Source organism: Ictidomys tridecemlineatus, chromosome 6 (genome assembly GCF_052094955.1).
Source record: "Ictidomys tridecemlineatus isolate mIctTri1 chromosome 6, mIctTri1.hap1, whole genome shotgun sequence".
Classification (NCBI taxonomy): Eukaryota; Metazoa; Chordata; class Mammalia; order Rodentia; family Sciuridae; genus Ictidomys; species Ictidomys tridecemlineatus.
In genome coordinates this window covers 141,093,352-141,165,440 of record NC_135482.1, presented here as the reverse complement: position 1 = coordinate 141,165,440, position 72,089 = coordinate 141,093,352, and positions in this window count along the sequence as shown.

Genomic DNA, 72,089 nt, shown 5'->3' with positions numbered 1-72,089 from the left:
TAAATATAATATTGACACTATTAAGAATTCACAGTAGATATAGGAAAGTTTATTCTCATTTTGATAGATAATTTTCAAAATATGTGGGGAATGTATTCAGCATTTTGGGAATATGTGGCAAATAAAACATACACATACAGAAAAAGTAAATAATTTTAATTTTAAAACAAAATTATTATAACTTTGATGATTTATGTTCTGATGTCCTTTTAATAAATCAGAATTTTTAGTAATATAAATTTTACCATTATTGCCTGATAAGCCAGGAGAGTAAGACAATATGTATTTATATTAAATTACATTTTATTTAATCTTAAATTTCAAATGGTAATATTTATGTAATGTTTATTCCCCCAAATAGCCACCTATTCTATAATGTTGCTATTGTTATTTTAAAATTCAAAATGATACTGTTTAAACTCTATTTCACAATTAATGGCTAGAATTAATAAGAAATCTTGTCAAATCACATCCTATAAAATACAAGCAAATCACTATGGTACATCTAATGTTTTTAAGAAATCTAAATGAATAATAGATAAAATATATTGTTCTTGTACCAGTGGATTGGCAATACAGTAAATGCATTCTTAAAAATATTTATAAGACTTATAAAAAGGCATAACAATGTTGATTGTTCTCATTTTTACATGAGAAAAGATTGATCCATAAAGCTTATTTTCAAATTCAATTTAATGATAGAAATAAAATTAATAAAATGGGCCTAAGTGGAACTTGCAGGACAGAATGCTAGCCACTTAACAAAATGTGTGGTTTCTTGCTCCTGGATCCATGTCTTTTCTTCTCTATAAGCTTGTGAGTACTGTAACTGTGTGTCTCAGTCCATAGCATGAAGGAAGCTCCTGAGCACAGCAGATTCAGTGTGCCTTGCACCATGGCCCTTGGATGCCTCTTACCATCTTTCTTCTAGGCTCTTTCACCTTCTGATGATCACATACTTTCTCTCTGTTTAACTTTGGTGCTTTAGTGACTCATAGACCAAATTCCGTCATCCTCTGAGCTTGGAAGTCACCATTGTTCTCTTGCTAAATTTGTAAGAAGACCTATTTGTATTAATACAAATACATAGATTATAAGATTTTTTAGTATACAGTATGATCTAAGTAATGCATTGTATCCATGTAAGGGTAGATAGTAGTGAACTGAAAAACACAGTGAGTTTATGTTTCCGTTTCTTATGAATCTACTTGGAAAATATTGATAATTTAAGAAAATTGAACCAATACAAATTGGGCAGTGGTTTTCTCCTTCTTTCAAATTGGTGAAATGGGATTACTTTAAAAGAACATTCCAACTGATCTGAGATTTTATCCTCATATAATAAATGAACCTTAAGTAATTTGACAATACTAAACCTTTTTTGGGTGTCTTGTTTATTTGTGCAATATAATTAGACATAATAGTGAGATTTATTGTAATATATTTCTATATGTGCATAAAACAAATTAACACATATTAATAGATTTCGTCACAAGTAGTCTCCTTTCCCTCTCCTCCTATCTTCCCCAGGTACTATTCCTCTATTCTACTGGTTTCACTTTTATTTTTATAAGATCCCATTTTTATTTCTTCTTCTTTCTGTCTTCCACATTTGTGAGAGAACATTGTGGTGTTTGTTTTTAAATGGCTTAGCCACTAAAAAATGCCCCACTATCCAAAACATTATGCATTTTTCGCAATCTGCTTTCTCTCTTATAGTGTCACTATCTATTATTTGCAATAGAAATGACTGGAAGAGAAGAAGAACAAATAATGAAGGGAAGCATACCCAGGACAAATTTGAAGCCATTTTCAAGTGAAGCTTCTGTGTCATCCTCTGATGACTTATGAACATATAAACCATAAACCCGAAAGGTATATTTACTTATATTTTAGGCTTAGCTCCCTACTTTTTGTTCAATAAATACTAAAACTTCTTCCTTATCTCATTCAGGTATTATTTTCCATATTTTTATTAGCACATTATAGTTATGCATAATAATGAGATTCATTGTCACATTCTCATAAGTGCCCATGATATAATAATATATTTGTTCAATATAAATCCCCAGAATTTCCCCTAATCATCCCCTCATCTGTCCCATAATTCTTTTCCTCTTCCCTAGGTCTCCCTCTGCTTTTCATGAGACCCCCAACCTTAATACCAAAATTTCTTATGTATGAAACACAGGATTCAAATTTATACTAAGAAAATAAAAAAGGTAGCTTACTGCACTATGGTTTTGTTTAATAATATGCAGAAGACAAACACTTGATTAATTGTAGAGCCACTATGGCTAGGGACCTGTTGTGATTACTTCGGTGTGAAGGGAGTATTGAAAGCTGGGATCTTAACATTTGTTACCTGTAGGATCCAAAAATGTTCAAATAAAGTATACACATCAAAGAAAATTTATGATAAAATTAAGAACTTTTGAGAAAAAAAAATGATTATTTTTGTAAATACACATATTTAATTTGGGATGTTGATACGAGTTTACTAAAATTCCTAGGTTAAATTTCTGGCTTTTTAACATATGACCTTGAGTTAGTTACCTTATTCTCTGAATTAGAATACCTCATAATAAAAAAAAAGAGTTAATGAAAGTGAACTTACAGGTTTATTACAATAACTCAAAAGGCTACATAAATTCTCAGCTGACAGAAACTGTTAAATAAATGTGATTTTTTATCAGTATTGTGCTTAGTAATAGTTATAGTGGTAATGATAGAGAGTAGAAATAGTCATTGTTTCAGGTATTATTCAATTTTGCTTGGCTATATGTGTATAGTACAATTATGCTTCTTAGATAAATTGCAAAATTCTGTTCCTTTGATTTAGAATTAGACTCCCAAACTTTATTAATTCTTCTAAACATACCTAAGATTATTTCCATTCATGAAAATAGATTTTAATGAACCAAATCCTAATGGTTAGTTAAAAAAAATTAGTAAACTGTGCCATTTTATGGTGATAATAAATTGCATCCAGGAAGCAGTTTTAATTTTTGATCTTCAAAATATGCCAGATTATAATAATTTCCCTTCTTTTCTTTCTCCCTCCCCCCTTTTTTTAATATTAGTAATTGAAGATTGAAACCAGGGATACTCTACTCTCTACCACTGAGCTATATCCCCAACATCTTTATTTTTGTTTGAGTCAGGATCTTGTTAGGTTGCTGAGGCTGGCCTCAAAAATGCTATTTTCCATATGCCACTGTACCCAGCGTATAATTTCAAGAACTACCTAAACTTTAATATTTTAAATAAATTCGGTAAAACAAAATCAGTTGCCTTGTATACTATTTAATTTAATTTTGTAGTATATTTCCTTTGGATAGCAAAATGCAACACCAGTACATGAGTATATACAAAGTTTTATTAAAATCTCCTTGATTTAATAATATTCAAGATGCAGAAATGAGGCAAAATGAGACAAATAAAAAAATGTCTGTGATTTCTTCAAAAGATTCTACTAGTATAAACCCTGTAAATCATATAGAATATGTTCAAGAATTTTAAGTACATTAAAATGTATTACAAAAATTTAGCAAACAAATTACACTGCCACATATTACATTTTAAAAAGAAGAAACTTTGAGGAGTAAAATTACTAATAGTAACACTTGGATTATTTTGAGCTATAAATATTAAAATTTAATTTCACATTTATAATTGTGAAATTGTAAAAACGTCTGTGTTGACATTATTTCCACCTTTATTAATTTACTTTACAGGCTTTCATTGACATTTTGCTTTGTGAGGTGCCTAAGAACTCTAAGTGTTGAGCAAATAGTAGATACAAAGTTTTAAGAGCCCCCAAAGTGATGCTTACTCAGCCACAGAAGTTGAATATTTAATTATTTTCTTTATAACATTGAAATATTTTGAATCATTATAATAGTTGCTTCTTAACTATCAACTGACATTGGTTTTGAAAAGACAATATTCCATGATAATGAACATAGTTGCCTGCAATATTGAAATTATATTGTTAAGTCAACTTAATTGAAAGAACACTGAACTCTACACATACAAATAAAATAGATTTGACTAGTGTAGGCTTTTTAAAATCTTCTTTTAATAATCTTCAATTTTTAAAGATAAGATTATTTTCAGAAAAGAAATATTTTAAAGGTTAATCATCATATTAGTAATTTTTGTGTCTTAATTTTTTTAAAAAATGTATTCCTTCACTTATTCATTTTCTTTTAATATGAATTTACTGACCACTTCTTTGAGTTTGGTTTCATTAGCAATGCCCTTGATGTAGCAATTAACAAAACAAATGTCATTAGTTTTCTCATGTAATTGACATTCAGTGAGGGAAAGTAGGAAACTACATGTAATCCAGTATATAAGAAAGATAATTCCAAATGCCAATAAATTGTGAAAAGCAAAGTAGAAAGTAAAAACAGAAAACAAAGTGTGAGGGGACCAATTTGGCTAGTCTGCTTCAGTAGCTAGAGATTTTAACTCTGAGTTGCTGGTTCTTCATTTAAAATTTGTCTGTTGAAAAGCACAAAAACATGGTATGATGTGAACCCAGTAGTGAGAAATGACATGATGGGGGGAAGGTGATTGAAAAAAGCACTTAAACCAATAACTTTACCTACCTCCTAATTCCATCAGCATCCAAACAATAAAATCTAATGGTCAAAGAAACTCCCTAAGCTGATAGCAACTGTGTGTATATGTATGTTGGTAGAGTGTGTGTGTTTGTTCATGTGTATAAGCTGGTACAGACTGAAAGAGGTAGAGAATGCAGAAAGGAAGAAACAGGGAAGTGAGAAAAGGGAGGGATGAAAGGGAGAAAGAGAAAAAGAGTAGAGAGATACTAAAGTGCATAAACTGGTGTTCTGCTGTATCTTCTTTCATCCAAATATCAGTGAAATTCAAAACCTTCAGATTAAGAACTATTATTTACATTCCAGTCAATATTTTCCAAAATGAAATAAGACACAAAACTGGTTAAATCTTTAGCCCAAGTTCAATATCCATTATTTTGTCTTATTAGTTTATGTAATTTAATCATTGTTAATTTGTAAAAATAGAGAATTTAATCTTTTAATAGTTTAATTTGATGATTGTTTTTGATACAATGTTAACATTGAACATTTACTTTGTATTATTCATTCTCCTTTTTAATTTTTCCCCCTTTTCTACCAAGAGTAACTGTTGTTTGCTTTGACAGAGAACTGGGAAAGGCAGAGAGGTGCTAACACTTGGAGAATTTAAGCACACCATCTGTTTGGATGAGGATGCAAATAATCACAAACATTGGGGGCTTTAACACTCCAGGCAAAACTGGATTCATATTTGTTTTCTTTTTGAGAAAATCACACTTTTCTCTTTTTTTTGCCTATGTTCTCTTATAATTAGCTAACTTAACAATTTTTGCAAAGAATTGAAGTAATTCTGCAGTGACAAAGGTATGTATCTGCAGTATATGTACAAATATATCAGATAAATCAAAGAAATACTTTCTTAAAAAATGTGACAATTTGTTCAGCTGTATCTGAATATAGTGCCAAAATGACAAACTGCCAAGTTGAGAGACTTAATTAAGGAAAATTTATACTATTTTAATTGCTTCTGATCTCATATTATTTTTATCTTAATTAATTACCCCTGCTTTGGGCAAAATAAAAAGAACTGAAATGAGTAGAAGAATTAATCAAATTCCAGTCAAGTTACTTGCTTGTTACTCTTGTAAATTATATTTGGAATGGGGAAATGAATCCTTTGTCTAGCCTCGGGTTTGAAGTTATGTTTCAATCACTCATGCCATTTTTTGCCCCATTTTTATAAATAGTCAAATTTAGATCATTTTTAAAGGGAAACTATTAAGCTGCAAACTCTGTTATCTTCCTTTGTTGCGGGGGGTGGACATTTTATGGAAAATATTCACAAGTATTTTACTTAAGTCTTCAATCTAATGTCCAACCAAGCTGACCAGTGAAAATATAACTATTTTTCTATGCTCTTAATGATGCAGGAAAGATATAATCAGAAAGAAAACAAAAATAAGTCATCGATACTTAACTCCAGGTTTTTTTTAGTATTGTTTTGTATGTTGCAATGTTTTCTAATAAATTGTAGCTAATTTTCTGTGTACAATGAATGAAACTATGGCATGCATTGTCTATTATTGATTAATCACATAGCTCCTGTCAAAATAAGAACACAGTCTCTAAATTCAGTAAGGTGAGAGGCGACCATAGAAAGAGGCAACTTAATAATTGAGGCAATGAAAAATTAAAATAAAGGTAGCCTTTTCTTGTTAATGAATGAACTATTAACTGAATTTAAGACCACAATTTCCTTTAAAAAATGTTAAATTAATTTATTTAATAACAATCCCAAAGAATTACATCTTGCTGTCTTTGAAGCAGATGGAGTTCCTGCTGCCTGTCCTGCTGCTTGTGCCTGCCACCTTTTCCTGTAGCAGCTGTGATTACTATGAAAAAAAATCCTTTATTGCCCACATGATGTGTCCATAACTGTAGTCAAACACTTAAAAAAGTAACTTGTTGGATCCACTAAAAAAGAAATCAAGAATACAAACAATTTTAAAGGTAAGCATACCTGTAACATTTCTAAACTTTCCAGGAACAACACTAAAATATGGGTAACAGATCAATGAATATCTTGCATCCTTCTTTAATCTAATCATCTTTCCAGATTGTCCTGATTCAGGTAGAAAAATCTGGTTTTGTTGTAGTTCTTTTCAATATTTTCCATGGAAAATGAGTTTTGAAATTAATACTGTAAAATAAGGAAGATCATAAGTAGCTGCATATGTATAGAGATAGATATTTATTTTTGTAGTCAATGATTCAGTCCAGTTACATCCAAACCAGTTTATTAGATACATCTTACCAATTACTGAGTTAATCAAGTGTTTGCTTGGCTTAGAGGGAAAAAAAAAAGATATTTGACATTTTTTAAATTTGTAATGTTATCACTGAAAAAAAATCAAATCTGAGAATCTTTATACATTTAGTACAAAGGACATGCATATTTGATCTTCTGAAATTTTTCCCCATAGACCAATAACTAGCTTTTATGATTGAAAATGTCCCTGTGAATTATGTAGCTATCTTAGTGCTATTCTCCAAAATTTGCTACAAGAATTGTATTAAAACTAAGAACAGAAATGATGGTATTTTGCTTATAAAGAAATATAAAAATTTTCAATACAATTCTAACTTAATTTTAAGTGTATAACTAGCCCTTTGAGTTCCTCTATGTTGCCTGAGAATAAAGTCTGTGGTGAATAAAAAGCAACAAAAGTTATTAATTTTATTCATGTATTTCTATGTGAATATATATTTTATGTACTTTTACAAATACCATGTATATGTATATGCATATATACACATGTATACAATATATATTTACTTCATTTAATATTTTACAATCAATTTTAAACCCAAAAGCTGTAATTGAAAAAATAAATTAAACTAAGGCAGAAAATAGTAGTTGAAGTAGTCATCATCTTAGCTGATTCATATCGTCCTCATCCATGAAAGAAGAACCAAAATTTCACTCACTCCATAGCAAAGGCACATACTTCTGAAACCATAAATTATTATAAATTTACCAATAGCCAAAATGAAAGAGATGCTCTCATATGAGTCGTCAAAAGCCCATCAACAAAGGGAATCATTTTGGAAACTATCTGACACAGAAGATAATCAAGACATACATGCTAGGTGTGGTGGTACACAACTAATACCAGCCACTGTGGAGGCTGAAGCAGGAGGATCTCAAATTCAAGGCCAGCCTGGAAAATTTAGTGAGACCCTCAGTGACTTAGCTTGTCTCAAAATCAAAAATGAAGAACAAAGCTCTGATTATGTAGCTTAGTGGTAAAATATCACTGACTTTAATCCTTAGTATCAACAACAATAACAAAAAAAAGACATATGCAAAAATATAGAAAAATAATTATTAATGTGGGGACAAAAATAGTAGACTAAATGCCATAGTAGAAAGACATAATGTTGGAAATAAGTTACATATAAAGTTTGGAATTTTAAAAAATTAGTAAAGTGAGATGAAAATTAATTAAAGATTTTAAACACAGATACATAGACCTCTCACAAAACTTTAATACTATTGTTCACTTACTAAAATTCTCTTGTGCTGAAGTGACTAATCCTCTGAGACAAAATAAACTTTCCATCCTATTTTTTTAAAGATGTATTTCTTGGGTACTTTGGTCACAGCCACAGAAAAATAACTAACACAGAAATTGGTACCAAAAGTGCGGTTGTTGCTGTGACTAACCTGACCATGTGATTCAGAAGCCTGGAATGGTTTGTGGGAGGAGTTTGAAAAAGTTCGAAGATGCAGGTTGTAACACATCTAAAGTAGGTGTTTTAGAATTTTGACCAGAAAAATGCAGATAAAATTGGGGCCAAGAAAGTTGCCCTTATTGAAGAGATTATAGTCCCCAAAGAGATGATAAGTACTTTGCATAGAAAAATATAAAAAATGCCTCAGGACACATCTTTGTTCAAGAAGTTGCAGGTCCAAATCCTTTGCAGATCCAGGGTACAGAAGGCAGAATTCTTTTTTAGAGGGGATCATAGGAAGTGATCTGCTAAAAGTCAGCCCATGTGCATTGCGTTGCAGCCACGCAGTTCAAAGTGGTAGGGTATCCAAGCCTATTTCAGAGGGCATCTTGCCACCACATGTCCTAGAATTATGGTACATGTTTGCCCAGTTGTATTTTGGTCCAATCCATTCTTTCTGTGCCCCTACTCCTCCTTTTTGGACTAGGAATGTTTACTCTGTATCATTATATATTGGATATATGTAAGTTGATTTTGATTCTTACAGGACTCACTTCCAAAAGTTTGCTTTGAGTCTCAAAGGAGATTTTGGACTTTGTGGGCAAGCTTTGGACTGTTCAGAATTCAGGACTCTTGAAGAAGACTTAAATGCATTTTGCTTTGGGAGGTGGATGTGAACTTTTGGAGGGATAGGACTGGAATATTATGAATTGGATATGAGATGTCCTTCAAAATCTGTGTTAATACAGAAATGTGTAAAAGTGAAATGATTGGATTGTGAAATCTATAACCTAAGAAGCCCATCCTAGTCCATACTAGGTGAAAACTGTAGGCAGGTGCAACATGCTTAAAGGAAATGTGTCACTGCCAGTATGCCCCAAAGGATTTATCTTTCCTGTGGCCTCTCTTCTTCTTCTGCATACTGGCTGCCATGAGGAAAGTAACTTCCCTCTGCTACATCCTTCCACCATGTTGTTCTTCTCACCTTAGGCCCAGAGAAATGGACTTGGCTGGCTATGGAGGAAACCTTTGAAACGAAGAGCCAAAATGAATTTTCACCTTCTCTAAGTTATTTGTAACACATCTAAGTATGCATTTTTGCTTTAGAATACCCAAATAAGCCAAAATAATTTGATTTTATATGCAATGTCTCTATTTTTTTGATATACATAAATCTCAAATATTATTTTGTATAATAAAAGGTGAAGTTCTAAATCTAAGTAAAGAAAATATGTTACAAATCATCAAAATGGTCTTTACATACATAATGTTCCTCTCTCTACCAGACTGTCTTATAATAGTAATTTCCCTTATTATATTTGTTTTGATTATTCTTAAACTCTTAAGTGTTTTAAGTCTTTATTATGCAGTATTTATTTATATAGAATATGCATATATATTATATTCACTTTAAGTTTCATTGTGAATATAAGTAAGTGCTCTTTTCTTCTAAGGATAGTGGATTTAAATACTACTTAATGGTTGATGTCAAATTTTTGACATCTATTTTTTTATACTAGGAACTACAAAATACACTTACAAATTCAAGTTAACATTAATTTATTTCCCATTTAATTTAGGAGTGTCTGAGTCAAAAATTGTGTACCACAAAGGCTTAATTTCATATAATTCTCATAACACCAGAGTTCAATTACAAATGAAAAGCTAAAGTAATAGCTATCTTAAATTATTAAGCGGTTGTCAAATGATGGTGGAAATCTAGAACAGGCAATTTGTTTGTTTTATTGTAATTTGCTCCGTTATCTCCACATCAGATAGATTTTATTTACAAACCTTCATATTAAAAAAAATACTGGATAAGTTTTGGGAAATCGAATGATAAAAATGGCAAATATACATTTTAATGTAAAACTTAAAACTCTGTGACTTAAATATGTGTAATTTTTATTTGAAAAAACTATATAAAAATTAGGGGAGGTTGGCTTTATATAATTAACAACAGTAATAACAACAATGACAATAACAACATAACAACAACATATGTGAGAAGTGGCAAAAGGAATTTGAATCTTATTCTTATCACTCTCATGTGTGTAGTTAATCTGAGGCTGTGAAAGTAGGTTTAAACTTTTAGCAGATGGCTTCAAGAAGGAGCAATGTGAAGATTTTTGTATAAAATATTTAGTTTCTTGCCTTTGCCTTCCCATGTTGTTTTATTATCAAAATAATTGGCACGCAACATGCTAGACAGCATAGGTTACAACATTTACACAAATTCCTGCTTGTATGCGGACTGAGGAAAATATGTGCCAGTCAGTGAGTTTATTTTTAGATTTTACTTCTTTAATATTTAACACTCAAAATATCCAAGGAAGATGATTGAGTGTGAAAGGCAATATCTTTCTCAAATGCAATTTGTCTTAAAGAAATTAAATGGTGAGCTAGTTACCTGTGGTGCATATAAAAGTAGTTATACTTCTGGAAACTGAAACATTTTAGGGACTCCCCTTCATTCTTTCTCCATTAGCCTTCACCACAGGAAGAGCTAATGCCTCCACTAGGTATGTACTTTAAATCCTAAATAATAAAATGTCTTTATATGAAAACTACAAATAATGGATGGTATGTGCTATTTGAAGTGAGATTTTCTAAGCTGACAGACTGAAAATATAGATGGTACATATAGTGAATAAAATTAATTATTAACAATATGATGCAAGAATAAATAATCATTAGAATCAAAGTAGATAAAATGCTAATCATAAAACATATAAATAAGATGAAGAAATAAATAGATTTGATAAACAACACCATGATAAAAGATGAAGAAATTAATTCTGAATTGGAAAATCTAGCTGAGTAAATTAAATGAGTAAAAATAATTAATTTCAGCCAGATGTAGTGCTCGCTCATACTTGTAATCGCAAAGACTCGGGAGGCTGGGGTAGGAAGATTGAAAGTTAAAGACCAGCCTCAGTAACATAGCAAGGCTCCAAACAACTTAGTGAAACATTATCTCAAAGTAAAAAATAAAAAGCTCTGGGTATGTGGCTCAATGGTAAGATACCTCTGGTTTTAATTCTAGTACTTAAAGTAATAATTAATAATAATAATAATAATAATAAATTTATAGAAATACACTTTTGTGAATTAATGAAAGTAGGATAAAAATGTTTCTAGTAGCATATTATTGAAATCTCAAATATATTTTTAGTGAATGAAAAGAAAATTTGGAATTAAATAAAGAAATAAAAAGGAGGAATATTCTTATTATGTGTGAAATTCCAAAGAAGAAATAAGGTAAAATATTCTCTAGAGTTGTTAAAATAAATACTAAAAATTTTAATTTAACTAAAACATTTTTAATTCCTCCAGAGAAAAAGAAATGTTTATTTAAAAAAGAAAAATATTTGATTAGATTCAAATTTTTTAAATGAAATAGAAAATGGTATAGAACTAATGTTTTAATCATTTTAATCTTAATAAAATAATTTGAAATTAGAATTCAACATTCTTCTATTTGGATTTAAATACTTCAAATAATTTCAGGAACATAAAATCTTTCATATGCTAAATTGAAAAAAAAAATTTAAGTTCTCATTCAAGGAAAGAAAAATATCCAGGAAGAATATATGGGAAATAACAGAAACTAAATGTAAAATTAAAATTTATTTCTTTGAATATGCATACACACAGGACAGAAACATGTGAACAAAAAAACCAAAACATCTGAGAAATTATATACCTAAACTACTATCAAATATAGACAAAACTACAACAACATAAGGTGACTATAATGTGAAGTAGACAAAGTGACATGAGTTTGCTAAAATATGGTTTAGTCTGGAAAAGATGTGTGCATTTAAGCATAAGATGTTAACAATGGCATAGGTTTAATTTAAGGAAGATCCTCTGAAACAAAGATCCTCTAAAACAAACTTTTAGTCATGCAGATGGTCACTCAACATACAAGAAAGCAGAGAAGGAAACAGAAGTGACAGACAAGAAGACAGACTGGTAAACATAAAATTGTAATAAAAATGAAAAATATTCGAATAAAATAGATGTTACACTCATGTATGTGGGTTGAGCTCACAAATAGTATCACAAGTGAGGCCATACAACATGAACGTTTATTTTATAAAACAAATTTAAAAATATACACAACCAAAAATACATCATAATATTCAAAATAACTATAATATATGAAAATCTGGGGGCTAGGGATGTGGCTCAAGTGGTAGCGTGCTTGCCTGGCATGCACGCAGCGCTGGGTTCGACCCTCAGCACCACATACAAATAAAGATGTTGTGTCCGCCAAAAACCAAAAAATAAATATAAAAAAAAATTCTCTCTCTAAAAAAAAAGTATATATATATATATATATATATATATATATATGAAAATTTTGAGAACTAAAAGAAGTTTAGTCCTGGGTAGGCAATATTAATAAAATACCTGCTTATTTTTGTTTTAAATATTTATATATAAGTGTATATGTTTTTATGTGTACATGTTTACATATATATTGTATGTGTATAAAATTTAAGATGATAATAGAGACTTACAAAATAATTATATACAGGTAAAATAAAGAACAAAGAAAGAATATGTAACCATGAGATAAGTAAAGATGGTTTCTAACTTACTGAAGTTTGACTTACATTTGTTTTTTACTTTATCATAGTGCAAAAGTGATATATATTCTGAATAAATTATGCTTACAGTTTTTAATCTTGAACTTTTACCAGGCTAATACAATGTATTATAGTATTCTCTGGGAATGCTGTGTAGCATATTGTGAAATACTTTTGACTTGCAAAGATTAATGAAGGAGCAGGAGAAAAGAAAATGTTTCAATGTGTTTCCTGAGATGTAATTCTACTATTAAGTTGATAAGCATCTGGAGAGAGAAAGAAGGCAACTAAATATATGCATTAAAAACAGAAATACTGAGGCTGGGCATATAGCTTAGTGATAGAGAGCTTTCCTAGCATGCCCTAGGCCTTGGGTTCAATCCCCAGTACTCAAAAAAAAAAAAAAAAAGAGAGAGAGAGAGAGTGAGAGAGAAAGAGAGAAGGGAGAGAGAAAGACATGCAAAATGAATCATAAATGTATGTTTGTCACAATTTTTTTAGGAAATAGATACATCAACATTCATTGGAGAATATTTGAAATCATTCACCACAGAAGATAGTAAATCCAGTAGCAAAAAGTAAGCAGTGATATTAACCTAAGCAGGACAACTTTAATGATGGATAAATAACATCATAAATTGAATATAAATATTCAACAAAAAATATTTTCTTCTTAAGCATTTCAGGAAATAGAATTTAAAATAGTCTTCCCCCAAACCAGAAATCTCTCCACAAATAGACTAGAGAGAGAAAATAGTTCTATTATGGATTAAACATTAAATCAGAATCTGATGTGCACTGTAGACAACTCTGTAAGAGATTGGAACTGCACAAAAGAAAAAAAATTGTGGGATCACTACATAGCCCAAGAATGTATCTGAGGACAAGCTCTTACCTGGTTCTAGACCCTGGGTTCAATCCCTGGTACTGCAAAAAAGTAAAAAGAATAGAAAAGAAAAAAATCATCCATCTGTGCGAACAGATAAATGTAACCTATTACATACATTTTTCTAACTAAACAATCATTAGCACTGAAGAAATAGGACAAAAAAATTGCAATGTTTTCATGCATAGCTCATTCTAAATTTTCCTGGAAATTGAAATAATACCTGTGCTAGGTAATTGGCTTTATCGAAAGAAAAAGCAAAGTTCCTATCTTTTTGTCAGAAAGTAGTTTTTCAACATGGATCAAGGTGTCAACAAATATTAATCTTCTGTATTCCTCCAAGAATTGGTATGTTCAAGAAGGTGGGTGAATGATCAAAAATTAAGGGGGGGGGACTTTATGGAATATAATACTGAACTCTCAAAAAGATTGGAGACTCATGTTATCTTGTATAATAAAATAAGAGAGAAACATACCCAGCCCCACAGCCAGGACAGCAGCTGGATGCTCAAGGGGGAATAGTCCCTGCATGACAATATTAAAGGAATCCCCATTCTCTGGAAGATTGATGCTTTGGGGGGTATGGAGAAATTGAAAATCAGAAAAAAATAGTAAGAAGTGCTGCACAGTATCTATGTATGGAGGGAAGCTACCAATCTCTTGGCTGGCATGCAAGGAGGACAGTGGAAGGAACAATTTTGTAGTCAAGGCAAAGGGCCAGTAGCTGCTAACTGATTACTGGTGGACCTGAGTCTGAACTGAAAAATGAACTGGGAAAACCCACACTGCATGACAGAGAATGTGCCTAAGTGAACTGAAGAAACTAAAGTATGGAGAAGGTTTACACAGAGTAATACAGGTGGCAGAAGCCCACCTGACTTCCCCCAATCCCTCCAATCTAGCTGCTTGCAGGACCAGCTGGGAAAGAAGCATTTGACCAAGAATTTGAGAGGGCTTGAGGGGGAAAGAGCTAGTTGGGATACTGAATCAGAAACCAGGAATTGTAAGGTATGCAGGTAAAGTAATGGGCTAAAAACAAACACCCACAAGTGGAACCCAAAGTTGATTCCTGGGGGTACAGTTTTCCATCATGGACTAGCAATTGCTGGGCCTTGGAGGTGCACTAACTTGAAATCTCCAGACCAATAGGCACCTAGCAAAGAGGCTGGAGCATACTTTAGCCTATAGCACACCTCCAGTACTATAGCTCTCAACCGTAGCAACCCCAACCATCCTGAAGTTTGAGCTAGTATCAAACTCCAGACAACCCCACCTAATTGCTAAAAGGGAAAACTGAGAAACTTTTAAAACTTCATTGGAAATAATTGTTCAATATTTCAATAAGATTCTTTTTTTTCTTCTCTCACATTTCTACCATTTTTGAAACCCAGTATTTTTCATGCATCAATTTATTGAGGAGAGGGATGTCTGAATAGCATATTACAGTTTTGTTATTGTTTTGTTGTGTATTTTTTTATTTTTCCTTTCTTCTTTTTCTTTCTTTCTTTTTTTAATATTTACTTGACATATATTTTCCCTCTCACTTGTCTGTTTCCCTGAATTCTCTTTCTCTCTTTTCAACTGCTAACAGACAACCTCTATTAATTTCTTTACACTCTTCCTGTAAATTTTTTTGAGGGAGGGTAACAGAGATTGAACTCAGGGGCACTCGAACACTGAGCCACACACATTCCTATCCCTATATTTTATTTAGACAGGGTCTCACTGAATTGCTTAGCACCTTGCTCTTGCTGAGGCTGGCTTTGAACTCCTGTTCCTCCTACCTCAAACTCCCAAGCCACTGGGACTACAGGCATTCACCACCATACCCAGATATTTCTATAATTTTTTACTTCTATCTTCTCCTTCCTCATAAACATCACATCATACATCACTCTGTTCTCTCTCTGTCCACCATTTGAAATTGTAAGCCCTTCTGCAAATTTACTATTTATATTGTAGATAATAATTAAACACATCATCTCTGTTTAATGTAACAAAATGGTAGGCATCTTAACAGGACACAGTTGGGTTTAAGGCTGTATATTTTTTTGCATCAGGTTCTGTTATTATTTATCTCCTCCTTAAAGGCAAAGTCCTGGAAACCTTACCAGGACACTATAAGTCTACATGGTAAAAATTGTACTGCCTCAGATCTACATGGCTAGATGAGCAGATACACAAACAATATGAAAAAAAAACATGGAAACAAATTACCACAACAAAACAAGATGCTCCAACAATAGAATCCATTGACAACACAGTATAAGAAATGTCCGAGAAGTTTAGAATGCATACAGTTATACTGATCCGTGATGTTAAGGCCAATGTAATAAGTGAAATCACAGATAAATTTCAGGAGTTGTCAGGTCATTTCAATAAAGAGAGATTCTGAAAAAAAATCACAAAGAAATCTTTGAAATAAAGGAAACAACAAAATTAAAAATTCTGTGGAAGTCATCATCAACAGACTAGCCCACTTGGAATACAGAACCTTAGGTAATGAAGACAAAATATATAATCTTGACAATAAATTTGACCATGCAGAGAGGATATTAAGAAACTATGAACAGAACTTCCAATAAGTATGAGATAACATGAAAAAACTAAATTTAAGATTTATCAGATAGATGAAGGCATGAAAAGAATGCACAATCTTTTCAATGAAATCATATCAGAAAATTTCCCAAACCTAAAGAATGAAATGGAATATCAAATGCAAAGGCTTATAGGACCCCTAATGTAAAAAATTAAAACAGACCCACACCAAGTCACATTATAATGAAAATACCTAACATACTGAATAAGGATAAAATTTTAAAGGGCACAAGTTAAAAATATCACATTACATATAGGTGTAAACCAATTTAAATATCTCTGCTTATTTCTCAACCCAGACCCTCAAAGCTAGGAGGTCTTAGAACAACATATACAAAGCTTTGAAAGAAAAGGGATACCAACCAATAATTCTATATCAAGCAAAATTAAAGTTCATATTTGAAGATGAAGTGAAAACCTTCCAAGATAAACAAAAGTTAAAGGAATGCAAAACTTGAAAGTCTGCACTAAAGAACAGTTTCAACAAAATATTCCATGAAGATGAAATGAAAAAAAATAAAAACAAAAGCCAGCAAAGAGAGGTACTACCCTAAAGGAATACTCAATCAAAGTAATTCAAAGTAAAACTAATTCATATTAAAAAACAGAAATGAACCAAAAAGACCAGGAATACAAATCATATCTCAATAATAATCTTGAACATCAATGTCCTAAACTCATCAATAAAAAAAAAGATATGGGAGAATTGGATTAAAGAACAAGACACAACATTATGTTGTCTCCAAGAGATTTATCTCATAGGCATACATCCACAGACTGAAGATAAAAGGATGGAAAAAAAATATCACATGGATCACATAAAAAAGTAGGGGTTTCTATCCTCAGATAAGTGGACTTCAAGCCAGAGTTAATTAGAAGGGGCAAAAAAGATGTTTTATGCTCCTTAAAGGAATTATACATTAACCAGTCTTAATAATCATAAATATTTATGCCCCAAACAGTGGAGCACCTACGTACATTACACAAATCATTCTCAACTTTAAGAATCAAATAGACCACAGTACGATAATAGTGGGCGACTTTAATACACTTATTTCACTAGTGGATATATCTTCTAAACAAAAACCGAACAAAGAAGATATAGAACTAAATAATACTATCAATAATTTACATTTAACAGACATATATAGAATATTTCATGCATCAAGGAGTGAATACACTTCCTTATCAGCAGCACACAGCTCCTTCTCTAAATTAAACCATATATTATGCCACAAAGCAACCCTAGGGAAATATAAAAAATAGAGATAATACCCTGCATTCTATTAGATTATAATAAAATAAAATTAGAAATTAACAATAAAATACAAAATAGAAACTGCACTGATATATGAAGATGAGATTATATACTATTGAATAATGAATGGATAGCAGAAGAAAAAAATCAGGGATGAAATAAAAAAAATTTTTAGAGGTAAATGAGAGTAGTAATACAACATATGAAAATCTCTGGGACATTATGAAGGCAGTTTCAAGAAGAAAGTTCACTGGCATTGAGTCCCTTCATTAAAAGAATAGAAAGTCAACAAATAAAGGACCTAACATTAAATCTCAAAGCACTAGAAAAAGCAGAACACATCACCACCAAAAGCATTAGAAGACAGGAAATAATTAAAATCAAAGCTGAAATTAAAAAAAACTGAGACAAAAGAAACAATTCAAAAAATTGACAAAACAAAAAGTTTGTCCTTTGGAAAAATAAATAAAATTGATGAACCTTTAGCCATGCTAACAAAAAGAAAGAGAGAGAGATAACTCAAACTACTAAAATACATGATGAAAAGGGAATAACAAGATGAACATTAGTAAAATACTGAACATAATCAGAAACTATTTTGAAAAATTATATTCCAATAAAATAGAAAATCTTGAAGACATCAACAATTTTTAAATAAATATGACCTACCCAAACTGAATCAGGAGGACATACGCAATTTAAACAAATCAATTTCAGGCAAAGAAATAGAGGATGCCATCAGATGCCTACAAGTAAATACAAGCCCAGGACCAGATGGATTCTCAGCCAAGTTCTAAAGGCCTTCAATGAAGAATTAACTCCAATACTGTTCAAATTATTCCATGAAATATGAAAGAAGAGAACCCTTCCAAACTCAATCTGTGAAGCTATTATTACCCTGATTCCAAAATCAAAGACATGGCAAGGAGAGAAAACTTTATACCAATATCCCTGATGAACATAGATGCAAATATTCTCAATAAAATTCTGGAAAATCACATACAAAAACATATTAAAAAGATGGTGCACCATGATCAACCGGTGCTTATTCCAGGGAAGCAAGTTTGGGTCAACATCCAGAAATAAATAGCTGTAATTCATCATATCAATAGAATTAAACACAAGAATCATATGATCATATCAATACAGGGAGAAAAAGCATTTGACAAAATAGAACACACCTTCATATTCAAACACTAGAAAAACTAGGAATAGTAGGAACATACCTCAAAATTGTAAAAATTATACGTGCTAAATTCAGCGCCAAATTCATTCTATATGGAAAAAAAATTGAAAGCTGTCCCTTTAAGAACTAGAACAAAGGGCTGGGGATGTGGCTCAAGCAGTAGCACGCTAGCCTGGCATGCATGCGGCCCGGGTTGGATCCTCAGCACCACATACAAACAAAGATGTTGTGTCTGCCAAGAACTAAAATAAATAAATAAATATTTAAAAAAAACTAGAACAAGACAAGATGCCATCTATTACCAATTTTATTTAACATCTTCCTTGAAATTAAAGAGAAACAAATTGGAAAAGAAGAACTCAAATTATCACTATCTGCCAACAACATGATTATGCATTTAGAAGATTAAAAAAATTCCACCAGAAAGCTTCTTGAACTAATAAATGAATTCAGCAAAGTAGCAGGATATAAAATCAACATTCATAAATGAAATGTGTCCTACAAAATTAGAAAAACTACCCAATTCACAACAGCCTCAAAAAAAAAAAATCCTTGGGAATCAATCTAACAAAAGAGATGAAAGACCTGTACAATGAAAACTGCAGAACACTAAAGAAAGAAATTAAAGAGGACTTTAGAAGATGGAAGTATCTCCCATGTTCTTACATAGGCAGAAGTAGCAGTGTCAAAATGGTCATATTACCAAAAGCATTGTCCAGATTCAATGCAGTTTTTATTAAAATCCCAATGACATTTTTCATAGAAATAGACAAAGGAATCATGAAATTCATTTAGAAACATAATTGATCTAGAATAGCCAAAGAAATCCTCAGCATGAAAAGTGAAGCTGTTTTGTCTAATATAAGGCAGTTGTAATTTTGTGGATTGGTCTCCATGTCCTCTATTCTGTCACATTGGTCTACCAGCCTGTTTTGGTGCCAGTACCATGCTGTTTTTGTTACTATTAGTCTGTAGTATAGTTTAAAATCCGGTATAGGATACCACCTGTTTCTCTTTTCCTGCTTAGAATTGCTTTAGTTATTCTAGGTCTCTTATTTTTCCAGATGAATTCCATGATTTCTTTTTCTATTTCTGCAAGGAATACTGTTGGGATTTTGATTGGAATTGCATTGAATCTGTAAAGTGCTTTTGGTAATATGGCCATTTTAATAATACTAATTCTACCTATCCATAAGCAAGGTGTATCTTTCCATCTTCTAAGGTCTTCTTCTATTTTTCTCTTTAGAATTCTGTAGTTTTTGTTGTATAGATCTTTCACCTCTTTTTTAGATTGATTCCCAAATATTTTTTTTGAGGATATTGTGAATGGGGTAGTTGTCCTCATTTCCATTTCAGAGGATTTGTCACTGTATATTAGTTACAAATGCCTTTGATTTATGGGTGTTGATTTTATATCCTGCCACTTTGCTGAATTCATTTACTAGTTCTAGAAGTTTCTTGGTAGAACCTTTTGGGTCTGCTAGGTATAGGATCATGTCATCAGCAAATAGTGCTAATTTAAGTTCTTCTTTTCCTATATTTATGCCTTTAATTTCTTTCATCTGTCCAATTGCTCTGGATAGTATTTCAAGAACTATGTTGAATAGAAGTGGTGAGAGAGGGCATCCCTGTCTTGTTTCAGATTTTAGAGGGAATGCCTTCAATTTTTCTCCATTTAGAATGATGCTGGCCTGAGGCTTAGCATAGATAGCTTTTACAATGTTGAGGTAAGTTCCTGTTATCCTTAGTTTTTCTAGTGTTTTGAACATAAAGGGATGCTTTTTCTGCATCTATCAAGATGATCATATGGTTCTTATCTTTAAGTCTATTTATGTGGTGAATTACATTTATTGATTTCCGTATATTGAACCAGCCTTGCATCCCAGGGATGAATCCTACTTGATCATGTTGAAAGATCTTTTTGATATGTTTTTGTATCCAATTTTCCAGAATTTTATTGAGGATTTTGCATCTATATTCATTAGAGATATTGGTCTGTAGTTTTCTTTCTTTGAAGTGTCTTTTTTCCTGGTTTTGGTATCAGGGTGATGTTGGCCTCGTAGAATGAATTTGAAAGTATTCCCTCTTTTTCTATTTCCCAAAATAGCTTGAAGAGTATTAGTATTAGTTCTTCTTTAAAGGTTTTATAAAACTCTGCTAAATATCCATCTGTACCTGGGCTTTTCTTGGTTGATAATATTTTGATGACTTCTTCTATTTCCTCACTTGACATTGGTCTGTTTATGTTGTGTATATCTTCCTGCCTCAATCTAGGCAAATCATATGACTAAGACATTTAATGATGCCTTCACTATCTTCTATTTTATTGGAGTTTAAGGTTTCAAAGAATTTCTAATTATCTTCTGTATTTCTGTAGGGTCTGTTGTGATATTGCCTTTTTCATCCCATATGCTAGTAATTTGAGTTCTATCTCTTCTTCTCTTTGTTAGCATGGCTAAGGGTCTGTCGATCTTATTTTTTCAAAGAACCAACTTTTAGTTTTGTAAATTTTTTCAATTGTTTCTTTTATTTCAATTTCATTGATTTCAGCTCTGATTTTAAGAGCATACTACAGGGACACAGCCACATCAATGTTTATAGTAGCACAATTCACAATAGCTAGACTATGGAACCAACCTAGATGCCCTTCAATTGATTAATGGATAAAAAAAGTGGCACATGTACACAATGGAATATTACTCAGCACTAAAATAAAAACAAGATTATGGCATTTGCAGGGAAATGGATGGCATTAGAGCAGATTATGCTAAGTGAAGTTAGACAATCCCTAAAAAATAAATGCCAAATGTCTTCTCTGATATAAGGGAGGTGACTCAAATGGGGTAGGTAGGAAGAGTATGAGAAGAAAATTACCTCTAGATAGGGAAGAGAGGTAGGAGAAAAAGGGAGAGAGAAGAGGAATTGCATGGAAGATGGAAGGAGACCCTCATCATTATACAAAATACATGTATGATGATGTGAGGGGTAAAAAAAGAAATATATCACATTAGATTGGGTAGAGAGAAGTGATGGGAGGGGAGGGGAGGGGAAGGAGGGATAGGAATGGAAGCAGAATAAAATAGACACTAGTATTTCTATATGTATATATGTGTCTGTATAACCCATGTGATTCTGCAACCTGTACACCCAGAAAAACAAGAAATTATTATTATAATTATAATACATTATAAATTATGACATAGTCATAGTTATTATCTTAAAAGTACAGAAATAATAGTGTGTAATTATATAGACATTGAAATGTTAAATTATATGCCTGTTAAAATGTGTTGAATCACTTTTACTAATATTTTTGAAAACCTAGATTAAGTGACAATATCCTAAAAGCATTTAGAATAGCAAATGAAGTATAATAAAATAGAGAAATTATAAATAATTATTAAAATGAGTTGGTGGTAATACACTTAATAATAACTACAATAAACCACAAATTATTTAACTAGGGAATACAGTCAAAATTTCAATAAATATGTTATACCTAGCTCTTAAAAATTGTTCATGAATGTACAAAGAAAAAACATTGCCTTAGCATTTTTAAAGGGCAACGTTAATCTTGATTTACTTAGCCCAAGAAAGACATCAAGAGGGGAAAGAAGAACCCATCTTATTAGTTATCATTTTAATATATGAGTGCTAATAATCAATTTATGAATTAATTACTAAAGTAATTAAACATTTTAATTATTAACTAAATATATTTTCAGGTAGATATATGAATTATAAAGCCTAAACTGCATACAGCTTTTAGCTCTCTTTTTGTGAAAAAAATTAATCAAATAAGAATTTATTTTAAGGGAATAGATACAAAATTCAAATTTGAAAACGGTGAAACAAATCACATCTTCAGTTTACATTCTGGCTTCCATTAAGATCTTCATCATGATAATTGAATTAATATGATTAGTAATTAATAAATAGTCATAAATATCTTTTAATGTTTATATATGTGTGTGTATTCAAATGTTCTAAAATTTTCTTATACTAAATCTGCCTTCATATTTCTGAAAGCAAATTACTCTTATATTGCTTGCATTTATTCATTAATGAATATGTGCTGTTGTTTTATCACTAAATATTTTATCTTCAGGCAGTCTTTCCATGTCAACAGCTATCTTACGTGACACTTAATTTGTAACTGGTACGGACCTCAAAACTAATTGTGTCAGATTTGTTAAGATGTGATCTGATACTTTAAGACACATAAAGATGAGATTTTATACGCTGAATATGGTTTACAGTCCTTGTCCTCTGAGATGGGAGTGGGGAGGAACATTCTACAACTCTACTTCCCATGATTCTTGTTATAAAATAATAGAAAAGTTTTGTGTTTATATTATACGCACTTCATTACCAAATATATTTCTGACAAAACTTCAGTTTTAAGAAGTGATCAATAAGAACCATCTGCTTCTCTCATAATGTTATACATTTAGTGATGGGAGAAAATTTTCCTTATTGTTTATGGATGCATGAGTTTTAGATTATTGAGGGGAGGGGTGGATGATATAGATCGCAGTCACCACAATACATCTCACTCATTCGTGTCAGGCCAGATGAGATCACAGAGAAGAAACCCATCCCTACAAGATGACAACTTAGGGTTTTTCAATTTAAGTTGAAAAAGTTTAATGTATTAATTAAGAATCTTCTTAAATAATTTTACTTAAAAATTAAAATATTTTATGTATGGTAAATGAAAGTGGTGTTCAACACTCAACAGAAAATCTATCCAAATTTATCCCATTAGATAAAATTTGAAAATACAATATTTTAGTCAGCTTTCTTACTGCTGTGAGTAAAAGAAACAACAAGAACAATTTTAGAGGAGGAAAAGTTTATTAGGGTGCTCACAGTTTCAGAGGTCTCAGTTCATATAGTGGCTCCATTCCTCAAGGCTCCAGATGAGGCTGATCATTATGGCATAAAAGTGTGGCAGAGGAAAGTGGTTTACATGATGATCAGGAAGCAGATACTTCACATGCCAGGCACAAAATAGATACCCCAAAGGCACACCCCCAGTGACAAACCTCCTCCAGCTTCCTCCTGCCTGCCTTCAGTTATTACTCAGTTAATCCCACTGGGTATTCACTGATTGGGTTAAGGCTCTCATAACCCAATCATTTTTCTTCCAAACTTCTTGCATTGTTGTACACATGAACTTTCTAGGGACACATCACATCCAAACCTTAACATACAAATATAAACTTATATCCATTCAAATGATATCAGAATATATCTGTACATCTTTTTTACATATGTTGTCAAATAAATCTATAACTTAAATATATTATATTCCACTTATGCATTTTAACAAGAATTTTAGGGATAAAATGCCTATATTCTTATATTTCATATAATGTTTTGTAATAGTTTGCCAAATGTCAAAAGTATCTTGCAGTATTATTCCAATACTGAGAGAATTGGTAATAAATAATACTTTACAAGCTGAACACCCCTTGATATGGTCAAGTTGACACCCAAATCAACCTTCTCAAGACTATCTTTTACTTTGGCACCAATATGTATCTTCGTAAACAATACTGAAACTCCAAATAAGTAAAATAACTAGCAGTATATAATCACATGTCTGGCCAATTCTTCCAAGCAAAGTTCACAACTAGGTTCTCATTTCAGAGCCCTTCCTGATAAGGTTTCCTTTATCATTTCCCTCATGGATGTGCCAGAGGGGGTCTACATGACTACACCTGTCCATCTTTACTTAATACCTGCAAATTATACATAGTGATCTTAAATAAGACCCACATCTTCTTTTCCTTTGTCAATTTATGACACATGTGTCAGATAACACACAGTTAACAAAATAGGCAGCTCAAGTCACATGGTAGTTTGATGGTCCATTGTGAAGGGTTCAGTATTTGCTAAGGATCAAGGAAGTTTCTACTAAGTCCAGTCAAGAGCTGATTCTCAAAATTAGAGGAATTATTTTTAGATAATTTTGATCCAAAATTATAAAGGACTATGCTATCCTTTGTAGGGTCCTGCCAAAATCTCCAAATAGCATCACTATCTGCCACTGATGCTTAAAGTTCCATTGGAATTGTTAGACTATATGGCCCAAATGTCAGAGAAGCTTGCACAGCAGCCTAGACTGTTTCACAGTTTTCTATTACAAGCCCCACTCAAAATCAGATGGCTTTTGGGTCACTTGGCAAGTTGTCTGTAGTACACACCCAAATGAAGAATGTGTTGCCTGAAAATTTCATATAGGTCTACTAAGTGCTTCTTCCTTAGTTGCAGAAGTTTATAAGTAGTTATACTAAACCATGGAATTTTCTTTTCCCTAACAAATGCTTCTAGAATGCAGAAAACAATAATTTTAAAAGTTCAAATCATTATTATGCAGGAATAAGTATATAAAAATTTTAACATGGATAGTCCAAATAATGTAAACCACAATACAAGGTATGTCTAGAAAACACAGATTTTTAACCAAGAATCAACATGGAAACCAGAACAACACCTGACTGACAATGTATATAACGTTATGCAGGGACAGTGACTGTACCTAATAATTATTGCTTCTGTCTTATTAGCAGATACGTGAACTTTGTTGGCTAATGATTATTCTAAAATGTATAATAATTAATTATTATATTTTTATTCTTTCTACTTTTATTTTTGAAATATTTTTAATTATTTCTGAGTGATGTATTAAGTACCTATCTATATTACTCTTTTTAATGTCTCTTTAATGAGCATAATATCTGATATCCACTGATTGAAAATATACTTAATCATAAAATAATCTTGTTTCTCAAAAAATTTATATATCCTTGACCTATAATTCCATTTTAAATCTCATTATTGCAAGAGATTTTTATTGCAAGAGATTTTTTGATATTCTATGCACAAGTTGCTTCTTAGAGCTGTTCTTTTCCCTACTGTATTGGCAACCCTGACCATATTAACTTACTAATACCCTTAAAAATAATCCTATGATTGCAAAATGAATTTCTTTAAAATTGAATTGATTACTGGATTAATTTTGCATAATTGACATCTTGTGTATTTCCATCCAGAATAAAATAGTAAAGAAAGTTATAACATCAATCCTAGTTTTTAAAAAATGTTGTATAAATACAATTTTTATAAAATTTAAATTATATTTGTGAATAATACCATAAACTAATAATAATAGATAAATATTTTAAAATTATAGATAGTAGATATTTGAAATCAATGCCCAAGGTAATTTTCTACATAATACAAGGAAAAATAAGATTGCCTGTTGCTGCTTTGGGCTTAGTTTTTCTATATGAATAATGGAATTACTTGATGCTTTCACAGTCTGTGCCAAATAGCTCTTATAAATAGGATACACTTTAGAAAATGTTGACAACCTATAATTTTAGGGCCCACATACATGAAAACAAGACTTCTATATTGACTAAATAATCTTATTATTTATACTAATATTCCATTCAATTTATTTGGTCTCTTAATAGCCCATGGGGTATATATATATATATATATATATATATATATATATATATATATATATATAGGCTAAAGGATAGCTAATGAATTATCAATGAATTGTTTCTCTAATTGTTCTATATAAAGATATTACTTGTTTAATAGGAGCAATACCTGCAATTCCTGAATAATTATCAAGTTATTAAAATACATGCTGACATAATTTTGTTTATGAATTCTTGACATATGTTGTTCATATATGCTTATAAATAAAATTTTATACTACTGTAATGAGATAATAATGCTTTACAAATGTGTTTACATTTTAAAGAATTGATTTTTGTATTTATTCTTAATTATGTATTTTTATAAATTATTTTATTACAAAGCAGCAGTACTTATTAAGTTTCACTAAAATGAAATGTGAGTATATTATATTTTTATTTCATTGACTGAGAAGTTAATAATATAAAAATTAATAATACAATATAGAATAGGGAGTATATTAAAAGAGGTAAATTTATGCCATTTTTTAATTACCTACTGTGTGAAATTCTAAGCTGTTTATTGACTACACAAAGGATGATATGTAATACACCTGGATATGCACTACTATTGCATATAGCATTTCCCAGGCTTACACCTTCCTATTGAATACTGAATGACAAGGCTATTACCATATCATGTCCAAAAGTATTTTCTTCCCATGGGTAACATTTACTTAAATTAAGGAAAATTTGTATTCATCCGTATGTCAATGAGCAATAGAAATTCTTTATGCTTATTACATACAATTTCATGAGTTCAAACTAAATAATAGAAGAATTTAGATTTTTTTTCTTTATGATGCTCTATACCATAAAGAAGATTGGTTTAAGAATACATTCATACTTTAAAGTTTACAACAAACTAACAAAAGAAGTTTTTGATATTTTACATTACAAATTATGTCATTTACTTACTCTATTCTTATTTATATAGTTTTGGCTATCACTTCTTTTTTAAAAAAATCAAAAAGTATAAGTAGATTATCTTATAAGTAAAAAAAGTAAAAAGAAACAAATTTGTATCAGGACAAAGGAATAAAAGTAGTAGTAATCAGATCAATTTTCCATGCATAGGAGCTATTTTGCCTACAATTTTTTAAGTAAAATTAACCACTGTACATCACCTTGGAGAAGGGAGAAAAGGTTAAATAGCAAAGCAGTGATCTTTATCTAAGGTTCATGCATTTTATCACCCTTGGCATTTTTCTCTACTTGCTGTCATAACAAAAGAAAATTGTAAATTGGAACACTTAATTCTGAGAAACTTGCTACTGAAACAAAGTAATTTTTCTAAACTCTTTATAAACTGAATGCATTTCAATTTTAAAATAAACTATGCTAGTTTCTCCAGTTTCTTTGTCCTCCCAGAAGAATCTGTAATGAGTTTCTGTCATAGCCTATTTTCACTTTCATGTTAGTATAAATTAACACTTCATTAAAATGTATTCATTTACTTAAAACAATAGTTTCCTTGACAGAGTAAAGATTAGCAACTATGAAAGAGCAAATCCTGGATAGGACTAGTGAGTCAAGAATACATTATTTTTCTAATCATAGATACTTTAAATAGAGCTGATATTACAGCCAATAACCTCTACTTGGGCAAAAAAAAATCCTTTAGGAACTAAAAAAAAATAGATTATCTAGGGTTTATTTATACTCAGTTCAACAAATGGCATATAATTTGTTATATATCATTTGTTGAATTGAGTATAAATTTGTCCAAAAAAGTTTCATTATATCACATACTTCTGACTAAAGAGTGTATCAAAGAATACTCAAAGTGACTTTTAAAATGTACTATCTATATAACTTGTAAAATACATTATCTATCTGTATTTTTATAACACAATTTTTTTTCTGATATTTTTAAATGTTATTTTATTCATGTTGATTAACTGATCTTCTAATATATACAACCTCTCTCTCTCTCTCTCTCTCTCTCTCTCTCTCTCTCATTGAACCCAGGGGGATTTAACCACTTAACCACATTGCATCCCCAGTCCTTCTTATTTTTTGTTTTGAGATTGGGTCTCAATAAGTTGCTAAGAATGGCTTTGAAATTTTGATCCTCCTGCCTCAGCTTCCCAAGTCACTGAGATTACAGTTGTGTACCATTGCACCCAGCTGAAATGTAAAATTTCATTTTCTTTCTAATTTATTTTTGTCTTCTCTGATATAAGGGAGGTGATTCAAAATGGGATAGGGAGGAAGAGAGTAAGAAGAAATTACCTCTAGAAAGGGAAGAAGGTAGGAGGGAAAGGGAAGGAGAAAGAGATTGCACAAAATCTGGAAGGAGATCCTCATCATTATACAAAATACATGAATGATGATGTGAGGGGGAAAAATGTGTCACATTAGATTGTGTAGAGAGAAGTGATGAGAGGGGAAGGGAGGGGTAGGGGGGATAGAAAGGGCATCAGAATAAAATAGACACTAGAATTGCTGTATGTATATACGTGTCTGTATAACCAATGTGATGCTGCAACCTGTACACTCAGAAAAATGAGAAATTATACCCCATTTGATTCAAATGTATGATATGTCAAGATCATTGTTTTGTCATGTGCAACTAATAAAAAATATATCTATTAAATATGTTCATGTACATATCTCTTAACAAAATGAATATAAATGCATGTATATATGTATGTATATGTGTATATATCTCATACAAATATATATATATATATATGCATATATATATGTATATATTTCCTTATTTTTAAGATGGATTGCCCAAGAAACAGACATGGAGTTGGCAATTAGCATCCAAGAGTTTTATTAGATGACTTCATCTGTGAAAGTGGAAAGTGAAGAAGCAGAATTGGGCAGAGCTGTGATGCATGTTCAATAATAATGTGACTGGCCCAAAGGGTAGCTCCTTACAGAAATATTGTTATTGGGAATGAGGAGACTATTCTACGTTGAATAGTTGTTGAATGCAGGCTCCTCAAGGAGGGAGTCATGACCTTTACAGAAATAGCTTTGTATCACGCAAAGAAGTCCAAACGAGGACTGAGAATTCAGAGTGATTTTTCTGACAGTATTCTCAGTTGCAGAATCCATAGTATATCATAACTTTCTCCACTTTCCACTCTTGTGCTGTTCCAGGAATTTTATCTTCAGCCTTCTGATGAACCACTTCTTTCAGTAAAACTGAAAAGAGACAGGTTAAGTGTTGATGTAGAGTTCCTGGCTTTGTAGCTTATCCTGTTTGTAATTACTAAATCACATTTCTACTAATATATATTTTAAATTATTCTTATGCTCGCCCAGAACTTTTGATAGTCTTGGTGCTGACTGATGACATGACCTGAACCCCTCTCCCTGAGAAACCTGAAACATCCATTTTGTAATTTTCTTAGCTCAGAATTGCTAAATTTACAGCAGTGTATGAGTGTACATCCTTGTCAACATTTATTATTGCTTATATTCTTGATAATTGCCACTCTGACACGGGTGATATGAAATCTTAGAATAGTTTTGGTTTGCATTTCTCTAATTGCTAGAGATGAACATTTTTCCATAGGTTTGTTGATCAATTGTATTATTTCTGTGAAGTGTCTGTTTAGTTTCTTTGCCCATTTATTGATTGGGTTATTTGGGTTTTTTTTCATGTTAATTATTTTAGTTCTTTATATATCCTGGAGATTAGTGCTCTATCTGAGGTGCAGGTGGTAAAGATTTTTTTCCCATTCTGTAGGTTCTCTCTTCATGTTTCCTTTACTGAGAAGAAACATATACTTACCAGCAAATGACATAATTTTATTCTTTTTTATGACTGAGTAAAGCTTTATTATGTATATATACTATATTTTCTTTATCTAATCAGCTATTGAGAACACATAGGCTTATTACAAAACATCATTGTTTTGAACTATAATCATCGGTATTCATGTATCACTATGATGTTCTGATTTTAATTATTTTTCATAAATAACAAAGAGTGGGGTAGCTGGGTTATATGGTGGCTCCATTCTTAGTCTTGTGAGGAATCTCTATACTACTATCCAAAGTCATTATACTAACTTGCAGCCCCACCACCATATATAATTGTACATTTTATCCACATCCTCACCAGCATTTATCATTATATTTGTACTTTTAAAGAATGTCATTCTAATGAAGTAAGATTGAATCACAGTGGTGTAGTTTTGTTTCTGTTTTTGTACCACAGACTGAGTCCAAGAGGCACTTAACCACTGAGTCATCTCCCCAGTCCTTATATTTTCATTTTGAGACAGGGTCTTGCTAAGTGTCTTAAGGCCTCATTAAGTTGCTAAGGCTGGCTTTGAACTTCCAATTCTCCTGATTCAGCCTACCATGTCACTGAGATTACAGGTATAGACCACCAAGCACAGCTTGCAATACAGTTTCTATTTCCATTATCCTGATTTCTTAGGATTTTGTGCATTTTATGCATATATTTTTTGGCCATTTGCATCTCTTCTTTTGAGAAATGTTGGTTTAACTAATTTGCCATTTATTTATTGGATTTTTAATTTTTGGTTTGTTATTTTTTGTTCTACATATATTCTGGATATTTATCTCTCATCGGAAGAGTAGGTGGCAAAAAATTTCTCAAATTCTATGGAAAGAAATTGAAATTTTCCCAAATTTATTCTATGAGGCCAGTATCACCCAAATACTAAAATAAAATAAAGACATATGAAGGAAAGGAAACTACAGACCAATATCCCTGATGAAAACAGATGTGAAAAATTCTTAATATTAGCAATTCACATTAAAAGATACACTAGAGATTGTATGCTATGATCAAGTTGGTTTTATTCCGAGAATGCAAGTTTGGTTCAACATAGGCAGGTCAACGGTATTGGCATGAAAACAGACATCAAGACCATTAGAATAGAAAGAAGACATAGGTAAACTCACAGAGGTAGTCATCTGATCCTTGACAAAGGTACCAAAAACTTATGTTGAGGAAAAGACAATATTTTTAACAAATTATCCTTGGAAAACTGGATATCCCTACATTTTCAAAAAATAAAAATATATGCCAGTCTTTCACCCTGCACAAAAATCAACTCAAAGTGAATAAAGACCACTTTGGGAATTAAAGCAGAATCAAAACAGAAACACTGAATATGCTGAAGAAAACCATAAGGTCCATACTAGCTCAAGCACTTCCTTCATAAGACTCCTAAGGCTCAAGAAATAAAACCAAGATTCAATAGGTGAGATAGTTTCAAATTAAAACACTTGGATAGGAAAAGAAACAATAAACAGTGTGAAGAGAGAGCCATCAGCATGTGATTTTCTTGATGGAAGGGTTAACATAAAAAGCAATAATAGCTTTACCAACTCAGACTTAATCCTTTTAAGAAACAATATTTCTGTCATTCCTGCTTTTAAGATTCTTCAATACTTGTATTTTCTGTGGTAACTCAATGTTTTAGCCAGCTTTTTCACTGCTATGTCTATAAGACCTGACAAGAAAAATTTTAGAAGAGGAAAAGTTTATTTGGGGCTCAGATTTTCAGAAATCACAGCACATAGCTCCATTACTCTGGGCCCAAGGTGTGGGAAAACATGATGGAAGAGTGTGGTGAAGGAAGGCGGCTTAGGACATGGTCACCAGGAAAGAGCGAGGGAGGAAGGGAGAGAGAGAGAGAGAGAGAGAGGGAGAGAGAGAGACAGAGACAGAGACAGAGACAGAGACAAAGATCAGTTCACAAAACATATACTTCAATGACCCACCTCCTCTAGTTACACCCTACCTACCTACAGTTACCCCCTAGTTAATCCCTATCCAGTGATTAGGTCATAGTTCTTATAACCCAATCATTTCACCTCCAAAATTTCTTTCATTGTCTCACACATGAGCTTCTTGTGAGAAATTTCATACCTCAAACATCACACTCAAGAAATGTTCAGTAATAGTAGTTGGTTCTCATCACTTACCAAGTTATTTAGTGAAATTCTTTCTTTAGTTCTTGTCCACAATTGATGCCTTTTTTCAAGTATTTATATGTGTAAGATTTTCTATTTTTGTAATCATCATTCTATATTCCTAGAGAGAAATGGGATGACAGATAAAAATGAAGGAAAAAAGTTTTTCCTTATATAATTAGAAAAAAATATATTATTTTCAAATTTTAACAAAATAAAATAGGCTATCATATATAAAACAAAATATATTTTAAACAGTTTTTATACCTTATTGAAACACATTAATAAGTGATGTACATTAATTACAAAGGTAAAGAAGTGATTTAGAGACAAAAGAAATGGCAAAGATGCATGTATTAAAAATGCTATTTCTACTTCAATATATGCACATGCCTAAATTAAAAAAAATAGATACCTATAGTCAATGCTCAAAGACAAATGTCAGAAAGCAGATGTTGATTCATAAACATATAGAACAATATTTTTAAGGTTACAGTTCAGTAATTTCAAAATGATGTCACAGTCTCCAAAAACAAAATAAAGATACCAGTAAGCAATCTGCATATTACTACCACAAATTATATATCTCCTCAGCCTACCACTCTTCCCTTCATGGGCATTTCATAAATGTTCTATTCAAAGTCAATGACCACTTAGAAACTTTACCCAAAAGTGTTTGATTACTACTTTGTCTGAAATAAAATCATATGAGATAAGCCTGACTATTTAAAATCAGGATACAATAAATCCTCTCTTAGTGAATAAAAAATCTGCTTCAAAATATCAATGCTGAGAAATTATGCCAAAAAAACCTGTTTACAATTGATATTAACAAATTGTTAATGTCTGATCAGTTACTGAATATTGTTCAGTATGTTAAAATGAAATGGTTGATTGGTTGCACATGTCTGTATATTATCTATGAATTTCTCTAACTTGATATATGTGTGTCTCTGTATAAATACATACAAGTATATGCACATACACAGACATACACATGCCATACCTAGATATATTGTATAATATTATATGCATCATTTTTAAATTATTGACTAATACAAAAAACATTAAAGTGTACATAATAATGAGACATCGTGTTTTATGCATGTACAAAGTGTGTAATGTTTAAAAATGTCTAGCTTCTCAAACATTTATTATTCCTATGTGGTAAAATGATAAATGTTTCTAATAGCTTTTTGAGATACAAAGTATATAACTGTTATGTACAATTAATCTACTGTGCAATAGCACACCAGGACTTCTTATATCTAGGTAACTATAGATTAATAACCATTGATCAACCCTTCCCATTCCTCCATTTCTTTGTATAACTTGAAATATTTAACTGATTAAAGTACAATGATGTCTATATGTTTAGTTCCTTACTAAGTTATGTCAAAATGAAAAGAATATTTCAATTTTTATACTTTGTCTTTATAAAATGAGTTTTATGAGTTTCTATTATATAAAATAAATTTTACTTTATTAACATGCTACCCTATTTCTCACAACTCAGAATATCTTTAATAATTATTACACTCTATTTCTAATCACTTGTCCTAAAACAAACTATTTCAACAATGTACTGCATGTTATGTCCTGTTCCTATTTCAAATTATTGTATATTTCACTCACAGATAACTATAACCACTTGGCCTTTATCTATTGACAAAACTTTTAAGTAACTGAAGAATTTCTCTCGCCTCTATCTTACTTACCATTTAACTGAAAAATCTCAATTTTTGTACCACTCCTATATTCACTGGGTCAGAAAGATTCAAGTTCATGTGAATAATATATAGATAAACATATTTGTAATCATCACAATACTCTTCTCTCTTCTCAAATTAATTTATTATAACAGAATAGCTATCTTATTGCCGAACACAGTGGCACACACACTCCCAGCAGCTCAGGAGGCTCAGGTAGGAAGATCAAAAGTTCAAAGCCAACCTCAGCAACTTAACTAGGTCCTAAGCAACTCAGCAAGATGCTATCTCAAAATAAATTTTTTAAAAAAATGAATAGAAAGGGCTGGAGATGTGGCTCGGAGGTTAAGCATCCTGCGTTCAATCTCTGATAACTCTCCCCAGCGGGCCTCGCATATATATATATTATTTTTAATGGAAAGTTTTTTTCTTAAGTTTAAGGAAATTCCACAGATTTTCTTTAAAAAAAAATCTATGTGACAGAATGTGACTCTTTGTGAGAGAAACTATTGTAATGTTTACTTTGGTACATTAGGAGGCATTATGTGTGTGTTTCTGATGGATTAAATCATATTCCCTGAATAGAAGAAATATCTCCAGGGATTGAGAGATAGATGATTTTCTCTATGAAGAATTAAACTTACCTCCTTTTGTATAAGTCGAAATCATTTTCCTTTAATGCTATTGCTTGTAGTTAAAATAAGCAAACTGCTTTTTGTAAACTACATTTGCCTTCCCAAACTATACTGAATAAAATGACAGAGCATTGAAAGGCAGGATAGAAACAATTGAGTTTGGTATATAGTCTCAATAAAAAGAAGTCTAAGCTCTAATAAGGAATTTCTAAGTAGAGAGAAGGATTTAAAAGTGAGGGTTTGAAAGCCATGTTGAGTAATCTCACCAAAGGAAGCTCATTGCAGAGGTTGTGATTCAAAGCACAAGGTTTATGGTGGCTCAGAATCTACACCAGCCTAATAGCTGGACTCTGCCTGAATAAAAACTTTTTATTATTTCTACCAAGGGTCTGCAAGAGTAAAATTTCTCATGTTTCCGTGGAAGTAACAATTATTGCTTAGTATGTGACAACATTTATATTCTGTTGCTATCTATATATAATATGAAAATGTATCTGCATCATCTTTTAAGCACAGTGGAGAACTTCCACCTCTCCCATCAGCACAGTGGGGAGAAAATTCTGCACATATTGGACTAAGCCACACACAGAGGTACAGTAAGAAGGAAAAATCTCTTCTAGTGAGTGAAACTTCAATAAGTTGTTGATAAATGCAAGTACTAACAAGAATTCTGAATGGAACATTAAGTATGGAGTTAAGTATTATATCACTCTGTAAACAAGAATTTGAAAACGTTGTGGATGATCTCTACAGTATTTTTAATCTACTTATTCTTTATGTAATACTTCTCTGTCTTGCAATTTATCAATATTTATTCACTACAAATCTATGAGATTTTCGCTGATATACATTATGTACCATTTCTGATATTCTGTATTTTATTTTCTTTGTATTTACATTTCTAATATTGCCAGTTTCCATTATTGCCAAAAATAAATTTTTGATTTATTTTCTATAACAAGTACAGAATATTGAAGTTATACTGTGTATTAATAGACTTTTGTGCATTTGCTTTGTAACCCATCCAATTCTTGTGATGTTTACTTCTAATTTGGTCAGTTGGGTCTTGCGGTCCTAGTGATGAAGCTGCTTGAAATAAACTCTACATGAAGTAAACTCTACTCTTGTCTTGCTTTAAGATTCTTCTTGAGCTGATTAGCCTTTCAAGTTACCAAGTGAAATGGGTTAGAACAATGCAATTATATGGAATATTTTGTTTCCCAAACTGAAAGTGTCCCAACAATTATTATTCTTCTGTTTTAATAGTGGATAATAGAGCTACACCCTCTGTTTAGCTTTTGAAAAAAAATAGCCTGACTTGGTGCACCTCCATAAGTGTGCATGCACACAAACACACAGACTCCTGAATTTTCATGAGGAAGATTCCTGAATTTTCATGAGCCTTATCACTCAAATTCCAGATTCCTATGCCTTACCAACTCATTCAAGAAATCTGCTCTCTCCCAACAGATCTTGACTTTATAAATGTCATCGACCAATATGTTACATTATGAGGTAGTAAAATGATCAAGGGCTCTGTGGATTAATTAGAACCTTTAACAGAAGAGTTGATTTAATACAGAGGTAGGAAAATGAGGGTATGTGCTGCTGTTTCTTGATAGTGAATCAAATCACATCTGGTGTCTTCTCTTAAAGAATGAAGAAAATGCCTTTAGCAGATGGATAGTTTTGTACCAAGGGACACATTAATTTTCTCCACTAAAATATTTCAAGATGCATCTGTCGCCTCTACAGACCAATCAGGTATGCTAAATGTAGATATGCTATCTACACTTTTCAAGTGTTTAACAGTAACACACACTATATTATTATCACTGTGCTATTTTGTTAAGAAAGTTTGTGATTGGAGATTTCATTTCTCCCATCCTACCCTCAAAAATGCTTACTTCTAAGATCAGAGAAATAATATCTGATTCAATCTTTTAACTGGTAACATGTATAGTTGAATAAGTATCCGAGAAAACACTTATTGGTTGGGTTGACTAGTATAGAAAACTTATGGCAAGATAAAATTCACTTTGACTAGTTGACCATAAATGGTCAATTCTCACAAAGAAAGGCTCAGACACAGTGTTCAATAACTAATCAAGAAAACTGGAAATGGTTCTTCCCTGAATTAATATTTATGACAGTAAATGACCAAGACTCTTTGGGTAGAATGATAATAACTGTTTACAGCACATAATTAATATTAATATAGGATTTTTTCCTAAATTTAAAATTCCAGTCTTCTCTGTCTTCCTTCAGGTGACATTGACTCTGTGAACTTAACCTGGTCTAAGACATGAATGAAAGGTCATGGATCCCCCATTATGATGATTCCTATGTCTTTTACTTTTTACTAGACATAGATTTATAAGTTAACTTTCATAAAAGCGTGGTGGTGTTAGATGGCAGGTCATCTCTTTCTGTCCTGAGCAACAATTAATTACCACCAATAAACCACTATGCCAGCCATGCAATTATAACCCTATTGCCTACCGTGTAATTATGTAAAGCTGAGAAGCTTTAGGTAATTAGGTCACCTCCAGATGTTAGGTAAAGTTTCTTTGTTTTTGACACTCCAGGATGCCATCCTACCCTCCGAAATTAATTAGATAATTTCAAGCATTTCACATAATTTCCTTTCCTTTAAGAAATACTCACTAAAGTTTTTTCCATGATAGCAGCATTTTCTACTCTTCAATGTCATTATGAATTAAACACTTTCTTGACCCACTGTGTACATACATATGAGATAGTAAAAAAAAGTAACATGATGAAATTTTTGAGATATGTATATCTCATTACATCTTGAAATTCATTCTACTTTATGATTTCTGGAATCACAATTTAAATCATAAATTGCATGTGGCTATTGGCTCAATCTACTAACAAAGAGGTAGAACAATTCTCAGCTGCATAACCTAGTGTATGTAATTCATAACATCTGTCAATTTCTCTCAAATTCTCAACTATATTATGGTAGCTCAATGTAATATTATTTTTAATTAGCTTTATATATCCTTTGATATGTATTTTTTTCATGCCTCTGATGATAAGAAAAATATTATCATTTACTATGTAAAACTTTTTTTGTCCTTATCAGGTATTCCTTGGCCATCAAGTGTTAGTACGAAATATGAAAGCAATGAGAAATGAAGGAAAGGGGAGATAGTAAGACTAATATTCCGTGTGAATGTCTAAGGAAGTCCTGAACTTAATCAAGATCATTAAACATGAACAGCCTTCAAAAGCCAAGACTAGAAGTTCTTTATGCTGGCATCAGAGGCCCAACCCAAAGACTTTTCAAAGATTGTAAAATTCTCTGCTCTTCAGTTCCAGCCAAATGCCCTTATTACACTTTCTGGGGTTTAATTTTTTTTCCCCTTCTAACTTTCAGATGAGCAACCAGGTAAACCAATCTGAAAATTCACTACATATTTTTCTTCCCTCCCTTATTTGTGAGGCATATGTTTCAAGATTCTTGCTGCATACCTGAAACCATAAACAGTCTTGAGCACTACAACCACTACAATACTGAGATTATCTACCTAATATCTGAAATGGCCACTAGGAGACCAACAGTTAAATAGCATATACATTGTGGAAACAGTGCACAAAAGTATGATTCAATTCTTAGGCCATGGCACAGTACACATGAGATTTCATTACACTACTCAAGAGTGGCACACAATTTGAAACTTATTAATTATTAATGAATTTTCCATTTAATATTTTCACACTGCTGTTGAGCATGGGAAACTGTAACTGTAGGATGTAAAATCACAGATAAAGCTGACTTTTTTAACTTAATAACCTGCAGGGTAAGCTTTATTTCCATTATAAGGTTTTATCAAAGCCATTACCATATCTGTCAAAACCTTGCCTTCAAAAGGAACCTAATTTTAACCTAATTAAGTTATAAAGAGAATAATTTAATTGTCTTGACACTGTATAACAATAGGCAATATTATATCCAAAAAGTGAATGCACAACTTGTCTTCCAGTCAACCTATCCAGATAATTAAACCTGCATTCCCATGTTAATAAGTACTATTAAAGGAATTCCTGATATGATTATTTTGTTAGATCTTAAAAACAAAATGAATTTTAGCTAGCATAAAGATGGAAAATAACATATCATGTCAGGTATCTTACAAAACCATTCAGGTAATTGAAAATTTCACTTAGTCTGATTTCTTACTCTAATTTATTGGCATGGGCTTCCTTAGAAGGTACTCCCCATCACAATCAGATACTATGGAATCTATAAAACCTAAGAAATCTGGAGATTTCTAATATAAATTTTTTTTTAAATCCATGGTTGTACTATGGTTTTAATCTTTGTGCCCCCCCCAAAAAAATTCAATGTTGGAACTCAAACCTCCATATGATAGTATTAAGAGGTGGGTCATTTCAGAGGTGATTAAGTCATGAAGGCACAGCCCTCATGAATGGAAATGGTGACCTTATAAAAGGACTGAAAAGAACTAATGAGGCATTTTTTACCCTTCAAGTTCTATCAAAAAAGGATATAGAAAAAGGCTCTCACCAGACAATGAATGCTAGCCCTTGAGCTTGAATTTGCCAGCCTTCATAACAATATAAAATAAATTAGTCTCAAATATTTTACTATGCTAATTTAAATGGATTAAGACAGTCTGTCTGCTACAGCTAGAAAATTTTGTTGTTGTTGAATTGGAAATCCCTCAGAACCTTATCACCTCTGGTACAACCTGCAGAATAAATGTTGAGTTTTGTCCCTGTCTTCTACAAATCTCAGTTACAAATTAAGTTCCCTGTGATTATATCCTGTTGATAAAATTTATACAATTCTCTAATTGAGACCTGAAACATACTTTCTAAGTTTTCCAGTCTCTTCATATTAAGAGATGATGTGGAATGATAATCAGTCATATTTTAAAATCTCACATCCAATGTGTGTCCCTTTTGTTCTTTTCCTTATCATATATTTATACTTTATATTTAATTTACAATATTTACCACAATTTTCTGCATTTTTTTGGATGGAAGTGAGATTGATACATGTGATCAGTTTGAGGGGTTCTTACAAGGCCATTCTAGGATTAAAAGACTACGAAAATTGATAACCTTAAATTTCTGGAAAACTTTTTTGAGCACATTTTATTTGTAATATGTGCCTTAGTCATTACACAAAATGCCCTAGAACTTGCTGCCTTATAAGTACTTTTGGGAAAGAATTATGCCAAATTTCAATATGTCAAGCTGTGATTAATCAACTTTGTTCCCCAAAAGATTAAACTACTACTGCAAAAGGTCAATAAATGCTAATGATTGTTATCTGGCCTTACAGCTATGAACAGAATCCTTAAAAATGATTTTTAAAATTGAAAGTCATTTTGGAATAAGTGATTGGAAAAGTCAACTGAATTTGTTACTTTCACTGTGAAACCCTTTTTTAAATTTTTGACTCAACAGCCAATTTCTGAATGTCTGTTTTTTATAGGATGTTGTGTTAAACAGTCATATGGAATAAATACTTGTCTCTATTCTCATGGAAACAGAACAGGAAGAAAAAATGAAACCTCAGTTTTTTGTTAAAAACACCTATAAAGCACCTGGTATATGGAGTATGTGGCCTATATTTGTAAATGTTCTGATATGTATATGTAAAAAATACTGGAGATATTTTTGGAATTTATATACAGTGAAATTTACACTCTGCTATTAAACCCCACCTAAGTTATATGACTCAAATTAAGGGATATTTTTCCTATTTTACAAATGAAGAAGTGAAAACTCAAAAAAATTTACACTGACAAAGTCATATAGTTTCGTGTATTTCATACAAAATTCAAAATCCTTGTATATTATATTATATAAATGTTATATTATACACAATAGAAAATGGTAGGCAGAAGTGTGAACAACTTGAAAGGGAATAATCATTTTAAAATGATTTGATCTCTTAAAATAAGGAGAGACTTAGAGGAAGGCATGTGCAAATACACAATATATATTTACAGTGCATATTAGGGGATCAAAAGTTCTATTAGATCTTGCTTAGGGAATTAAAGGAAGATGATGTGACTGGAGGATTCAGTTGCTTAATCATTACAGTTGGACATTCTAGTGGAATGTAGGTTTCTAAGTTTACCTTGTTTAAATGTCTATGTTATCCATGGTTTTTGCTAATATGACTACTACTAATAAGAGTGAATGGTATGTTAACATGTGAGTAGGCACTGACTACATGATCATGATTTTAGGATGACATCCTGGACATAAGTTTAAAAAAAATACATTCTTTCTCTTATGAAGCTATACCCAGATGATCACAGTATGTCCATTTCAAGGTTATCCCCAATAATGGTGATGTATGAATCCATCATCAACTGTCAAACACACAAATATTACTTTTTCCTTAAGTTCTAGAATAAAACCTTTGTCTTCTGATGAGTAATTGTTGAGTTGATATACCCTACCAAATTATACCTTAAGCTGAATGTGGCTCCATCAATATGGTTTATGTATATTATGCAATCTGCCATATCACCCATTTGTACTAAGCTTCCTACAAGAACAAGGTCAATCAGGTAACTCAGAAAGATCTAGTTTAAGCAATACAGACATTTGTTTATGGGAAATGCCACAACTGCCCCAGAATAACAGCAGGCCAGGTTAGCACCCTATCCTATTAGTACTTAGAACAAACTGAGAGAACAGAACACACAGCAGAAGACTAGTACCTTTCAGAAAACCAGACGAGTATTTTAACAACATAAGGTCCCCAGTAGAAAAAAATTGAAAAAATAAAGGAAAGACCTGCATGTAAAAATTTGTAAAATGTGTTTCATTATTTTTTAAGGTGGCCATAAGAAAGCACACAAATGAGAAGGCTTGAGAAACAAACTTATTTTCTCACAATAATGGAAGTTAGAAGTCTGCAATCAATGTGCCAGTAAGGTTGGTTACTTCTCAGGCCAGCCTCTTTGGTTTGTAGATGGTCTTCTCTCTGGGTCTTCATATGGTTTTTCCTCTGTGTTTAAGTTTCTTTTTCTTAGGAGGACATCACTTATATTTAAATAGGGTCTACCATTATGACCAATTTTAATTTAATTACTACTTAATAAACCCTACCAAGTAATACAGGCACATTCTGATGTTCTGGTGCTTAGATAGCCACATAGGAATATGGGAAGCCAGAATTTAACCTAGAACAGTCGTGATATATATGACTTTGCTAAACTCTTCTGATGATCAGCAGTTCAGCATACTTAGATTTTCTGGTATGTACATAGAAAGAAAAATATAAAAAGATAAAAATTTTAAATACATATATCATTCATATATATTTACATATATATAGTACAAACATGAAATTTTACTGCTCTTTACTAAAGTGTGGAATTTTTCTTGAAAGTAAAGTACTATAATAGAAATTGTTAAGCAAGAGATAAAGAAAATACAAATTGATATTTGTAAATATAACTGAAGGATTCATTCAGAGAAAGCTTGAAATATAAACTCTAGTTAAAAGTGTCTTCATAGCTCATGTGAGGGGTGATTAAGAAAAATAAGACAAAAATAAGACTGAATCAAAAATAAAATTTTCAGGACATTAAAGTGAAACCCAGTAAAATTTGGAGTGCAATTAAATATTACACATAAATGAAAATGGAAACTAAAACTAGGTCTGGTATTTTTAGTCTATAAGACTGAAAGTATTTTATGATAATAGAGAGGTATTGAAAGTTGATATTTGAGAGAGAAAGTTATATTAGAATTATATTAGAATTTTTAATAATAGATTTTTTTCTGGCTTAAAGGGAAAAGTTTGCTATTTTTATCTTCCATCTGGGTGGGTGAAATATGTTGCTAAACAGATATAGTCTTATTTTTTTGTTTGTTTTTACCTCTCTCTGCAGAGATGAATTTCCTAAAAACACATTCTTTTCTATGTGGTAGTGGGTTGGTAGCAAACTGAAGAAGATTAAAACAAGGATATCATTAATTTTTTAAGGGTGAAACAAAAAAGGTTAGAACCCAGCCCCATAATAGAGACAAGAGAAGAAAATATTTGGAGAAAGGGTAGAAAAAAATACAATTTTAAGATAACAATTTTAACTATATATGAAGATATGAAAACAGACCCAAATTTATTAAAATAAAATACGGGAGGGCAAATAAAACCAGACACACAGAAGCCATGTATATAAAAAAAATTATGGTGGTCATATGAATAAAGAATGATATTATGTAAAGCATCTTTAAGAGATGTTGAATCAGAATATGATAAAATTCCTTTATTTAAGGGTCAAGTATGCAGAAGATATACTTAGGAAAATATGAATTAATGAGCAAGAACACAATTAGAGCATTCAGAAGGAAAGAGTGTGGATTTTTAAAGGCAGGAAAAATGTTTTAATCAGAAAGGCAAATTATATGGCAAAGATTTCAATTTGCTAATTCAAATTTGGATTTCCTAATTCAAAATCATAGTAAATTTGTTGGGGCATTTTAGTAATTTTCTTCAAAGAGTGTTTTTTATAATATTACAATGCAAAGATGTTACACAAATCCAGAAGAAAAAATATCCATATTCAAATAAGTCAGAAAATTATTATCTGTATACTTTACCATATTTATTTGTAATTCTTGAGTATACTTTGATAAATTCCTAAATACAGAAACTGTATGAAATTTTTCTTTAAACATAGTATCTCAAAATTTATGTGACAAGAGAATCCTTTTTTTATAGCATATCATCTACTTCAAAAACTGTAAAATTAGAGAACAGATAAAATGTTGCCGCAGTCCGGCTGGGCAAAATAACCTAGAGGTGACAGGCAACTTGAAGGTTGAAGCGGGAACTGCTTTATTGCAAGGGAACTCAGCAAGAACTGAGCGGGCACTCAAGGTAAGGAGAGCTGCTTTATTTCGGAACAGCAGAGGTATATATACCTAACTGATTACACACAGCTTGATTCCATTAGCATCATTTAGATATAGCAGTCAGCCAATAAGGAATCCCCACCATCTTAATGGCTCGGTGGCATTGTCTCACAAACCACTCCTCCTGACAAACTGCCAGGAGCCATCTTGACTTGATTTGCCATCCCCAACAAAATGTGAAGAGAAAATTTTTTAAGTCTAATGCCTTTTTATAAAATATTTGGTTTTAGTTGTTGAAGAACACAAAACCTTCATTTTATTTATTTATTCTTAAACCCTGTGCGTCACACATGTGAGGCAAGTGCTCCACCATTGAGTTACAACCAAAGCCATCTAATGCCCTTTTAATGTGTGTCAACAGAGAGAGGTATTGAAAGTTGATATTTGAGAGAGAAAGTTATATTAGATAGAAATGGTATGTAATATGAAATTCTCAAACAGTATTTTTCTCTACTCTAGTAATTGACAAAGTCTGATTAAAGGATATTTATAAAGAATTTGTGGTTGATTGTTAGGCTCCACTGAGAAATTTGTTTGTTGGTTTTCTATACACATCCAATGTACTCCACATTTACTTTAAGGTTTGAAGTAAATACTGCTTTTATGAATGTAAGTTATTAATCTGAAGAGCTGATATATTTAGGACTTAATATAAAGAAATATGTAATGGGAAATTATCTTCATTTTCTTCAATACATTGGCCTATATTATTTTCATTTTGCAAAAAAAAAAAAAATTGAAAAAATAAAATGAACATTTCAAGTGACCAAAAAAGGGACTAAGAAGAGTAATATGATTATGGATCCAAATGACTTACATTTTGCCATATATTAAAATTGTAACAGTTCCTAGCCTTACATCTAAGTAATGCTAAGCAGAATTTAGTGAAGAAAAATAGCTAAAATATTAAAATTCTCTAATATGTTTTTATTTGCTTATACTATTTGATGATATTTGTAGCTTTTCAAATATTCAAGTCAACATTAGAGTTATTATTTACTGTTCAATATCTCCCACATCTCATGCCCAGTCTATTAGAAGATCATGTTGTCTCCATCCATCCTCCCATTCTACTGCTTAGAAATCTGATCGCCTTCAGTATTCCTTATTTGGATGTCTACATCAGCCTTCCCAATGACATTCTGTAGCTCCCTTTCTGAGCTACAACCTATTTTCGACTTAGTAGCCATGGTGGTAAGCCTCAGGCTCAAAAATCTCCAATATTTTTTTCTTTTAAAAGAAAGTGCTTCTAATGTACTTATAAAGTTCAGAAGTTCCCACCTCTGTACAGTCTCAAGTTGTTTTCTCTACTCTAGTATGGGGACATTTGGTATGTTTAAAGGCAAATTCAAATGCCAAACTATGGGCAAAAGTGTTCTGCTAGCATTCCAGTAAACATAATCCAGGGGAAAAAATTATAATGTATACGACATCCTGACCATTACAGAATGATCCAGTCCAATAGTATCATATGAAAAACCTTATCCAAATGATATGAATGACATTACTTTTTATATATTTTTTCAACTAATTTTTTCATTCCAACACTCATTCACTCCATGCAGTTACCCTGGGTTCCTCTCTTTCCTCAACACACAGAAACACTCTGGTGTTCTGTTTTTGCCTTTTCTTGTAACTCTAACTATACAGATATCCCAGTACCCAACTCTCTCATCTTCAAATTTTTGTTCAGTTGCCATCTTCTCAGACTAACATTAACATCTTCTTTAAAATTGTAAACTATCCAAGCACTGTCAATCTGCTTGAACTAGATGTTTAATTTCTCATTACTCTTAAAATCTTCCAAAATCTTATGTATATGACATACAGCCATTGTGGTTATTGTTAATTTTTGCTCTCACCTACCAAAATGTAAGCTTCCTGAAGAAAGACATCTGGGTTTGTTTTGTTCTCTAATTTATACCAAACATCTAGTTAAATGAAATACTCAATACATATTTGTCAATTTATCTAATCTAGTGTTCACTTTATTTTCTTTCCAATGAAATTTAGAGAATATTTTTTCTGGCTTAAGGGGAAAGTTTGCTACTTTTTTCTTCCATCTGGGTGGGTGAAATATGTTGCTAAACAGATATATTCTTATTTTTTTTGTTTGCTTTTGCCTCTCCCTGCAGAGATGAATTTCCTAAAAACACATTCTTTTCTCTGTGGTATTGGGTTGTTAGCAAACTGCAGAAGATTAAAACAAGGTTATCATTAATTTCTTAAGGGCAAAACAAAAAAAGATTAGAACCCAGCCCCACTATTATCAATTATTTAGTATATTATACCTTAAAAAAGTGTTCTAATACAGTTGTCCAAAATTTCTCCATTTGCATATATCTTAGAAAAACAGTGCAATGTAGGTCATTACTACTACAGCAGGAGACAATGCATTTGGCTATTGGAGACTGATTAGTTGCAAGGCTGTGCTTGTTAACATGCAGACCCTTGAGTGAAGATTACATTTGCATATTTCTTTTCTTGTCCAGGATGACACACATTTCTCTTTGCCTGCCTAATACTATTATCATGTTTGAACATTCTTGTTCTGGGAATTAATTTTTTTACAGGTCTTTCTGTTTTGCTCCACTTCTTCAATCTATTTTTGATTCTTTTTAAATTTATGTTTATATAATTCTGTCATTAGCTACTTAATTGTTCAAAACAGAATTTTCTTTGATTTTTTTAAACATTTTTTTTAACTTTGAGTCTAACTCCTCAGAGAGGATATCGTTAGGATTTGACCATGGGATGCTGTTCTCTTTTTAATATTTATATTTTCACTATCCTCTGTGCCCCATTTGATAGAGCATGCTATTAGCCAAAACATTTAAAACTTTCTATTTTTCCACAAGGGTGCTCTGCTTTCATTTATACTCAGAAAAGATGTAAATATGAAGCTGTCATCAAATATAAAATATATTAATCTTGACAATTACAGGTATAGAGATAAGTCATATAAATCTGTAGAAAATGTCTTTAAATAAGTTCATGAAAGTGTAAGTTTAAAACACATAATTCAAGTCTTACCCTTTTATGAGATAGTTTAAGAGAAAAGGAAGGAAAAATGGTATCTGATTAGATAGATCTCAACACAGATTATTATTTGTGGAAGAAAAGATAAGAAACAGTATAAAGTTACAGAAATAATTACTTTGATTTCCCAGGGAATTCATGCCCCCAAATCATAGGCCAAATACCAACAAATAAATAAAAATATGTCAAACACATAATAACAACAAAACATGAAGGAAAATAGAAAAATCCTAAAGGAGGAGAAAAACAGATTGCCTGCAAAGAATGATATTTGGCAGAGAAGAGTTTTAATACAAGCAGCACATGCCAGGAACAATAGAGTTGTATCTATTTATTAGGGAGAATAACTGCTCTGAATCCCTCAGCTCACCTTTCTTTCATTAACTTCTTTAGCACTGAACAGGTTAGGTATATTTGTTGACTTAGCAAGTACTATGCATACAATTCAATTTTAACTATTTGAAAATACACATGGCATTGAATTTATAATTCTGTGAGGTGTGAATTTGACTTTAAAAGGAGACCAGTATTTCAAGTAGAATTTTCAGATAGTGAGGGACATCTACTTGTATGTAACTGCCTAGCAGTTCTTACCTCGCCCATGTTCATGCTTTAATGATAGATGACAATTTGCTTTGGAAATTTACCACCCAAATCAGTAGAGATAGAAAAAACATGCCAAGATTTTGTTGTAGTTTACACATCATGTAACATATAAATGCATAATATATCTTACATGAACAAGGTGATAGATTATGGGAAAATTTCATTTTATATAAATTTTTTCCATACACACACACACACACACACACACACACACACACACACACGACATATTCTTGGGCCTGATTTACTGGAAATACAGTAAAGAAAATTCATAAATCAGTTATTCTTAAAGTCTAATCTTTAAATTATTTGCAACTGAAATAATCTGCAGATTCAAAGTCTGAGTCAACCTAACAGGCAAAGAACCATGAAGGGCTAAGAAGGTTGCTTATGCCCAAGGAAATATACCACAAGTAGCAAAAAATATATATTTATAAATATATATATATGTTTGTTTATATATTATGTAATTTTTTCTCCCTCTCTCAGTCACCTACAATCAAATGCAATACAGTTTTATGCTTTTATTAGGGCATTGTAATTATACATAATAGTTGGGATCATTTTGACATAATTATATATTCATGGAATTTACCTTGCTCCATTTCAGTCCCTGGTATACACGCATTCCCTCTCTTTCTCCCTCCCCATATTCCCCTTCCTCTATACTACTGGTCTTCCTTCCACTCATTTATTTATTTATTTTAATTGGTATTTATAGACTAAAATAAAGGTGGAATTTCCTGTAGTATATTTATATATGCTCATATCTTAATTTTGTCAAATTCATTTCACATTTTTCCCCTTTCTAGTCCTTCCTCCTTCCTCATCAATTTCCTTTTACTTCACTGTTTTTCCTTCTGGCTTTGATATCTGACACTGCTTTTTCCTTTTACTTTATTCTAGATTCTGCATATAAGAGAAAACATTCAACTCTTGATTTTCTGATTCTGGCTTGATTTCACTTAGTATGATGTTCTTCAGTTTCATCCATTTACCCCAAAATGCCATAATGTTGTTTTTCTTTGTGGCTGAGTGAAATTCCACTGTGTGTGTATATGTAATATTTATGATTATATATGTTATATATTTATAATTATATATTTATAATCATATCATAATCTCTTAATCCATTCTTCTCTTGAAGGACACCAAGTTTTCTCCATAACTTGGTTATTGTGAATTGTGCTGCCATAAACATCTATGTGATTGCATCACTATAGTGTGCTGATTTAAGTTCTTTGGAATAAATATCAAGGAGTGGATCCCACTAGGTCATGGGATGATTTATTTTCTAATATTTTGAAGAATCACCATACTACTTTTTAGAATGATTGTACTAATTTACAATCTCACAAACAACTTAACAAGTATAACTTTTTCCCCACATTCTTAACAGAAGAATTCTATATTATGAATACAGAAAAAAATAGAGAAAACTAAATATGTATTCTTTACAGAGCCACTGGAGAAAAAAAAAGCAATTTTTATGATTTTTATAGATGATTAATAAAACATGTTATCATCGGTTCAAATTTTATTTAAAATAAATATTAAGAAATTCAAAACAAAAATCCTTATATAAATACTAGGTGGTCTTTTGTGTTTATTGGTTTTACATACTTAATAAAATATTTATATAAAAATACATTTATTTCATTTATTTCATAGTGTTTTCTTATTTTACTAAATTAAATTGAGCATCTAAGTATAAAGTATAACAGCTACAGGAAGGAAATTTTAAATGTAAAATACAATACTACTGACTTTTTTCTAAAATGTTAAATGTAAAATACAATACTACTGACTTTTTTCTAAAATGTTAAAAACAGAACATTCATTTTATGATTTTTATTTTTAAAATTTTTGAAATATTTCTTTCACTCAAAAGATTGTTCTTTACTTTTGAGCATATTTTTTGTTGCATACATTATTCTCTCACTTTCTTATGCAAAGATGGTGCTAAAGTTAAAACTGGATTAGGCAATTTAAAATGAAATGTTTATTTTTTCCCAAAAGTTCATATTTAACTAATTCCCATTCCCTTAAGTCATTGCCTCCTCCTTCCCCTGTATTAAGGGCCACTGTGGAAGCCAGACTCTGAGAAGATTCACATTTTTCCCTTCTTCCAGGGATTTTTATACGCTTATAATCTCCTCCTATATTGTAACATTGTTGGTACATAGGAGCAGAAACATCACAAAAGTCATTTTGTATGACTTCTAACAATAGTTTACCAACAAAACCCTGCAATTTCCAATTTGGAGAATCTGCAGTTATAAAATCTTATTATTTCTCTGGCACAGAATCTCTTTGCCTCAAATCTCTCATGAAGAGGAAAGCCATATACATATACTGAAAAGTCTTATAGAGGCCCACAGAGAGGCAGGGAACTGACGCCTCCCCTAACCCCCAATAGACACACTAGGGATCCAGGAAGAGGAACTTCTGCTCCAACCAAGTCTTCAGAGATAGTACCTCCAGCTAGCAACTTAAGTAATACCTCTTGACAGACACTGAGCTTAAACCTCCACAAAAGTGAGTCACTACCAGATCCCTGACTATTAGAAACTACATGAGATAGCAAATATTTGCTTGGGGAAATTTATAACTCAGCACTACATAAAACTTATATATTCAGGTTTTACTAGACAGCTGTGTGGGATGAGGAGTACTGTTTGAAAACACACTACAGAGTTTTCTCTGTAGGATCGTAGTTAATCCATGCAGAAAATTATAACTAGAATCAGATTTTCTACACTAATATTATAAATAAAGCACATTAATCAATTAATTAAATGATAAATATATACATACATGGTGTATGACAAGCTGCAGAGTGTGTGTGTGTGTGTGTGTGTGTGTGTGTGTGTGTATGGTGGAATGGCTAAATAAGCTAATAACACATACACTACATCACAAATTTATTTTTTGTGTGACGAGTACACTTAAAATCTAATCTCTTAGCAATTTTTAAGTACACAATATATTGCTTTTAACTATAGTAATCATGCTGTACAATAGATCTCCAGAATTCATTATTCCTAGATAATTGAAATTTGGTATCCTGTACCCAACACTGTCTCAGTCCCAGTGCTTTAAACAGCCAAAGTAATTAAATTGAGATACTACATATTTGACTACTGACCTATTAAAATCCTAATCTAATAAAATTTTTATTAAAAACTTAGAATTAAACTTAGAAATATCCAATCTTAGAAAGTAGGTAGGATTATTAGTAAACTGTCAGTAAAGATAACAGCATAGATGATAAATTTACTATCACAACTTCAGATAAAGTAATACATTAAAATATGTGAGTAACCTTTCATTAAATTTAGATGAGTCATTTATTTTATTGGACTCATTAAACATTGTAAGTTTTTGTTTGCTCCTTTTTTTCTGTGTTTTTGCAAAAAGAATGCATTCCCATAGTTCTATTCATGAAACCAGTTGTGTTAACTCCATGTCTATATTTGATTGAGTTGACAGAACATTAAACATAGATATGACTTTTTTTTGGTGATTGTTGAATTACTAAAGATAAAAAGAGGAAATAATTACACTTGATTTTACCCTACTTTCAATTAATTAATAATTAATACATCTTATGCAATAATAATTTGTTTCTTGGCAACTGTTTCAGTCAGTGTTCATGACACTGAAATCACTCAAGATCTTTACAATAGGGAGGAATTTAATCTTGGAAATCATTACAACATTCTTAGATGGGATGCAGAAGCAAAAGGGACATGGATTTCCAACAGTTAGGAAGCCATTTGGCCCTGGAAGAGAAGGGATGAGAGTCTTGCAGCTGCAGGTTTTAAAACCCATGTCATGGCTGCTGCCAGGAGTACAAAGAGGATTCTGTTCAGGATGCTGCACTGACTGGTTTCTCCTGCATTCAATCCCTATGCTACCTCCACATTCCCACATTCTAATTCTCAGGTGCTCGGGGAATTAGAGAATGTACTGCTGAGAATTTCCTCTGTGTGCAATACAGAGTTAAATTCAAAGGTGCAGGAAGCCAGCTTAGAGTCAACAGCCATATAACAGGTACAACAATAGACAATAATGTGTAATATTGAAATACAGGTACTTCATGGGTCATGAATAAAGCACATATGATTTTTCTTCTAATAGAAACTCCTTTTCACAATTTTATTTGCTAGCATGTATAAACATATGGCTGTTTGATCTTCACATATTTCCAGAATTTTAGCCACTCCAAAGAATCCTATACAACTGCCTACCCACTGCATCTCAACAGACATTCTTGCCTATTGAGCCAAAAATAGGCAAACAGAAACACAAAACAATCATTCCAGGAAGCACAGTTCTCACCTTTTTAGAAAGTTCTTTTAAAGGCATGTTGTTCTTTTCTAAGATGAACCCCATCAACCCCATTCTGTACCTCATAATCTTGTTCCTTCAGGAACCTCACTTCATTCATTTATCTAATTTTCCACTGCCCATATAACCGCATACATCTATTGCTCCTTGTAGGTTCCTATATACATACAAATACTTTGAATTTTCTTTCACCTTAGAAATGAATATTTGATCTAGGACACCAATTAGTCACCTTCCTCTCTATTGTCATTCAAATGTGCTTACTGAAAGTTTCAACAGTTTACTCTTGTTCTCCAGTTTATCACTTCTTATTTTTATTCTTCCAATCAAATGACTTTAGTATTCACATCTACTATTACATTAAAATTATTTTTGGAATAAAGTTCATCAATTACCAAATTTTATTTGTGTTTTGCTAATTGCAGTGCAGGTTTTATTATAGCTGTTGGTATCAGGGCCCAAGTTTTTGCTTTTCAAATTTCTTTTGTGGTTTCTGGCAAAAACAGTGATGACAAGAGGAAAAACTCACCATCTATTTTGCTGGTACTCCTTCATTGTTCATAGATTTCATCTTATGTTTCATGTTTTTCCCGAGGTTCTGCTCATGCCATAATGATTTACCATTGAATACCTATCTTGTGACTTGTAAGCGATGGCTAAAGTTTTCTCCAGTTACTAAGTATCAAATTCATCTACCAAATTGCTTTGGCTTACAAATAATCTCCATGTATAGAGATATTGTTCACACAATGTTAAAAATAGAAATTCTGCTAAATATCTTAAAGCCTCACATCCATATGTAAATCAGCAACACCATTCTCTTAGTTATAAATGATCAGGAACTTTATTAACAGCTCCATACATAGCAATATACGTATCGGTTGGCTACTGAATTTTATTTACTCTACCCTCATGATATTTAATAGAAATATACATCTTTCCTCACTGTTGCTAAAAACTTACTTGTCCTAGAAATTACTTTGTCCTGTTTGACATAGTCTTCCTGCAATCAGTCTTGTCTTGTTCTAATGCATTTTTGCTATTTCAACCTAAGATATATTTGTAAAACATAAATACAACTGATCATTTCCAATACTGATTTTCTTCAGTGTCTATAGAAAGCATTTGAAATTAAGCTCAAATTCAGTAGTCCCTACAAGTGTAATGGAAGAGATTTGGCTTCTCTCTTTCCTTTACTCTTCCTTGCTATTTTCTTTTTCATGACGTACACCATGGGGATCTAGTCACTTAAATGCTTTATGCTGTGGCCTTCACATATGGCAGCCCCATGATTTTCTCACTTTCTTGCCTGCTGTTTGTACCTATATTCACTTGCCCATTCAGTATTTGGGTCAGAAATTATCTTTCAATAAACAACATCTTGGCTTTCCCTACATGCACCTCAACCTTTTAGCTCTTCTTCTACAGGATATTGTTCATAATCAACAATAATATTTGTTAAATTTTCTTACAAATTTCCAGATACTGGGTGTTTCTCAATATCTTGAAAAGTTATTGCATATTATTAATATTTGAATCAATTTTATGACTTCAGAGAAAGATAACATTATAGATGAACAAGTAAACAAAAGAAAATATATATTGATGAATTCAACATATATACTGCTTTATGCAACTTATCCAGTCTTGGGTTAGGGTTGGAATCCCCAAAGTTATTAATTCAACCATTATTAGTTTTCCTATGTATCTTCTACATGAGATTCTTTACTCTGAAAGCAAGAAGAAGCTTAGCAATGCTGTGTTTACACAAGGAAAAACTGTATTTCTTAATTTCAGCAGTTTAAATATATCAGTATATATTTAGATAGATTATAAAATCTGAACTTCTAATATTTGTTAACTTTTAAGAAAGTTTGAATTTTATTTTCAAAACAAATAATAAAAACCTATTTGGTTATTTACTTTAACTTCAGTATATTTTTCTGATTTTCAATAGAAAATCCATGACTATTCATGTACTAAGTACAGTGTGCTTAATTACAAATTTTAGTTACTGACCTCAAAACAATTATAGTACTCAGTTGAAAGTAATTTTCTTTCTAATTACTTGAAAAAATTACTGTGTACACTATACTGCTTTTTTATTTCACTTTTCCTATTGTTTGCTCTCAAACCTGTCAGCATTCTGAAGATGCTTTTCATTGTAGGCATTTCAATTCCTTTGATGGAAATGAATAGTTTAAACTGATTTTATTCTGCACTCTGACAAGTGCTACAATAAAAAATGACCATCACATTCTGGAAACCATTACTTCTTTATTGTTTGTTGATGTTGTTGCTTTTATAAACATCCAGAAATGGTAAAAGAAAAAGTGAACAAATTTTTTTTTACATTTGACAAAAACTATAAACTCATTTTTTAGAACTTCTAAATTGGCTTTTATAGTTGGAGTATAGGCACATTTATTTGCTTTTAATCAACAAAAATATTTTAGCACATAGTGTATATTTGACAAGAATATTTTTCCTAATAACATTCCCTTGTAAAATTATACTTTTAGGATGTTATTATTACATGCACCCATCTAAAAGATCCCTGACTCAAAGTCAAGAAGAAATATTATTTTTGAGCAAATAAGGTACCTCTTAATGGTCTGCTAATTATTACCTAACTTGAGAGAGGAGAAAGTAATAGGCTTTGGTTTTTGAGTGGATATTTCCTATACAAAGTATTTGTCATAATTATCACATGTAAGAAATAAGTTAAATTCATGGTAAATATGCTACCAGAGACCTCACCAAGTGGCCTAGCCTTTCCCCTTCTCTTCCACAGTTTCCACCTCTCTTTCTTTTCTTTCCAGTTCTTTCTCTTGCTTCTCCTTCACTCCTTTTTCTTTCTCCCCCAACTTCCACAATCCCCACATCGCATTGTTCCTCCATCTTTTCCTCCAATCCCTATGCTAATTCTGGTTGTTGTTTGGGGAATGAGGTGAGAGAGGAAGCAAGAGATTAAAAATATCTTTCTGAAATATGTTCCTTGAAATATGCTATCAGTGCCTTCTGTGTCGTGGTGATGAGTATTCTAGCTCTTTTTCTCTTTATTTGCTTTGGTGGGTTCATTAAGCCCTCCTCTATCACCCTTACATCACGTGTTCTTTTTGCTCTTATTCTTGAAGAAGGGATTATCTCAAAGCTGAGTTTTAGGGCTGCACCTAGATTCTTGCATTCAGGTATTCCAACACTAAACTGCTTTTTTCGTGTAGCTATTTTGTCTTTGCAGAATCCTCTCAAATAAGGCCTTGGTAATGTGACATTTTCCCAGCTGGTTCTATGGTAAACCTCTGTCCAATGCTGTCATACAAACTGGTTTTACATTCCTACCTAGCCTTTTGTAATCTGGCCTAACTCACAGGACCAAAATCACATTCCAGTACTAGGTTGTTTGGGTTTTTTTGTTGTTGTTGTTTTTCATTCTTGGTACTGAGACTGAATCCAGGAATATTCCACCATCCTCAATCCTTCTTTTTTTATTTCTTTTAATTTTTTTTTTTGGGGGGGATGGGCCTCCTTCCTAAGTTGCTCAGTCTGACCTCAAACTTGTGATCCTCCTGTCTCAGCCTCCCAAGTCTCTGGTGTACATCAGTGGTGTACACAGGTACACTGCTCCTACCTCACTACTATGTTTTGTAATATGTTTATTACCTAAGCAATCTAAATATATGATGCTAATGTTATTTCTTAAAGTTGGATTATAATATAGCCTATGTGACTTGGCAGTAAAATGTTAAGTATTGACATTGATCTGCCAAAGCAGATGTCTTGCTGTATGATTGAAGCTTGAATCACTCACAAAAGAAATGGAATATACAACTTAACATATTTTATAAAAGACATAATCAGAAGTCACAGGAAAAGAGTCCAAATAGAGAGAGAGAGAAAGAGAGACAGAGAGAGAGAGAGAATGTAGGGACATACAATTGCAGAGACATTCTACCTCAATAAAATAGGAAATAAATGTATAAATTTAGCTCAAAATCTGAATGATTGTTTTTAAATGCAGTCAGTGAACATTAAAATTTGAAATATGAACTTTGAAAACTCATCTATTTTAGAGGCTAAAAATCATCCATAAACAAATGAATTTCTTTTTAAAGTCAATTTTTTCTGAAAATAATTTTCAAGTAGGTAAATTTCAGTGCACCACCATAATCATAAAATGCTAAATAAAATACATTACAAACACATCATATAATTAAGTGTATTTTACCTTTTTTAAAATATAGCTTACAAATTATCATAGGACTAAATTATATGTTATTTTCTTACATATGTTATCTTCAGATTTGTCTTTTTGCTTGCTTCCTCATTTTTCCCTCAAATAATCTGGAATCTTTGTCATATTTCAATTATTTAATCAAAAATTAAGATTTAAGGTACATTCCATGAGGGCAAGAAAATATAGTATTTACCTATTCTTTCCATTTCTTACTTTTTGATTCTCCCTTTATAACCCCTGTTGTAGTGTTTGACAGCTCAGCACCATGTCTCTAAAGCAAAATAAGAAAACAGTAACTGCGGTTCTAATTCTTTTGAATCATTTCAATAGGCAAGTATTTATCATGCACTTAACATGTGCAACCTGTTGTTAAGTCTGGATACAAAAAATAAATAAAACATTGTTTCTAACACAGAGGAAGTCACAGCCTGAAGGGGAAAGAAATGGGCTTGTACTTCTTCTTGACATTTTCATTCATCTTTTCCTTCATTACAAAGCCCCTCAGTTACTCCCTGCAGTAAGTTTGTTCTTAGAAGTATTCCAGAGGGTATTTAACTCCATAAAGGCTTAAATGTTATCTTCTTTGTGATATCACCCTAGCTACTAGTCAGATTTGAACTTAGCAGTCCAATTTAGAGTGAGCTCACATTTTGTTCCTGAATTCCAGTTCTTCTGAGATATTTGAGCTATTAACTGAGACTTCTAATTTGACACTACTTAATGAGTTCCTGTGCCAATAATCTGCCTTGTTCTCCAGACTTCTGCAAAAACTGTCCTTACCTTTTCCCTTGCTAGTGTATTGAAATTGCCTCCTTACCTTGCCCTTTGACAGGTACACTACAGCAATTTACCAATCTCCCAGTTAGGAGTCTCTTCCTCGCCAACCAGGGAACTCACTGAAGAAAACCTGCCTTTCTTACTTTTATTTGCAACGCTAGAATTTACCAAAGCACCAATGCCCAGTGTTTCTTAAAACATAAATTGAATCTTACAAGTACTCGTTTTTGTCTTGTTGCATATTGTTAAAATTTTTGACAGTGTACCAGCCTGTTTAATAATTTTTTTCTATATTTTATCCACTTTCAGTTTTTCCTGGTTTGTCTTTCCTCAATTACAGCTTGTACTTTTAGCTTTTTGAACTCCCAATTTTTCCTATCTTTCTGTTAACACAGGAATGCCTCCATTAATATGACAGAATTATTAAGAAATTATATTAGCACAATAATATGAGGTCAATTAGAGGGCTTAGAACTGATATTTTAGGAAAGAACAATGTAATGCATTATAGTTATACCTGAAGAAGTCAGGTTTGATAGGGATATTATCTAGTTGGATTGGGAGGAAAAGCTAAATTTGCTGTAAGAGAAAACTCTCAAATACATGAGAAATAAGACTGTTCACGTAACAACAATTAGTGTTGTATGATTACACTGTGGAAAAAATTCAGGAGAACATGAAGAGATGAAATTGTGTTTGTTAAGACTGTAAAGAACCTGTTACAAAATGATGACTTAACCTTTATCCTTTAGCAAATGCTTTCAGTAAGAGAAATTTAAAGGATCACGTAAGTCCATGGTTCAGAAGAATACCACTGACGTTATTGTGATGTTGGGTCTGAGAAAAAAAGAGGAGTAATTCAATGATGTCAATGATAGTACTTAGGGACACTGCCTAGGAACAAAACACAATGCTGTGGGCCCGAATTAAAACATTCTGGAAAATAATATAGTTCAAATGATACTTAGCTCTTTATGTGAGAAGTATGTAAAAGAAAGGAGTTAAATGTTGTTTTATTAGCAGTAAATAATTAGTTGACTGTACCAAGCAAAGTGCTAGATGCAGCTAAAACAATGAATAAAACTGAAGAAATCCTTGATCATTTGGTACTTTATTTCTGACAGAAGAGCATGTGTTAAGCAGAGAGGAAAAAGTAAAATTATGATAGGAACTATGAAAGAATTTAGAAGGGGTTGAAAGATTAGTAGGAATTTTGAATGCAAGGCCTTAGGGAGACCTGAAATCAAAAAGAGTCATGCAGATCCCTGGGGAAGAACATTCCAGGCAGAGGAAAAATTAAGTGCAAAATTATTATTTGAATGAAGCACAGTGAATTATCAGGAGAGTTTTGAGAGGTCAAGATAGAGAGTGGAGAAGTGTACAAAAGTTGTTTCCAGAAGGTTAGTAGTGTCTTTGAGATGTTGAACCAGAAGTAGATCCTAGATCCATAGGTAGAATTTTAGTAGGATTTTGGACAGATTTGAGATTTCTGAAGAAAACTACAGAGAAACATCCTCTAAACTAATGAAGATTTGGCTTGGGAGCTAGAAGACAGACAGACCAGAGAGACAAAGTAAAATAGGCTATCTAACAAGTGGACAAAGATCAGTCCTGAAAGTGAAAGATGTCAGAAGTAAAGAAAAAAATAATTCAAAAAAGTAGATTGTGAGCAGCATTGAAAATGTTCCAGAGAAGTCAAATAAGTAAAAACTAAGAGAAGTTCATTATATTTGACAATTAAGAGGGTGTTGGAACCTGACAAGAAGCTCTTTTAATCCACCAATACAATAAGAGGCAGGGCATTCTGGTATGCAGAATGTGTGGAAGTTAACACCATGAAGAAAGATTAAAGATTGACAATTTGGCTTCATGAATGGATGGAGAAAGATAATACTTTTTTGCTTGATTATTTTGAACACTTTGGTTTCTAAAAGAGCTTTGTTTAGTTTGAAATTTCTAATTCCCATGTGCTATTCTTATCAAATTTAATACAAAGACCTTTAGGAAATCTACAAATTAGTTTTCTTATGCTGGAATTAATGGGATGATTTGATTAACTGAATAGAGTTCAGGTATCTGATATAAGAAACAGAACCTGTGATCTCAAATTAAAAAGGCATAGATTGCAGGGTTGATTTTGGCAAATAGTATTGAAAAAGATATTCAGCTCATTTGAACTTTTGTTTCTTTATCCATAAAGTAGGATGTTAATAGTATTAGACTCAAAAGACCATTATGAAAATTAAATTATCAATTATATATTTAAGGGCATTTATACTTATGTTAATTCTTGTTAGAATTAGTCACAGTAGGTTTTAGAGATGGAAATTGGTGACTCAAATTTCAATGAGTCGAATTTTAATAATTTATGGCAAGTCATACATTGTAAATCTCAAATAGAATCTATGAGATAGTTTGAAAATGTAAATATCAACCAATCTAAAGTTGTATAACTTTTACCTATCTTTGACCAACTTTATTGTTTTAAAGTAATTGCAAGGACTTTTATATTGTTCTTTGTGCAGAAAATTTTCTTTGCAACTGTAAAACACTATATTCTTAGGAAATTTTATGTTTTACTGTTTTATGCAATATTTGATTTAATTGGATTTTACCTATAACTGGTATTATGGTTATTCTACTCATATACAAGAATCAAAGGTAGAAATAGAGCATCTTTGATTCTCTTCATAAAATCATGTTTTATAACCTTTGAATTGAACACCTTATATTACTTTCATGTTGCTCTTTGAAACTCTCTTTCTGATCCCTTAAACATCAAATAGAAAAAGAAACATTCTAAAAGACCATCACAGTACACCCCTTAGGGGATGCCAGGGTAAAGTCTTGTGACACAGGATGTTAACCCGTCATTCATTTGGGTACTTAAGCTTATTTGGCTTCTGCTTAAAAAGAAAAGGGTCAGATTCATATTTCTAATATTCTTAAGCATATAGATCTCAGTCATTCTCCAATCTTTTTAAGATTAGATATAGTATAAATGTACCTCCCTTTTCAATTAAATATCACTTCTATTGTTTATATTGTTAGTATTAAGATTATGGAGATGTCTATATCTAAAACTGAAAAATATTTTTGTGTATATTTTGTCAAAGATTTCAACTTAACTGTGTATAAACTTCTCTTATCAAAAGTTTATTTAGAAAATAAATCTTCAATATTTAGTATGGTAACTAAATTTAGAGATTATTGGAAGTGATTTCTATACAACTAATTTCGTTAGAGATATGTTTTAGATTATCAGATTCCAAAATTAAATTTTTCATTTTATGATTAGAAGATCCCAGCTAGATTTGTTTTCTTTCCCTATATTTTTAGTATTTGATTTTTAACTTTATTTGTTGAACAGATTATGTTACAGTGGTAAATGCATAAGATTTTACATTATAGAACTCTGCATTTGAATGGGTGAACTTTGACACTTCATAATTGAACAAGTTACCTAAACTACTATTCTGCCATGTGACCAGCGCAGGCTTCATGAAAGAAGGTTTAGTTCATAAGAAATTGCTAGTGAGTTTTAAATTAAAGAGACAGACTCTCATTACCTTTAATACCAGCTCCGAGATGGCTTCTCCTAGCTCTCCCCTCCAGCCACCTAATGTGGTGGCGAGGTTTACAGAAGAGACTGTCGAGAGAAGGAGAGCACGCCAGGGAGTGAGTTTTATTGGGGAACGGAAAATCCCATCCAATGAAGGTTAAGGGGGGGCAGCATCCCAAGGTCCAGGACGAGGATTGGGTCTTCAGGTCAGTGGCCAGGCATACCTCTGCACAGACAAGCCCTCGGACCTGGGTAAGAGTGGGGAAAGCTCAGACACAGCTGTGTTTAAGCACCTCTCACCCAGCCAGGGAAGTAACTCAAATCACATGCAAGGATGGCCTCCCACAACTATGATTGTCCTGTTTTAAATAGAACAATATGTATTTCACAATGTTTTCTTCCTTCTTTATTCTATTTTTGTAATTAAATAAATTAATTTGTACATATAACCTAATGCAAAACAGTGGATCAAACAATGACTAGCTTCTTTTCAATATGTTTGGTTGTAATATATCATGTTAATGTAAAAAGCCTGATATTATTTTATAAGAACATATGCAGCATTAATAATGTATATTGTTACCAAACACTACTCAAAAATAAGATGAAAGAGAAAGATATGGGGAAAGTTGACCATGGTAACAAAACTTTCTCCCATAAGTAAACTACCATAAAAACTTTGCTATTCATTTGCATTTGCCTTTTTCATTAACTTGTTTCTTAAAAATTTGAATTTTGATTGAAGTATACATGTGGATGAAATTTTCTAGACGACTGTGTGGTGGACAAAAACATATTTGAAAAGCAAAAATATCAAAACAGTGAACTCTGAAAATACATAGCAATTTCATTGTTATTTATGAGTGAATTTCATTGTTTTTATGAGGATATATTTCACTGAGAATTATCCCTAAGTGGACAAGGTTTTAGTAGAGTTTGTCTATTGATAATATATTATCTGGCTTTGAAGACCTTTGTGTTCCAAAAATTCCATACAATGTGTTTGTCATCACATATTTTTGATACCAAGAAGATATTTTTCAAAATAAAAGATACTGGAAGTTTAGATCATCTCAGAAGTTAGGAGATGTGTATAAGATACACTAGATTATAAAGCTCAGCTTCTAAACATCCATCACTACCTCAAATAACATGTACTGTAAAAACTAAAGTTGTACTAAGTAATTTTTCTCAAAATAAAATATGTAAAACATTCCACAAACATATAACTTGTAAATAAAATATATACTGTAATGATTATCAAAATCCACAGATTTTTATATTTATATTTTAGTTGTACTTGGACACAATACCTTTATTTTATTTATTTATTTTTATGTGCTGCTGAGGATAAAACCCAGGGCCTCGCATGTGCTAGGCGAGTGCTCTACCACTGAGTCACAATCCCAGCCCAAAATCCATAAATTTTCATGTTGTAATCTTATTATAAATAGGTAAAGATGTCTAAAACATTCTTCACACATATATAAAGATTAATGATAGTTAATGCTTTGATAGTGTATTCAATAAAAATTTGTTGGTTTTGATGTGTATGGCCCAAATAGTAAGGTTCTAAAGATATAGCAAATCTAACATACCCATAAAATTAAACCATTAACCAAAGTCTTGAGTAACACTGAAAGAAATAATAAACTAGAAGTTATGTAATTTCAGAAAAAATTGCTGGCATAAACTTAATTAATTTTACAAGTATCATTCTTTATTCTTTGTGATTTTATAATTTTATTAAGATTATTAATCAGTAATGAAAATATTTAGACACTTTTCAATGACCAAATATCTTCCTCTGATAATTTTTGTTTCAACAATAATAGTTCACATTTAATATCAAGTGCTACACTTGGTAATGTGCTTTTAAATGATGTGAAAATATGTTGACAATTTTAATGATATTAATAACTCAGAAATATAAGCTCAATCTTAGACATATTCAAATCTGAAATATAAATCATTGAGTTAAAATTCATATTTCATTAAAATAATTAAACTTTTTTTATTATACATCTGGGCACACCATGTAAACTACACCATTTACAGAGGACTGCATGGTTCTACTTCTCAAATGTGACATATAGTGAAGTTCTACTTAGGAAACTTTATTACTACTGTTCCCTTCCTGACTTTATTTGTAGATTGGTATGCCTATTTGGAGCTTTTCCTAAAAGTGCATAGCCAAGCCAGTCACCATGACACATGCCTATAATCCCAGCGGCTTGGGAGGCTGAGGCAGGATGATCACAAATTCAAAGCCGGCCTCAGCAACAGTCAGGGGCTAAGCAACTCAGTAAGACCCTGTCTCTAAATAAAATACAAAATAAGGCCGTGGTTGAGTGCCCCTGAGTTCAATCCCTGGTGCCTCCTAAAAAAGGGCATAGCCAAGAGAAATTTGTGTATTTTGAATATTTCTTTCTTTTGCTTATGTTTTATATATCATCCAATTATAAACTTGTTGTTGGCTAAATCTACAGCATGGTTTTCTTTATAGACAAAATATTCTGGAGTCAAATTTTTCATGCCTCAATTAATTTTGATATAGTAAATAAATTAGTAATGTCTAGGAAGATTTTGGAGGGCAAGGAATAACAAGTATTAAACATATGTAAAATTTCTTGTGAATGAGGGCTTCTAGAAATGACCTGGTGAGGGTGTTAGTGGCTATATAATTTACTAGGCCATGCAAATGTGTTGCTGCATCACATTTTTTATAAAATGGAACTTTTGTTTTTTTTTTTAAACATGTGCACATGTATATATAATATGTATAATAGAAGATCACATCTATGATTAAAATAAAATTCTCATAGTAGTCACTTTTGGAAATAGAAATTATTCCCAATCTCTATTTTTAAAATAATTTTCCCAGAAATTTTCTTCTTTTTTTAATTCTAAAGTCACTGGCATACTTAAGAGGAAAATTTATTATGGAATTTTTTACCAGACTTTTATGCATAATATATTTTAGTTATATAGTGATGTCTTTTTGAAAATATGCTTTTTTAATGTATAACTAATTTTTAAAATTATTTTATAATATAAGTTTCTCTTCATATATATGAATGTTGTTATTTGACATTGATATTGCAAGTGTACCATTAATATCATGAGAAATTTTCAATCATTTAGTTTAGTTTTCCTTTTGGAATATAATTTCTTACAGCCTTGTATTGACATCTTCTGGGGAATTCTGTGATGGCAGAAAGCCATGTAGCTGTGAATAGTAAAAATTGCATACTAATATATAAACTATCTCTTGGTTTATTCGATGACATTATGTAGCCTTTGTCCCCAGAGCATTTGTGATGTTTAATATTTCCTAGGTAACAACATCATGAAGCTTTATTGATTAACATAGTTGAGAGAGAAACAATCTTTCTAGATGAAATGTACTTTGAATCTCAAAATTATTATAATTTTTTTTAAATTAACAATAAAACTAAATCTTCAAAATAATTTTAACAGTACTACTCTGTTTATTACTTTCTTTTTTATATTTGTGTACTAAAATAGATTGCCTTAGCATTTTTAATATGACATTCATGAAACAATTGAAATGAGTGAGTGTTTTGTAGAATTTACTGAGGATGCTTTATTATCCCTTGTTAAAGGGATAGCTATCAAAAGTGTAATTTGGAGAACAGCTAACATATTAGGAGTTATAGCACAGATACCTTGTTTGTAGGCACGTGTGTATTAGTAGTAGGTAGGGCTCAGTAGAGTACCTGGCTTGTCATCACCAGCCTATCAAACAAGGCACATATGGGATTATGTGTTGACTGTAAAACAACATTTAAATTAGTTGGGCATAGCTAAATAAAACCTTTAATTTTTAGTCTTACTAGTTATATGCTCTGCCAAAGTTAGCTATTTTTATAAAAGTACTAAAGACAATAATGCCTCTTTGAAGGAATAATATCTATTTCTATAAAGTGATTCTAAAAAATTTTAAATACTATGTTGGAATTACTAATTATTTATTTAAATGTTTAATTATAAACAATATAAATAATAAAAACTGCACAAAGATTTTCAGAAAATTATATTTAAATAATTCCATGATCTCTTTATTGGTTTATTTAAAGTCTCAATCTATTATAAACATTTGATGCTATGAGATATTGTTACAAGAGAAATATATAATATCATCTGCAAAACATAAAGTTACTTTACACAGAAAAGTGTTCTTTTTTTAAAAAAAAATACACTCTTCCACCTCTCATGGTCAAGGTGTGAATTAGTTTTGTTTTGTTTTTTTTCAATATCTTCTGCCAATAGTAGGAGTTTCTGTGATGGTTTATCAGTCATAATCTTTGGTATGATTTCAACTGTTCTAGGTGTTGATTAAAGCCTACTTCATTCTAGGAGTTAGCCACTTGTTTTTCTCCATGTTAAATTATAACTTGCTTCCAGCATAGCCTTAATTAAGCACCATTGTATACTCGAATAACTTATTCATTGTAAAGCTAACATAGCATATCACAACTGTGTTAAACATACTAAATATAGTATACATAGATATATCCTTGGTAACGTATTTAATTATATGAAACAATACTTTCAAAAATAAAAATGGAGAGAAATTATCGGACTTTTACAAGATATGTAGAATTTCAATTGGCTCATAAATACCATATACTTTTTCCATATATCACTGAACTGCTTCCCTTAGTTTTAGTTTATGAAATAAAATTATCTGCATTTCTTAATCATCAGTTGTGTAAGTCATACTTACTATCATCTATTAGCAGTGGGATTAAGCAAAATGCATTAAAGCAAATTGACAATGAAAAACAACATATGGTGGGCCAATTGAGTAATTTAGGGAAGCTGAAACAGAAGTAAGGGAAATGGAGACATGGACTTCTACAAGTCAAGGAGACTTTAGGCATGTGAAAGTGGACCTATATGTTAGGTAGTTTAGAAGAGTGACTGGTTTGTTTGTTTGTTTGTTTCCTGCTTAAGTGCAGGAAAGTGATACTAAAAAGTAGTTTGTACTCAACTAGTGTCCCAATGCTAAGTTATGATACTTGATTCTTGTTTTCTTATAGACATAGTAGATTCTCTGGAAATAGTTTAACTTTGCTGCAGTTTTTGTTTATTGTTTTGTTACTGTTTTTACCAATTACTCTTCATATCTGCTTCCTTCACAATCAAGTTGAACTTTCCTATATGGGTCCTTCCTGCAGGAAAAGAAGGTGACAAAATAGATCAAAAGGAAGAAAAACATTATTTGAGTTAGACCCTAAAAATCTCATGACAAGGGATTCCTGGATTCTGTTCCCACCACCACAAAAAAAAAAAAAAAAAAAAAAAAAAGTCAGACTAAAAATCTCCTGGTAAATGAAGGATAATAGATAGGTGACTAACATATATTTTAGTAGTTGTTTGGAAAATATTAGAAGTAAGTAATACTTCAATGTATTTTTAAACAACATACATCATTTATTTTTTTTTCTTTTTATTTTTTTTATTGGTTGTTCAAAACATTACAAAGCTATTGACATATCATGTTTCATACATTAGATTCAAGTTGGTTATGAACTCCCATTTTTACCCCAAATACAGATTGCAGAATCACATCTGTTACATATCCACATTTTTACATAATGCCCTATTAGTAACTGTTGTATTCTGCTCCCTTTCCAAATTTAGAAACTTTGCAGCAAAATAGAGACAAGAAATGTAACAAAGATAAAGGGAAAAATATTTCTTCATTTTGGAGTGAAACAAGTGAAATTAATACAATGAAAAAGACCCCCCCCCAAAAAAAAGAATTAAAAAAAAAAAAACAGACAACTATGGTGTTGAAAAGGGAGCAATACATTAAGACGACATTCACAGTATTACTTGATTTTTCCCAGGATCTTTAACTTGGCTTATCATATCTTTGTGTAGTGCTGAGGTTCATACATATAAGGGTGCAATGGATGTTACTTGTTCTTTTTATGAAGAGATAATCAATTAAGTAAGATTCATTCTTATACCCCTTATTTTAAACATCTGCCCACAATATGACCCCTACTAAGGGATCCTCAGAATTGGTGGTCTTTCAGAATCCAATACAGGCATTATTAATATTATTTGCATGACCCAGAACTTTGACTCAGGGCTGGTTTTGAGGGATCATTAGTCCCTCCAATTTTGTTTATTGAGCCTTTACCTCTGATAGAAACTGAAAATTTCCTTATTAATTTTTTCAAGGTGTGACCAAATGCTTATAATGAGTGGTTTGGAGAAGAGTTTACATTCAATCCTATGTTAATCACCTTTTTTTATTTCTGTGACTAAAACACCCAACATGTACAACTTATTGGAGAACAAATTTATTTTTGACTCATGATTTCAGAGGTTCAGTCCATGGTTGACAGTGTCCTTTGTTCTGGGCCTCAGATAAAGCCAAGGAAATCTACTGGCTGGGAAGCAGAGAGAAAGAGGAAAAGGGGCCACAGAAAAGATAAACCCTTCTTGGCCTCACCTCAACTGTCTACAGTTACCACCAGTATGGTAGTCCTTTAAAATTATTTATCCAAGAAGTGGATTAATCCACAGATGTGGTTATAGCTCTCATAATCTAACCATTTACCTCAGTTCTTTCATGCTCTGAAGGACTCCACACATCCAAACCACAACAAAGGTATTTCTGCCTTTTGGTATTACCCCAATGATAGAACTTTATAATCTTAAATATACTAAATCTTAATGCTTAAAGTTTTAAGTACTCACCAAGATATCATGCGGTAATACAAGTAAATATAAATACAGGGTTTTTTTTCCCAAAGGATTCAAATTTATAGCATTGAGATAAACAGATTATTCTATGATTGTGTAAAGAATGCTTAAACTATATATTAAGTATTTAGAAAATTAGATTTTTAAATATCAAAAAGCTATTGGGAAATTCTAATTTTTAATTCTGAATAATTGTTTATGTAATGAACTACTATCTTAGTTGGCATCTAAATATCAAAATCTCAAATAAATACAAACAGGAATTCCTTTAGTGTTATTGGATCATTATTTCAAAATGAAGTATTATTAAATAAATAATCATTCAAAATTTACTTGAGGTTTTTGATATTGTATATACACTTATTTTCTCCAAGGTTTTAGAATGTAATTGAACATATTAAAGTATTAGAAAATTTTAATTAATAAGTACTTTATTTCTCAAACCATTTACAGTTTGAGAAATTTATTTTTTCTTTTTCTTATTTATAATCTCTAAAAAAGGTAAATTATCTCATTTTTTAATCACACAAGTCTGAATAAAGTTAGATTGTTTTCTTTTTCTACTTGATTTTAATACTTTGAAATTTACTGCTTTTAAAATTAAACAAAGGACTTCAGTAAAGGCTCAAATAAATTATAAAATATATAGTCTACTGATTTAAAAAAATACTTAGGAAGACTGAAAGAAAGTGCATTAATTGTCAACAGTGAATATTTTAGTGTGAAGAAATTACATATGAGCTGGGCATAGTGGTATACACCTGTAATCCTAGTAACTGGGGAGGCTAAGGTAGGAGGATCACATGTTTGAGGTCAGCCTCAGCAACTTAGAGAGGCCCTAAGCGATTTTGAGACGTTGTCCCAAAATAAAATATAAAAAGGGCTGGGAGTGTTGCTCAGTGGTTAATTGTCCTCAGGTTTAATACCTGATAACCCAAAGCAGAACAAACCAAATAAATTACATATGATTTATTTCCTTCTTATATTTTTTACCTTTTCTTGGTTTTCTATAATAAGAATTTACTATTTTATTTTTAAAAAATCAACTAAACTTGAAAATATTTAAGATCATTAACATGGGAAACAGCAAATCATTCTGTTTTATACATGGATATAATTCTAACATAAACAAGAAAACTGGAAAATTAAGATTTTAACTTACAGGTTTAGGAAAAACATAAATAAAGTCTAATAAAGAATAAAATTTAACCATCTATGACAGAAATAATATATGAAATGAAGATTTAAAATTTTTCCATTTGAAAGATAATGGAAATCTCCTATAACTTCTCATTTTACTGTTTCTGACATATCTCATTTTAATTTATTTCTGCCCATGCCCATGTTCCCCCTCTTCTGAGACAAGTTATTTCATATGACCTCTATTGATTTCTCTGCTTCCCAACAAAAAATCATCTCAGCTTCCAGGTTCAAAATGCATATTCAAACCTTACTTTCAAAATTATGCATCTGCTTTCTTAAAATTTGGTTATATCTATATATGGATTGTGAAGCAAAACAGACAAAACAGATAAATGCATGTTGATAGATGTTAGAAATGACCATGCTCTGGCTTAATTTATAGGAGAATATATTGCCATAGATGATTACATAGCCAATTGGAAGAAAAGTAACTAAAACTCTAAAACAAATGGTTTCTCTATTTGCTAATTTATAAACTGAGGTGATTTAGATAATTTGCTAATTTATAAGTAAATGATTTTAATGCTTTTGTATTCATATAGTTTCTGGGAGGATCACTGTGAATTAGTATTGTAGATAAATATGAAGAAATATTACAAGATCAATATTATTGTGATAGGATTTTGACAAGGATTCTATAGGTCCTCTTCACATTTACCTAAATCAGTGACGATTTCTTTGAAAAGTGTTATTGAGATCAGGAAACAAATACAGGTAGGTACCACAAAATGATGCTATTTCACATCTGGCCTAATGGTTTGGTCTTTTAAAAGTTGATAATGCTCTTTGGCCTATTTTTAAACAAATAAACTGAATGCTAGGTTTTTAAGAGCTCTCTGGCAGCATTAGAGAGATTGGATTAGATTTGGAGGTGCATTTGATTCATGAAGGCTAATTAAATGGCTCTGGCCATAATCCAGAGTAGATATGAAAAAGCTTTTTAGTTAAAGAATTGGGGAAGGGGAGCATAAGAAATAGGAAGCAGTTTTGAGAATTATTTAAGATATTGATGTCACCAAATTTAAAGACTTGTTAAAATATCAGAATGAAGATATATTAGGAACCTAGACCATTTTTATATCATAAAAAATGAAAAATATTTCACAGAACTTTTGGGAGACACATATAACCTTATGTTTGACTAGCCTGACAAGGAAATAGATAAATGATATCCATTCACATCTGTAACCAGTTTGGATCACACGGTTGGTTCTGTATTACATGTTGATTGGTACTTGTAAAACTGAGCAAATTGATACTACCTTCAAATACAGGCTTTGAGTGTAATAATAACTGATGTGTAGAGTTTTGAACAGGATAAGCAAATCAAAATACAGATAGTCAGAAGTTAATTAGAAATTCTGGTGTGCATTTCAGCAAAGAGCAATAGGAACAGAGAAATATTTGAGGATATCACCCTTTAAGCATTGACAAAATGCTGTGGGTATGCTTACAACATCTAGGTAAATAAATTGAATGAAAGCATGTCTGTGAAAGAATACAGGAAACACTAGAGTTTAAGTAGCAGATGTAGATGAGGTTCTATAAGAGAACTCCAGCAATAAATATATAGAGGAAAGACCAATGATTTTATTATGGAAAGGAAATGAAAGGTGGCTCATGGACAACATCAAATGCTTCGTGGAAATCTGAGATTTAAAAACAATAGCAACAACACTACTGACCCAGGAAACCAGGATGTCTTTGGTAACACTGAGGGGAACAACACATGTGCGGTGGAAGGCAAGGTGTTAAAAAGAGAAAGAATACTGAGGGTAAGTGAACAAATGTGATGGGAACTTATCAAAAGCTCTAGGCTATTCTTTTTTTTTCTTTTTTTATTGTTTGTTCAAAACATTACAAAGCTCTTGACATATCATATTTCATACATTAGAATCAAGTGGGTTATGAACTCCCATTTTTACCCCAAATACAGATTGCAGAATCGCATCAGTTACACATCCACATTTTAACATACTGCCATATTAGTGACTGTTGTATTCTGCTACCTTTCCTATCCTCTACTATCCCCCCTCCCATCCCCTCCCATCTTCTCTCTCTACCCCATCTACTGTAATTCATTTCCCTCCTTGTTTATTATCCCATTCCCCTCACAACCTCTTCTTTGATATAATGAGAGCAACTAAGAACAGAGCAGGGAGGAAGAGCAGGAAGAAAAGATTAACATTAAACAGAGACATGAAGTGGGAGGGAAAGGGAGAAAAAAGGGAAATTGCATGGAAATGGAGGGAGACCCTCATTGTTATACAAAATTACATATAAGAGGTCTAGGCTATTCTTTGAAGAACATGTGTCATTTAGAGAAGGATGCCTCCTAGGTATTAGGTACACAAGATAGGTTATGTTCATATCTTTTTGTTTTCTTTTATTTAAAATGGAGAGTCATATGCAAGGTAATGAATTTTTAAGTAAAAATGTAAAAAATAAACAAAAAGAAATTGCTATAATAAAAAGATTGTAATAAACACAAAAATTGCTTCCAAGATTCATAAATTTCTAAGTTAATGTCAAGAAATTTTATCAAATGTTAAATTAATACATAGGTAGAATACATAGTATGTTAACATTTATAGCAGTTTAGACTAGTGCTTCTATAACTAAAAGAACTAGATGATGTTACAACTTTGTTCACATAAAATTTCACACTTAAAATCATTTAAAATACAATAAATATCCATTAATCACCAAAATAGTGTTTATGTTCTTGAAGAATGCACCCTACATTATTTCCAGAAAACGTGCACAAAATGAATAAAGATGTGGTTTCTTAGGCAATTCTCTTGGAAATGGCAAGAACACAAGGAATTGTATAGTCAAATCAGACTCACTCAGAGACAGCTTTATGAGAAATTTCAGGTTTAGAAATAATCACAAAGAACAAGCAAAGAGAAAGAAATCTAAGATTGCCGCTGAAGCTATTGTTCTGCATTGTTACATTAAGAGCATGTCCTAATCCATGGTACCTTATGAAATTTGCAGTCCCATGGAGTTGTTTCCATCATGCTGCATCTCTGTTATATACTGATATTTGCATAGCATATTGCACATTCACCAGGGAGCCATGCTCTTAAATCTGTCTGTTCTAGTTATGTTTGTGTTATTTAATTCAAACAGATTCATCATGTAAAGAGCATTCTACGGGAAGAGCCTAGGCCTCACTCACCAAAAAGTACCAGAAATACGCTGATAAAAGGTATTTCATTAGACCATTTAGCAGAATGTTTGACTAAGCTATCTTCCTGGTTTCCTGGGGACACTCGTCCTGTGAAGTGAGAATATCAACTCTAGACCTTCTGTTAAACCTTTTCTTCCTAAAACTTGCTTTTCTATTTAAGAATTGTGGTTCTTCAAATTCATTTGAATATGCAGTTTCTCATGAAGAGAATTGCAAAATGTAAATACATCAGTAATTTAGCTGTGCCTCTTAGCTAAATAGTAATATACCAAATATATCAAATAATAATAAAATCAAGTAGTCTCCAGCTGCTTCTATATTTTCAAATATTACATCAACACAGTTAGACTGCTGCAGTAAATAGAGCCCTAAATAATATAAAGAAACTCCTTACTGATAGTTGGGTTATTTTTTTTACCTGTGACATCTCTTTTAATAAAGGCTTCAAAGTGGATACGTGGTTTTCTAGCTTACTAACAATTTTTTGTATGAATATAATGTGTAATGTTGATATCCTTATAAATATCAGAATTAAAAAAGCTAGAGATGTATAAATGGATAAATACTAGTGATGGAATATAATAGCTGGTCCAAAGGGCAAAATATTTCATGAGCAGACAGTTCTTAATTTTTCAACCTGAGATGTTAAAAAAACATCCAAGGTATTCTATAATATCACAAAACCACAAAACATTCATTTATAAAAAAGCACATCTGTGCAAAATGTAAACAGGAAAGCAGGGGAAATGGCACTCTCAATTTGACAGGGTCCTACATAGCACTCAAATGACCTTACTGAACAGACATCTAAATAGATCACTGAGAGAGAACACTTTGA